Raw genomic sequence first — 72089 nt, 5'->3', positions numbered from 1 at the left:
TCCCCGTGTGTGCGTGGGTTTCCTCCGGGTGCTCCGGTTTCCTCCCACAGTCCAAAGATGTGCAGGTTAGGTGGATTGGCCAGGCTAAATTGCCCTTAGTGTCCTAAAAAATAAGGTTAATGGGGGTTGTTGGGTTACTGGTATAGGGTGGATACGTGGGCTTGAGTAGGGTGATCATTGCTCGGCACAACATCGAGGGCCGAGGGGCCTGTTCTGTGCTGTACTGTTCTAATTCTAATTTAGACTCATGGAAGAATAATTGAATCGTTAAAGTGCAGAAGGAAGCCCTTCATACATACATAGATACATCGATACATAGATAGGAGCAGGAAGAGGCCTTTTGGCCCTTCGAGCCTGCTCTGCCATTCATCACGAACATGGCTGATCATCCAACTCAATAGCCTAATCCTGCTTCCTCCCCATAACCTTTGATCCCATTCTCCCCAAGTGCTATATCCAGTCGCCTCTTGAATTCAAAGTTTTAGCGTCAACTACTTCCTGTGGTAATGAATTCCACAGGCTCGCCACTCTTTGTGTGAAGAAATGTCTCCTTATCTCTGTCCGAAATGGTTTACCCAGAATCCTCAGACTGTGACCCCTGGCTCTGGACACACCCATCATTGGTAACATCTTCCCTGCATCTACCCTGTCTAGTCCTGTTAGAATTTTATACGTCTCTATGAGATCCCCCCTTATTCTTCTGAACTCCAGCGAGAACAATCCCAACCGACTCAATCTCTCTTCATATGACAGTCCCGCCATCCCTGGAATCAGTCTGGTAAACCTTTGCTGCACTCCCTCGAGAGCAAGAACATCCTTCCTCAGAGAAGGAGGCCAAAACTGCCCACAATACTCCAGGTGTGGCCTCACTAAGGCCCTGTACAATTGCAGCAACACATCCCTGCTTCTATACTCGAAACCTACCGCAATGAAGGCCAACATACCATTAGCCTTCTTTACCGCCTGCTGTACCTGCATGCTGACCTTCAGCGAATGGTGCACAAGGACACCCAGGTCCCGCTGCACATTCCCATCTCCCAATTTACAACCATTCAGGTAGTAATCTGCCTTCCTGTTTTTGCTTCCAAAGTGAATAACCTCACACTTATCCAAATTATACTGCATCTGCCATTGGTTTGCCCAACCTGTCCAGATCTTGCTGTAGGATCCCTGCATCCTCGCCACAATTCACCCTCCCACCTAATTTGGTATCATCTGCAAACTTTGAGATGTTACATTTTGTTCCCTCATCCAAATCATTAATATATATTGTGAATAGCTGGGGTCTCAGCACCGATCCCTGTGGTACCTCACTAGTTACTGCCTGCCAATTTGAAAAGGACCCATTAATCCCGACTCTTTGTTTCCTCTCTGCCAACCAGTTTTCTATCCACATCAATACATTTCCCCCAATCCCATACGCTTTAACTTTGCACAATAATCTCTTATGTGGGACATATACCACATCGACTGGCTCCCCCTTGTCGACTGTACTGGTTATCTCTTCAAAGAATTCCAACAGATTTGTCAAACATGATTTTCCCTTCATAAATCCATGCTGACTCTGACTGATCCTGCCACTGCTTTGTAAATGTTCCCCTATAAAGTCCTTGATAATGGATTCAAGCATTTTCCCCACTAGGCTTACGAGTCTATAATTCCCTGCTTTCTCTCTACCTCCCTTTTTGAATATCGGAGTGACATTAGCTACCCTCCAATCTGCAGGGATTGTTCCAGAGTCTATAGAATCCCAGAAGATGACCATCAATGCATCCACTATTTCCAGAGCCACCTCCTTAAGCTCTCTGGGATGCAGATTCCCAGGCCCTGGGGATTTATCCACCTTCAATCCCATCAGTTTTCCCAGCACCGTTTCTGTACTAATGTCGATCTCCCTCAGTTCTTCCCTCTCACTAAACCTTTCATTCTCCAACATTTCTGGGATCTGATTTGTGTCCTCATTTGTGAAGACAGAACCAAAGTATGTATTCAACTTCTCAGCCATTTCTTTGCCCCTTATTATGCATTCCCCTGTTTCTGTCTGTAGGGGCCTAATTTCTCTTCACCAATCTCTTTCTCTTCACACATCTGTAGAAACTCTTAGTGTCAGTCTTTATGTTCCCTGCAAGTTTCCTTTCGTGCTGTACTTTCCCCTTCTTGAGCAATCCCTTCGTCCTTCTTTGCTGAATTCTAAACTGCTCCCAGTCCTCAGACCTGTTATTTTTCTTGGCCAATTTGTATGCTTCTTCCTTGTATCGGATGCTATTTCTAATTTCCTTTGTAAGCCATGGATTGGCCCTCTTACCCTCTTTGCTTTTGTGCCAGACGGGAATGAACAGTTGCTGTAGTTCCCCCATGCGTTCCTTGAATATTTGCCATTGTCTATCCACGGTCATCCCTTTAAGTAACTCTCCCCAATCTATCAAGGCCAACTCACGCCTCGTGTCCTCATAGTTCCCTTTATTAAGATTCAACACCCTAGTCTCCGAGCCTTGACAAAGGGTCATCTGGACTCGAAGCGTTGGCTCTTTTCTCTCCCTACCGATGCGGCCAGGCCTGCTGAGATTTTCCAGCATTTTCTCTTTGGTTTCGGAATGTAACATGAGGTGAATCTTGAGGAAGGAGCTAGTGATTCTAAGCAAACCTGTTGGACTTTAACCTGGTGTTGTAAGACCTCTCACGGGACTCTGAAATGCTCTCTGAAATAGCCCAGCAAGCTGCTCAGTTCAAAGGTTAATTAGGGATGGGTGATAAATATGGGCCCAGCACGCGACCCCACACACCAGGGTTTTTTTTTTAAAGCATACTAACCAATCAGTATTATCATCCAATTGAGTAAAAATTGTTGTTGTTTTCCCCTCATATTGTGAAGTGTGTGCTAGGCCCAAAACGTCTCTTTATTACAGCAATATGATCCCTTTAGACTCCTTGGGCGCGATTCTCCGACCCCCACGATGGGCCGAAGTCCCGCCAACGTAAACTGGATTGGTCATTTACCAACGGGATCTGGCTGCGCGGGCGGGCTCTGTGGGGTCCTCAGGAGCAGCGTGGGGCGATCTGGCCCCGGGGGGGGGGGGGGGGGGGGGGGGGGTGCCACACGGTGGCCTGGCCCGCGATCGGGGCCCACCGATTGGCAGGTGGGCCTGTGCCATGCGGGCACTCTATTCCTACGCGCCCGCCGTGTAAACCTCCGCGATGGCCGATGCGAAGATGAACCCCTCCCCCCCCGCGCGTGCGCGGAAATGACGTCAGCAGCCGCTGACGCCCCCCCATGCATGCGCGGACCCGCGCCGGCCGGCGGAGTCCCTTCGGCCCCGGCTGGCAGGTCGCCAAAGGCCTTCCACGCCGGCCAGCGGGGCGCCAACCACTCCGGGGCGGGCCTAGCCCCTGAAGGTGCAAAGCCCCACCGGGTACGGGAGAATCCCGCCCCTTATTTCCTGTGCCCAACTTTCTCTCCCACCAATCTCTGTGTCATCAGCAAATTTCATAACCATGCACCTTATTGGGTTTCTTATGGGGCTTTTCACAGTAACTTCATTGAAGCCTACTCGTGACAATAAGCGATTTTCATTTTTTCATTTTCATTGATATAAATCGTAAATGGAGATCCGGTGTCGGCCGTGGAGCGAGTGGTGGCACATTTTGCGTCTCCCGCTCAAGGTGGGTTTTGTTGGCCCTTGCCCACCCGTTTGGGGGGATTGTTGGGGGCAAAAGGTGTGTGAGGCCCCAGGGAAGGAGATACTGGTGTACGGATTAGAGGACGGGAAGTGCCACGGGAAAGAGGGAGCAGCTGGAGCAAGACAGTTTTCGAGGTGCGTCAGAGGTTAAGATGGCGGAGGGCAAGGGGGCAGCGTTGCCCGCCCAGCGGTGGACGGAGCAGCTGGCGCAGTATTTAAGCAGCAACACAGCAGCGCAGGAAGGAGGCCTCGGGAGACCTGGCTGAGGTGGTGGAGCCACTCAGAGCTGCGATGGAGAGAGTGGGGCAGAGGCTGGAGGCCTGACGATTCAGAAGGTGGAGGAGGCGGGGGGGGGGGGGGGGGGGGGGGGGGGCAGCAGGCGGCCTCGTTGGGGATGGTTTTGGGACAGCCGCCGGAAGAGGCTGAGAGAGAAATCAGAGGACCTGGAGAGTGGCTCCAGGAGACAGGACCTGGGGAGCTCGAGGGCATCGAGGGAGCGGAGGCTGGCGACGATGTGGCGAGGGTGCTGGAGTAGTTGATGGGGGAGGGGCCTTTGATCAGCCCCTCGAGGCGGATCGGCGCATAGGGTGCTGAAGAGGAGGTGGGGGAGCTGCCGAGGGCGATGGTGATGTGGCTGCACCGTGTCTTGGGCAACACGGTCTACAGAAGCCCTCTCAACCCCTCACAAGAACTCACCACCGATTTGAAGTCACCAGAATACGACTTGCAAGCTTCAGACAGAACCACGTCCACGTTTGCGCCCTGCTTCCGAGCTGACTGGAGCCGATTCATTATTTCCTCACACGTATCACAAGCCATCAGTGACAGGTATCTTTTGTGGGGATGTGGAAGACATTTAGGTTGAACTCTGCCTGGGGAAAACACATACATCAAAGCAAGTGAGCGAGAGAAATTGTCGTGATCGGCCTCTGATGGATTCATTGGCCAATCCTGAGCCGGACAAAACTAATTTGAAAGCCGCATCACTGGGAAAAGTTCACATTTTCTAATATCATGACATGTGCTGCATGTGGAGCACACCGATTTAATGGTGACATGAGAACAAGCTTACTTCTTTAAAAATAAAATTGTATTGAAGTCTTTTTGGTTTTACAACAACGACAAAGACAATGTACATGAGTCTAACATAGTTCAAAAATCTCCAAAATCTTCCTTCCTTACATGTCCTACCTTTATTGACCCCCTACTCTAAGCTAAATTACCCCCTCCCTGACGATTAATTTTCCGCGAAGAAGTTGACGAACGGTTGTCAGCTCCGGGCGAACCCTAACAGTGACCCTAACTTGATTTTCTCCAGGCAGAGAAAGCTAGCCATGTCCGATAGCCAGGTCTCCCACTTCAGGGGCTCTGAGTCCCTCCAAGCTAATAGTATCCGTCTCCGGGCTAGCAGGGAGGCAAAGGGCAGAACGTCCGCCTCTTTCTCTTCCTGGATTCCCAGGTCTTCCGACACCCCGAAAATCGCCACCTCCGGACTCCGCGCCACCCTTGTTTCTAACACCGTGGACATGACATCCGTGAACCCCTGCCAGAATCCCCTCAGCTTCGGGCATGTCCAGAACATGTGAGGACAAGCTTACTTTTAATCAGCGCAAGGTTAGGATCTGAAACGCACTTGCCGAGAGTGTGATGGAGGCAGATTCTAAAGAGAATTGGAGAATTATTTGAAGGGAATAAATTGCAGGGCTACGGGGGGGGGGGGGGGAAGATAGAGGAGTGAGGCGAGCTGAGTTACTCCGCTGCTGATATGGTTATAAAAATGGCCTCCTGTTTTGTAACGCCTGGCCAGCTGATTTGCCGACGCTCGGCAGCCCCCCCCCCCCACCCCACCCCCCGCCGCCTCCCCGCTAACGCTGTCGAGCAGCACTTAAACTGCACTTGCTCAACTAACCCCAGCCGGCTCACAGCAATGGTGCCGAAAAGACCAGCCCCAAGATTCAGGGATGCTGAATAGGCATCCCCCCCCCCCCCCCGGCCCATCCCCTCAACTCTCCAAATGACCCCCAGCAACCCTCCTCCCCCCCCAACCCTTCAACCCCCCCACCCCTCCTCTCCCATCACTGAACCACGCCTGTGCCTAACGATGCCCACTCTGTGTGTCTCCTCAGTGAAGGCTCTCCCGCAATCGTCAGGAGAGGGCCCGGACTGGTGTGCCTGACGTAAGGGCCGGGATTCTCCGACCCTGCGCCGGGTCAGAGAATCCCCGGCCGGGAGGGGGGGGGGGGGGGGCACGGTGGCCTGGTCCGCGATCGGGTCCCACCGATCCTGCGGGCGGGCTGGATCCGCAGGGGGCCTTCTTTCCTCCGCGCCCGGCCCCTGTAGGGCTCTGCCATATCGCCCGGGGGCCGCATCGGAGAAGGGAAATGCCGGTCTGCGCATGCGCAGAAATACACCAGCCGGTCCGCGCATGCGCGAGATCACGCACTGGCCTTTAGGCACCGTCTGGAGCTGCAGAGACCACTCCAGCGCCAACCTAGAGCCCTAGAAACATGCAAATTCCTCACTTTGGGGGGGGGGGGGGGCGTTGACGCCGGTGTCGTTGACGCCAGTTGTCCTACCGGCGTGGGAACATAGCCCCATTATTAGAGAATCCTGCCCAAAAATCCTCACCTCCTATGAGGAGCCAGCCCCGGAGGTGACTGGTGTGGCCCAGGGCACATCGGTCACCCGCGTGGCGGTTGACGGACCCCACAGGGGTGAGGAACCAACCAGGCCCCGCCCGGGGCACCTGTTAAACGTGAGTCGTGATGGCCTTACCGACTGACCCCTCCCTGCCGCTGACCACATGTCTATTCTCCAGCAGGTCCTCCTGGCGACGGAGCTGGCCCATCCCGGGCGGCCCCCTCTCCTGAGTCTCTACCCTCCCCCACCACAACGGTGAGTTCGCCGATGCTCCGCCCCCCCCGATGGGCCGACTTCCTGACGGCTTGTGGCCTGAGAGTTCGTCAAACCTCGCGTGGCGGCTGCGGACTGTGTCGGTCACTGCCACAGGCGGGGGTGGGGGGGTGGGGGGGAGCCGCTCCGCTGGCCAGGGGAGCGGGGCGGGGCTGGGGGTGTGGTCCAGGGGTGGTGAGGTGGGTTACAGGGGAGGGTGGGAGGGGGGGCACTATCTGGTAGGCCGGGACCGCAGCCACGGTATCGCCGGGGGTTTTACGTGGTGCTGCGGGCCGACCGCCGGGGAGCCCCACAGAATTGGGGCAGTGCCCAGGCACCGACCGCCATTACAGCGGCCATCTTGCTGACCGCCCACCCCGGCCCCTGGTCCTGCACGGTGACCCCTGACTGTATAGGTGTGTCCTCTCCCTTCCCCGCCCCCCCCCCAACCCCACAGCATCCACCCACCGGGGGGGGGGGGGGCCACACCCACGGCAGCCCCCAGTGAGGGCAGTGCCAGGCAACGGTGCCCCCTGACAACAGGGACAGGTGGCAGGATCGGGAGCACCGACTGGGCCGGAGTGCGTGGGGGAGGGGGGGGGGTGTGAAAGGGGGGGGGGGGGGAGACATGCGTGGGTAGGGCCCGCAGTGCCAACCGGGGCCGCCATGTGGCCCGGAGAGTGCGCCGTGCTAACATGTTAGCCTTTCACCCTCTGCAGACATTCGGACACCACCGTGGCGAGGCTGGTCGCCGCGGCGATGGCCGCAGCTCGGCAAGGTGCCCTGTGACAGTGTGAGGGGAGGCGGCAGCAGTGGAGCGGGCTGCGGAGGGGCAGGTGGCAGCCGCACAGGCTGGAGGGCCGGACGCCCAGCAGGCCGAGGCGGCGGAGGTGCCAAGGGGGCACCGGATGAGGCCCCGCGTGTACCCCCTTCTGTGCATACCCATGTAAAGATCACAACAGGGGGCAATGAGCGGGACATGGGGCCTGGACGGGGGCGCGAGGCCGCACAACGCCATCGGGACGTCCTCGTTCCCTCACGTTTCACTGACTGGAGGACGGGGGGGGGGGGGGGGGGGGGGGTTTTGGCCAGGGGCGTGGACACCACCATCCCAGACCCACACCCCCTCACCTCCCACTAGACCACCCGCATGGACGGCCCCTCCATGTCACATACAGTCCGTCACGTCGAATCCCTGGGATGCTGGGGGCCGTCGGGAATGGGGTTGGGGGGAGGGGAGCACGGTCCGCCCAATGGCCTCCCTCATCCCTCACCCCCCCCCCCCTCCCCCACCCTTCCCCACTCCCACTGGCCAGCCGGTCAGGACCTGTTGTGATTGACGCCGGCTGGACCCGCTGATAACGGGCTGCCACTCGGCCCATCGAGGGCCGGAGAATTGCCGGGGGGGGGGGGGGAACGCTGCCAACAGCCGCTGACCGACAAGCTGCGATTCCGGCCCCCGCCAAAACCCCAGCGACGGAGAATTCGGCAGCCGGTAGGGGGCAGGATTCACGCCCCCCCCCCCCCCCCCCCCCCCCCCCCCCCGGTGATTCTCCGACCAGGCGGAGGGTCGGAGAATCCCCCCCAGGTTTCATCAGAATTTATTTGACCTACGGATCAGCACCTGGAATGAGAGCCATTCTCAACTGCCAGGAGCAGGTCAAGCGGGAGATCCCTCTCCCAACACTTCACTCCGGATCCAAACGGGATCACTGTGAGGCGAACAGGTGCGTTTTCCGGTCTGTTTACGTAACTTCACAGAATGGGGCACCGAGTCTCCGGGTATCTGTTCACATCCACCGCGCAACAGCCTCGCTGTTGAAGAAAACACCTTGGCGGGGATTCACCGATATCGCGGCCAAGCGCTGACGCCGGAGTCAACGGGCCTCTGGGTCCAGTAATTCTCCTCTTCCTCTGGGGCAGAACGGCGGCGGGAGTGGTGTGCGCTGCTCCGGCGCCAGAGTCCGGCCCTGCACGGCCGGCACGGGTCCTCACATGTGCGCCAACGCCGTCTCCGCGCCTGCGCGTGGTTGCCGTCTCCCCGCTGGAGCGGAGCAAAGCGGAGAATCACGCCTGGGTCACTGAACACAGAGGAAACCGACGACAATTTTGGGTTACAATCTGAGCTGCAACACGGTAGCCTAGTGGTTAGCATCAATGCTTCACAGCTCCAGGGTCCCAGGTTCGATTCCCGGCTGGGTCACTGTCTGTGTGGAGTCTGCACGTCCTCCCCGTGTCTGCGTGGGTTTCCTCCGGGTGCTCCGGTTTCCTCCCGCAGTCCAAAGACGTGCAGGTTAGGTGGGTTGGCCGTGATAAATTGCCCTTAGTGTCCTAGAAAAGTAAGGTTAAGGGGGGGGTTGTTGGGTTACGGGTATAGGGTGGATACGTGGGTTTGAGTAGGGTGATCATTGCTCGGCACAACATCGAGGGCCGAAGGGCCTGTTCTGTGCTGTACTGTTCTATAACACAACCACTTTTGTTTCAAAAAATATACTTTATTCATAAAATTTATAATAAACATTACAGAACATTTCAAATTGTCTTGACTGCACATTTCCATCAAATTTACATGTTCATTTGTCTTTCTTCCATTCAATTGGCCACATATCCTTCTTTACGTTACTATTCTTTCTTGAATATTTACACTGTCTTGTTTCTTTCATACATTGTGGTATTGAAGACACGGACCGAGGGGTTTTACACTGTTACCAACCCCTCGGTGTACATTTGGTGGTAAGACCTTACACTGTGGTCTTCCCCCATTGCGCCTTAGCGGCAGCTGCCCCAAGCTTGAGTGCGTCCCTCAGCACGTAGTCCTGGACCTTGGAATGTGCCAGTCTGCAACACTCGGTCGAGGACAGTTCTTTGCACTGGAAGATCAGCAAGTTTCGGGCAGACCAAAGATCGTCTTTCACCGAGTTGATGACCTTCCAGCAGCAGTTGATATTTGTTTCGGTGTGTGTCCCTGGAAACAGCCCGTAGAGCACAGAGTCCTGTGTTACTGAGCTGCTCGGGATGAACCTTGACAGATACCACTGCATCTCACTCCAGACCTGCTTTGCAAAGGCACATTCCACAAGGAGGTGTGTGACTGTTTCATTTCCCCCACAACCACTCCGAGGGCAGCGTGCATTGATGCTGAGCCTTCGGGTGTGCATGAAGGATCTGACAGGGAGGGCCCTTCTCACCACCAGCCAAGCGAGGTCTTGGTGCTTGTTTGAAAGTTCTGGTGATGCGGCATTCTGCCAGATGGCTCTGACAGTCTGCTCAGGGAACCATCCAACGTCCTCCACAGTCTCCTTTTCTCTGAGGGTCTCGAGGACATTACGTGCTGACCACTGCTTCATTGCCTTGTGGTCAAAGGTGTTTTCCTACAAAACATTTTCCACGAGGGACAGGTGGTGCGGCACGGTCCAACTACTTGGAGCGTTCCGCGGCAATGATCCAGGCCCATCCTTCGTAAAACAACCACTTCAAAGAAATGACACAGCAACGTGGAGTGACACACACTGATAGTGGAGCCCAGCCCCTCTCTCAATGTCCTGAAGAAATACATTTTACACAGCGACTAACATCTTACCTGGAGAGGCGAGTAACAAAGCAAGGAACAGAAAGAGAGCCATCTCTGCTCCCTGACTTTACAAACCGCACTGACTCTCACTGTTATATAGAAGGAGCAAACCCTCAGCAAAGACTTTGCCGGCCAATTAGAAAATAGTGAGTGTCAAACAAGAAAGTTTCCTCCAATAGAAACCATGCCAATAACCACGTCTCTCACTCAAGCCAGCAGATTTATTGCAATGTGCCAGTTCTTAAAGTGGTATCTCGTCCCCGACGCCCTGTTACAATTAAACTTTCACCTTCAAAGGGAGCCACTGTTAAACGACTTATTCTCTTTAAAACCACCAGGTTATTCCCGTACCGGCCTCCCCGAACAGGCGGCGGAATGTGGCGACTAGGGGCTTTTCACGGTAACTTCATTTGTGACAAGAAGCGATTTCCATTTCATTTCAGGAGAACTTCACATATTTTCAGAGGAATGTTTACTGCGTTCACTTTCACGCTCACATCCGTCATCACCAGTAATAATTGAGATATACGTGATTCAGACAGCGAGGCCTAGCTGCTCACATGTGATCCTCAACAGGAACAACAGTAGCATTTTTTTAGAAGAGGTTTCCGCGACAATGAGGCCAGGCCCATCCTTCGTAGCAGCACGGTAGCATAGTGGTCAGCACAATCGCTTCACAGCTCCAGGGTCCCAGGTTCGATTCCGGCTTGGGTCACTGCCAAGGAGCAAGCAACAGCACACTTAAATATGTTTTAAATATATGATAAAGCACAAACTATATCTTCTGCATGTTCTCCAATGCCTCCACACCTTTCCTCAGGTACAGGGCCCGAAGCTGAACACAATACACCAGGTGAGAATGAACCAGTGTTTAGGGGGGCAGCACGGTAGCATTGTGGATAGCACAATCGCTTCACAGCTCCAGGGTCCCAGGTTCGATTCCGGCTTGGGTCACTGTCTGTGCGGAGTCTGCACATCCTCCCCGTGCGTGCGTGGGTTTCCTCCGGGTGCTCCGGTTTCCTCCCACAGTCCAAAGATGTGCGGGTTAGCCATGATCATGGATTGGCCATGATCAATTGCCCTTAGTGTCCAAAATTGCCCTTAGTGTTGGGTGGGGTTACTGGGTTATGGGGATAGGGTGGAGGTGTTGACCTTGGGTAGGGTGCTCTTTCCAAGAGCTCAATGGGCTGAATGGCCTCCTTCTGCACTGTAAATTCTCTCTTCCATCTTGCAGGAATACATTCTGGGGATTTGGAGGCAAATGTTCAAAACTATTCCTTCCAAAGATTGCTGGTGTTTACTGGCCGCTGGTCGCCCTTCAGCCGTGTTTGAGTGGGCAGCACCCTGGCGTTTGACGGCCTCATTGCGCTCGGCTTGGTGACAGGACGAGACCGTTGAATCCCGCGAGACTCACGATGATTGACACTGGCTGGGCCACATCCACAACGTATTTAAGTGAGACCGTGCCCCCCCCCCCCCCCCCCCCCCCCACCCCGAGTCTCCCGGGACCCGGGAATAAATGTCCTGCCTGTGCAGACCGTGCCAGGACGCCATTGAGCACAGATTACCACAGACGAGCACCAGGTGTGATGTCACCCGGGGTGACTCCCTGGCCGTCTGACACGCTGGGTGGTCGCGCTCTGGGCAGGGCGGTACCGTTGCCCTTCCGCTGACGTCCGGACACCTTGGCCCCGCCAGCCTGGTGCCTTGGCAGCCCCCGAGCGGCAATGCCGGGCGAGCAGGGGCACTACTCGGGTGCCAGGTCAGCAGTGCCAAGGTGCCCAGGTGCCAGCTTGCCCATGCCAGGGATTGGGCCGCCTTGCCCTGAAGGGGTAAGTTGGCTGCTTTGGCGGGGGTTCCGGAGGGCCACAATGGGGTGGGGGGGGGGTTCGAAAGATCGGAGCAGCATTTAAAAATGGCGATCCGATCCGTAAATAGTCTTCCTGCACTAATGAGATTAGCAATCCCCACCGAGGCACAATAATCGGTTAAATAGCAACGTCACCCTTGATTTTGATTTGATTTGATTTATTGTCGCATGTACCCAAGTACAGTGAAAAGTATTTTTCTGCGGCCGATGGAACGTACACAGTGCGTACATAGTAGACAAAAAGAATAATCGACAGGGTACATTGACAAATGGTACATCGACAAACAGTGATTGGTTACAGTGCGGAACAAGGGGCCAAACAAAGCAAATACATGAGCAAGAGCAGCATAGGGCGCCGTGAATAGTGTTCTTACAGGGAACAGATCAGTCCGAGGGGGAGTCGTTGAGGAGTCTTCTAGCTGTGGGGAAGCAGCTGTTCCTATGTCAGGATGTGCGGGTCTTCAGACTTCTGTACCTTCTGCCTGATGGAAGGGTCTGGAAGAAGGCAATGTCTGTGTGGGAGGGGGTCTCTGATAATGCTGTCTACCTTCCTGACGGCCTAGCCAATATTTAGAACTTAGACAACTCCAGAGAGAAAAAAAACATCCAGATATTTGCTTGCTGTTGTTTGTTAGAGCTTGCTGTGAACAAATTGGCTGTGGCGTTCCCTACGTCCAAAACAGTGTCTACATTGAATCGTAGACATTTACAGCATGGACGAAGAGCTCTGTTTGTTCAACACAGATCTGGAACAAGTTGCCTGGAAGGGGGGGGGGGGGGAATCAGATTGCATAATTCAAAAAAGCAACTAGACGTGTCCATGAAGAGAACTAATTTGCTGGGTTCAGAGCAGAAAAGCTGGACGATGCGGAAATAAATTGGACAGTGTGCGTTAGATGGGCTGAATGGCCTGCAAGACTCTACGATTCTCTTTGATTATCCCAGGAAGTAACAGAGACGTTTGATGAAGATTGTGTGGAGGGTGTGTCGGTGAACATTCCGGAATGTTCCGTAGTACCGCACGATCGACCTGAGCTAATTGAAGGTATTTTTGAAAGAATAATTCAGGAGATGTGGGTGCTGCGGGTCGACAGGAATTCATTGACCTTCCCCAATTGCCATTGACTGAGGGTCTTGCTCAGCCATTTCAGAGGGCATTTCAGAATGAATCGCATTGCTGTGGGGGGGGGGGGGGGGTTTTACAACAATTGACAATGATTTCATGGTCGCCATTAAACCTTCAATTCCATGAAGAGGAGCGGTGAGCAGCTGCGGTTCAGACTGGAGGATAGGAGACAATAGTGTTCCCCAGAGATATGGGGCGGAGTTCTCCACAACGGCCGACGCCAAAACACGGAGTGTTTGTGTTTCACGACTGCGTCGGAGGCCGCTCCTCGCCCCCCTATTCTTCCCCCCCACCACCCACCCCGCCACTGCCGGGGGGGGGCTAGGAGCGGTGTTTCGTCAAACTCAGGCGCCGGGCCTTGGCACTGGCGCCGAGAATGACGCGGCCGGCGGCGCCTAATGACGTCAGCCGCGCATGCGCAGGTTGGCCGGCTCCAACCCGCGCATGCGCGGTTAACGTCTCCCCCTCCGCTGCCCCGCAAGACGTGCCGGCTTGATCTTGCAGGGCGGCGGAGGGGAAAGAGCGCGTCTCTTGGAGACGCCGGCCCGACGGTCGGCGGGCACCGATCGCGGGCCAGCCCCCTCCCGAGCACGGCCGTGGTGCTGAATCCCCTCTCCGCCCCCCCCCCCCCCCCCCCCCCCCACACACAGGCCCCAAACTCATCTTTCGCGCGCTGTTCACGCCGGCAGCGACCAGGTGTGGTTTGCGCCGGCCTGAACAGGTCGGGAACGGCAGGCCGCTCGGCCCATCCGGGCCGGGGAATCGGGGGGTTGGGGAGCGGAGAATCGCGCCCATTATCTGTGAAAGATTTGTTAACGACCAGGACTTGAGTGACGTTTCAACGTTTCTCGATGATGCGGGTCTGCAAAAGGTTGATGACCCTGAGAAGGATTGTGAACTGACATCTCGGAGAGATGCGGGGGTGGATGAGGGTGGGGTTTGTAACTCCCAGTTGGCTATGGGCTCGGGTGCAGGCCTGGAAGAGCTCAGATGTGGAGCCACGTGCCCAATAAAAGGGCAGTTATCGTCGCCGTTCAACATGTTCCACCCGGATACAACCCCGGAAGCCCACTGGAGCAGAACTCTGACCATCTCACTCAGGTACTCAATGTTCATGTCACTGAATGCTGGAACCTTGTGAGAGCTGACCCATTAAGAGAACTTTGTGTACTCATTAGCCATCCTGCGTCAACTCCCAATGTGGCCACACTACCGTAAGCTCTGTGTACGGTGCTGTCACTATCTTTTGCTGCTCCTGCCTGAAAGTCGGTGGGCGGAATCCAGCATTCCTGGGACTAAGGAAAAAAGTCACGGGTGAGCCGCGCACAGTGGAGACGTCCATAGACCTCAGGCGGGATTCTCCGGTTGCCGGCCGGACGCGTCCGGAGAATCCCGCCCTAAATGCTGACGGGGCAGGATTTGAAGATTTCAACGCAGCAAAACTGCCGCCGCACCTGGATCGATTCAGGAACTGCGGAGGGGCTAGCACCGGGGCCACGTGGGACACAATCGATTCCAACGGGAAACGGTGCGGGATTCACCGGGTTTGGGATTGACACTCGGGAGGCTGACAAGCTGCAGCCGAACAAACACATTACCCTCCCCACCCACACTCATCCCAGCCACACACACACATTACCCTCCCCACCCACACTCATCCCAGCCACACACACACATTACACTCCCCACACACACTCATCCCAGCCTCACACACACATTACCCTCCCCACAGACACTCATCCCAGCCGCACACACACATTACACTCCCCACACACACTCATCCCAGCCGCACACACACATTACACTCCCCACACACTCATCCCAGCCACACACACACATTACACTCCCCACACACACTCATCCCAGCCACACACACACATTACACTCCCCACACACACTCATCCCAGCCGCACACACACATTACACTCCCCACACACACTCATCCCAGCACCACACACACATTACACTCCCCACACACACTCATCCCAGCCACACACACACATTACACTCCCCACACACACTCATCCCAGCCGCACACACACATTACACTCCCCACACACACTCATCCCAGCCCCACACACACATTACACTCCCCACACACACTCATCCCAGCCGCACACACACATTACACTCCCCACACACTCATCCCAGCCACACACACACATTACACTCCCCACACACACTCATCCCAGCCACACACACACATTACACTCCCCACACACACTCATCCCAGCACCACACACACATTACCCTCCCACACACACTCATCCCAGCCTCACACACACATTACACTCCCCACACACACTCATCCCAGCACCACACACACATTACACTCCCCACACACACTCATCCCAGCCACACACACACATTACACTCCCCACACACACTCATCCCAGCCCCACACACACATTACACTCCCCACACACACTCATCCCAGCCCCACACACACATTACACTCCCCACACACACTCATCCCAGCCGCACACACACATTACACTCCCCACACACACTCATCCCAGCCACACACACACATTACCCTCCCCACACACACTCATCCCAGCCGCACACACACATTACACTCCCCACACACACTCATCCCAGCCACACACACACATTACCCTCCCCACACACACTCATCCCAGCCGCACACACACATTACACTCCCCACACACACTCATCCCAGCCCCACACACACATTACACTCCCCACACACACTCATCCCAGCCACACACACACATTACACTCCCCACACACACTCATCCCAGCCCCACACACACACATTACCCTCCCCACACACACTCATCCCAGCCGCACACACACATTACACTCCCCACACACACTCATCCCAGCCGCACACACATTACACTCCCCACACACACTCACCGCAGCCACACACACACATTACACTCCCCACACACACTCACCGCAGCCGCACACACACATTACACTCCCCACACACACTCATCCCAGCCGCACACACACATTACACTCCCCACATACACTCATCCCAGCCGCACACACACATTACACTCCCCACACACACTCATCCCAGCCTCACACACACATTACACTCCCCACACACACTCATCCCAGCCACACACACACATTACACTCCCCACACACACTCATCCCAGCCACACACACACATTACACTCCCCACACACACTCATCCCAGCCCCACACACACATTACCCTCCCCCCACACACACTCATCCCAGCCCCACACACACATTACACTCCCCACACACACTCATCCCAGCCCCACAGACACATTACGGGCAGCAGGGTAGCACGGTGGTTAGCATAAATGCTTCACAGCTCCAGGGTCCCAGGTTCGATTCCCGGCTGGGTCACTGTCTGTGTGGAGTCTGCACGTCCTCCCCCTGTGTGCGTGGGTTTCCTCCGGGTGCTCCGGTTTCCTCCCACAGTCCAAAGATGTGCGGGTTAGGTGGATTGGCCATGCTAAATTGCCCGTAGTGTCCTAATAAATGTAAGGTTAAGGGGGGGGTTGTTGGGTTACGGGTATAGGGTGAATACGTGGGTTTGAGTAGGGTGATCATGGCTCGGCACAACATTGAGGGCCGAAGGGCCTGTTCTGTGCTGTACTGTTCTATGTTCTATGTTCTATTACACTCCCCACACACACTCATCCCAGTCGCACACACATTACACTCCCCACACACACTCATCCCAGCCACACACACACATTACCCTCCCCACACACACTCATCCCAGCCGCACACACACATTACACTCCCCACACACACTCATCCCAGCCACACACACACATTACTCTCCCCACACACACACTCATCCCAGCCGCACACACACATTACACTCCCCACACACACTCATCCCAGCCCCACACACATTACACTCCCCCACACACTCATCCCAGCCCCACACACACATTACACTCCCCACACACACTCATCCCAGCCCCACACACACATTACACTCCCCACACACACTCATCCCAGCCTCACACACACATTACACTCCCCACACACACTCATCACAGCCCCACACACACATTACACTCCCCACCCACACTCATCCCAGCCCCACACACACATTACACTCCCCACACACACTCATCCCAGCCTCACACACACATTACACTCCCCACACACACTCATCCCAGCCCCACACACACATTACACTCCCCACACACACTCATCCCAGCCCCACACACACATTACACTCCCCACACACACTCATCCCAGCCCACACACACATTACACTCCCCACACACACTCATCCCAGCCGCACACACACATTACACTCCCCACACACACTCATCCCAGCCACACACACACATTACCCTCCCCACACACACTCATCCCAGCCGCACACACACATTACATTCCCCACACACACTCATCCCAGCCACACACACACATTACCCTCCCCACACACACTCATCCCAGCCGCACACACACATTACACTCCCCACACACACTCATCCCAGCCCCACACACACATTACACTCCCCACACACACTCATCCCAGCCACACACACACATTACACTCCCCACACACACTCATCCCAGCCCCACACACACACATTACCCTCCCCACACACACTCATCCCAGCCGCACACACACATTACACTCCCCACACACACTCATCCCAGCCGCACACACATTACACTCCCCACACACACTCACCGCAGCCACACACACACATTACACTCCCCACACACACTCACCGCAGCCGCACACACACATTACACTCCCCACACACACTCATCCCAGCCGCACACACACATTACACTCCCCACATACACTCATCCCAGCCGCACACACACATTACACTCCCCACACACACTCATCCCAGCCTCACACACACATTACACTCCCCACACACACTCATCCCAGCCACACACACACATTACACTCCCCACACACACTCATCCCAGCCCCACAGACACATTACGGGCAGCAGGGTAGCACGGTGGTTAGCATAAATGCTTCACAGCTCCAGGGTCCCAGGTTCGATTCCCGGCTGGGTCACTGTCTGTGTGGAGTCTGCACGTCCTCCCCCTGTGTGCGTGGGTTTCCTCCGGGTGCTCCGGTTTCCTCCCACAGTCCAAAGATGTGCGGGTTAGGTGGATTGGCCATGCTAAATTGCCCGTAGTGTCCTAATAAATGTAAGGTTAAGGGGGGGGTTGTTGGGTTACGGGTATAGGGTGAATACGTGGGTTTGAGTAGGGTGATCATGGCTCGGCACAACATTGAGGGCCGAAGGGCCTGTTCTGTGCTGTACTGTTCTATGTTCTATGTTCTATTACACTCCCCACACACACTCATCCCAGTCGCACACACATTACACTCCCCACACACACTCATCCCAGCCACACACACACATTACCCTCCCCACACACACTCATCCCAGCCGCACACACACATTACACTCCCCACACACACTCATCCCAGCCGCACACACACATTACACTCCCCACACACACTCATCCCAGCCACACACACACATTACACTCCCCACACACACTCATCCCAGCCCCACACACACATTGCACTCCCCCCACACACTCATCCCAGCCGCACACACACATTACACTCCCCACACACACTCATCCCAGCCGCACACACACATTACACTCCCCACACACACTCATCCCAGCCACACACACACATTACACTCCCCACACACACTCATCCCAGCCGCACACACACATTACACTCCCCACACACACTCATCCCAGCCACACACACACATTACACTCCCCACACACACTCATCCCAGCCCCACACACACATTGCACTCCCCACACACACTCACCCCAGCCGCACACACACATTACACTCCCCACACACACTCATCCCAGCCGCACACACACATTACACTCCCCACACACACTCATCCCAGCCCCACACACACATTACACTCCCCACACACACTCATCCCAGCCTCACACACACATTACACTCCCCACACACACTCATCCCAGCCTCACACACACATTACACTCCCCACACACACTCATCCCAGCCGCACACACACATTACACTCCCCACACACTCTCATCCCAGCCACACACACATTACACTCCCCACACACACTCATCCCAGCCGCACACACACATTACACTCCCCACACACTCTCATCCCAGCCCCACACACACATTACCCTCCCCACACACACTCATCCCAGCCGCACACACACATTACACTCCCCACACACACTCATCCCAGCCGCACACACACATTACACTCCCCACACACACTCATCCCAGCCGCACACACACATTACACTCCCCACACACTCTCATCCCAGCCACACACACATTACACTCCCCACACACACTCATCCCAGCCGCACACACACATTACACTCCCCACACACACACATCCCAGCCAACAAGATGGCACTGGTTGTGCTGGAGCGCGCCCATACAGCTGATGGGTCGGCTGGGGTCAGAGGGCACCTAGGGGGGTGCCCTGTGGGGGGGGGGGGGGGGGGGGGGGGACGACACCCGTACGACCCGTGGCCCTCGGTTCACACTGGGCCATCAGCGGCGCATGGCTGCCTTGCCCACTGTGACAATGGTGTTGCGTGCCCGTCCACTTCAACCCCACAACCCACCTCCTGGCGCCCCCTTGCTTCTCCCCCCCTCAGTCCTGGCAGAAACCCCCCCCCCCCCACCCCCTCAGCCAGCAGTACGATTGTCAGCACACAATCGCGATGTTTCCGTCCCCCGTCACAATGTTTGAAAGCACGAGTGGACCTCTCCATTGGGAATTCGCCCAGCATCGCGGAGGCCCTGGAGAATGCCAGGTCAGGCCCACTAATGACCTGCCAATTGTTATGAGAAGGGGTTGCAGTGCAGGGGCTTTACTGGGGGAAAGTTGACAAAGTTACGGCAAGCCTTGCACATGAGCAGTGAGAGAGGCCACGATTATGGGCCAGGGTTTAGAGAACCCCAAAGTGTACCATGGAGTTCACCTGACCCACAACTTTTACTAGATTGTGGTATGGGGAGCACACGGCCCACTCTACAGGTGCGGTACAGCAGAAATGGAAAAGTATTTTTTAAAGCAAAACTATTTTTATTCTACGAACTCAAGTTAACCTTTTTAAAACCTACAGTGTACATCTTAGCAACTATTAATTCCAATACAACCCCCAAAGAATACAACACTAAGTAATCCTTTACGCTTTCCTTTCAACATCCATCAGGCTTAAAAACACCTTTTTACAGAAAGACATCAGGTTTAACTCCACTACTGAGAACAGTTACCACGTTGAAATCAGCAAATGGACACTCATGAGCTTGCAGAGATTCACACACATCCTGCCGTGATTGCAGCTTCTCCAAAACTAAACTGAGACCCAACCCACCCTGCAGCAAACAGCCGAAAGAGAAAGTAAAAAGCTGACAGGCAGCCCAGCTCCACCCACTCTCTGACATCACTGCAGTAGTAAACACCCATTTCTTAAAGGTACTCTCACTACAGATATTTATATACACACCCATTTATAGACACCCATTTCTTAAAGGTACACTCACTACAGATATTTATATACACACCCATTTATAAACACACATTTCTTAAAGGTACACTCCCATGACACAGTGTTGTTTACTGTCCATGCGTTCTGGGACGCATTGACGCCGCTGCCGAGGCATCAGAAAATTGCGATTTGGCGCCCACCATGATTTTGGAGTCAAAAACGATTCTCCGCCCAACCCCGTTTCCCAATTGCGCTGTCAGCCGTCGACGAATGCCGACTTTTAATAGAATTATTATGCAGCATTTATCAAAGCAATAGACAAGGTCACAGCAACACTTTCCAGCTGCTCCACCCCTCACTCATAACTCAGGCCTGCTGACGCCCACAACACCCATCCAGATGGCGTCCCCTCCACAGGCACCTTGCCTCACGCTTGCCTCCAGAAGCACCGCAAACCAAGCGACTCAAAGGCCTCCAGCCCGACCTGCATTTGCTATCCTGTCACTTGTCAGGCAATTCTGAGGCCACCTGTCCTCATCAGGCACACGCACAGCACTACCTTCCCCTCACGAACATTCAATCCCATGAGGATCAGGAAAGGACATGGGTGCCACGCAATTCAGACAGTGACCCAGCCGGGAATCGAACCTGGGACCCTGGAGCTGTGAAGCATTGATGCTAACCACCATGCTACTGTGAGGCCCCTTCAGTGGAGAACCTTCCAAGCGATTTTTCACAGTGCTCAGCAAAGGTTTATACCAACAAAAAGGAAGGACGGTAGAAAGAGGGAAAATCGACCATTGCTGTAAGAAAGAGTATCAAATTGAAGGAAAAAACATACAAAGTGGCAAAGATTCGTGGGAGACTAGAGGACTGGGAAATCTTTAGGGGGCAACAGAAAGCTACTAAAAAAGCTATAAAGAAGAGTAAGATAGATTATGAGAGTAAACTTGCTCAGAATATAAAAACAGATAGTAAACGTTTCTACAAATATATAAAACAAAAAAGAGTGGCTAAGGTAAATATCAGTCCTTTAGAGGATGAGAAGGGAGATTTAATAATGGGAGATGAGGAAATGGCTGAGGAACTGAACAGGTTTTTTTGGGTCGGTCTTCACAGTGGAAGACACAAATAAATTGCCAATGACTGATAGAAATGAAGCTATGATAGGTGAGGACCTTGACATGATTGTTATCATTAAGGAGGTAGTGACAGGCAAGCTAATGGGGATAAAGGTAGACAAGTCACCTGGCCCTGATGGAATGCATCCCAGAGTGCTAAAAGAGATGGCTAGGGAAATTGCAAATACGCTAATGACAATTTACCAAAATTCACTAGACTGCGGTGGTCCCGGTGGATTGAAAATTAGCAAACGTGACACCACTGTTTAAAAAAGGAGGTATGCAGAAAGCGGGTAATTATAGGCCAGTGAGCTTAACTTCGGTAGTAGGGAAGATGCTGGAATCTATCATCAAGGAAGAAATTGCGAGGCATCTGGATAGAAATTGTCCCATTGGGCAGACGCAGCATGGGTTTGTAAAAGGCAGGTCATGCCTAACTAATTTAGTGGAATTTTTTGAGGACATTACCAGTGCAGTAGATAACGGGGAGCCGATGGATGTGGTAGATCTGGATTTCCAGAAAGCCTTTGACAAGGTGCCACACAAAAGGTTGCTGCATAAGATAAAATGCATGGCATTAAGGGTAAAGAAGTATGGATAGAGGATTGGTTAATTAATAGAAAGCAAAGAGTTGGGATAAATGGGTGTTTCTCTGGTTGGCAATCAGTAGCTAGTGGTGTCCCTCAGGGATCCGTGTTGGGCCCACAATTGTTCACAATTTACATAGATGATTTGGAGTTGGGGACCAAGGGCAATGTGTCCAAGTTTGCAGACGACACTAAGATGAGTGGTAAAGTGAAAAATGCGGAGGATACTGGAAGTCTGCAGAGGGATTTGGATAGGTTAAGTGAATGGGCTAGGGTCTGGCAGATGGAATACAATGTTGATAATGTGAGGTTATCCATTTTAGTAGGAATAACAGCAAAAGGGATTATTAGTTAAATGATAAACTATTAAAGCATGCTGCTGTGCAGAGAGACCTGGGTGTGCTAGTGCATGAATCGCAAAAAGTTGGTTTACAGGTGCAACAGGCGATTAAGAAGGCAAATGGAATTTTGTCCTTCATTGCTAGAGGGATGGAGTTAAGACTGGGGAGGTTATGTTGCAATTGTATAAGGTGTTAGTGAGGCCACACCTGGAGTATTGTGTTCAGTTTTGGTCTCCTTACTTGAGAAAGGAAGTACTGGCGCTGGAGGGTGTGCAGAGGAGATTCACTAGGTTAATCCCAGAGCTGAAGGGATTGGATTATGAGGAGAGGTTGAGTAGACTGGGACTGTATTCATTGGAATTTAGAAGGATGAGGGGGGGATCTTATAGAAACATATAAGATTATGAAGGGAATAGATAGGATAGATGCGGGCAGGTTGTTTCCACTGGCGGGTGAAAGCAGAACTAGGGGGCATAGCCTCAAAATAAGGGGAAGTAGATTTAGGACTGACTTTAGGAGGAACTTTTTCACCCAAAGGGTTGTGAATCTATGGAATGATCTATGTGAATCCTTGCCCAGTGAAGCAGTTGAGGCTTCTTCATTAAATGTTTTTAAGGTAAAGATAGATAGTTTTTTGAAGAATAAAGGGATTAAGGGTTATGGTGTTCGGGCCGGAAAGTGGAGCTGAGTCCACAAAAGATCAGCCACGATCTCATTGAATGGCGGAGCAGGCTCGAGGGGCCAGATGGCCGACTCCTGCTCCTAGTTCTTATTATGGTCTTATGATTGTGACCCCAATCCCTTTGATGCCCTTAATAGTCGAGAATCCACACATCAGTGACCCTGCTGCCATCACTCTCTGGGGCAGTGAGTTGCAGAGTTAAGATCCTCAAAAGAAAGCTTATTCTCACCTCTGTATTCAGTCGGGGAGCACTTATTTTTAAACTGTATCTCCTCATTTTAATCGCTCCCACGAGGGGAAATATTCTTTCATCATCTACTCTGTGAAGTCTCTTTAGGATGTTTAATGTTTCAATTCGATCTCCTCTCATTCTTTTAAAGCCTGTAGTTCCATGAAAAAGTCTGTCGGTTGGTTTAAATGCCTGCATTGTAAAAAGGGTTTTATGAAGTTCAATCAAATACAGGGTTTTAAAAAACTCGGCTGTTGCTTAGCAACCCAGTGCCCACACTGAGCAAGAGCAGTTGTGTTAGCGGGAAGCTGGTACCAGGAGAACTTGGCGCCGGACAGGGTTCAGAAGAATAAAAGAAAGTCCGAGAAACCAGGGAGTGTCGACAAGAGAACGTCCCATGAAGAGTTAAATTAAGGGACAAGATCAGGAATCTCAACAAGGTCCTGTTCAGTGAAGTTCAAGCAAGAAGCAGAGAAAGGGCAGCTGTTGGAAGGAGACTCAAAGTCAGCTTGAGGGAAGCCAGCGGTCCAAGGTGCCCCAAAGGTTGGTGACACCTTAATACAGCCAGTGAAGGAGTGGTGTTCTGTTGGCGTGGCTGGGTATCTGAGAGAGTCCGTGGAAGGCGAAGCTTGAATGCACCGGGTGATAGAGGACAGAGGAATACCGGGAGGAGAGATGGGAACCCTGGAAGTGGATCCTTGATGAAGATATACGAGGTGTTTTGGAGAAGATTCCAAGGCATGTTCTTCAAGTCAGAGATTGGAAGCCCTCCTGTGAAACACAAGCGTCCCAGTGAAACCAGTTGACTCAGAATGTGACAAGCGTCTGGGGGAATTGACGAGAAATCCGTAGACATTCTTTTGGATGGCATTTGCCACATGGTTTTAGAGTGGTGTATCTGGCCACAGGCAGCCTATTGGTTTACAGGGACTGTGTACTTACTAACAATATTTTGCAACTTGTCTTATTGTGACAAACCTGTATGTATTTGAAAAGGTGTGGTTGGGTTGAAGGTTGCATATTATAGTTAACATTTTCTTGTTTAATAAATGTTTTATTCTTTTGTTGAAAGTTTAGCGATAATTCAGTGACTGCTCTGCAAACACCGGCCACAAATCTAAACCAAAAATACGTTAGGATCAAGCAACTCAGGATGCATCCTGGATTTGTCCAGTCGTAACATCAGCTGGATGGTCAAAAATGTCAACGGTAAAGGAAGGCAGGAATCAGCTGGAGAATTCCTGGAGGAATCTCCAACATTCATGACTCGATACGCCAGCCTTTTCCTCTGGTACTCGCTGAAGAAGAGGGTGCACGGTGCCCGAGAAGCTCAGAGGACATGAATTGTTTTTCTGACAAATATTGGGCCTACACAGTGGAGAAAGCCACAATGGTTGCCATGGTTTCACACAGCTTTTCCCGCCCGCCCGCTCTGGTGTCTCACTCAAGTGGTCACCTGCAGCTCCCATGGAGATCGAGTCCAATTCTATCCTCACCGACCATTTGTTTTCACGCCAGGAAACTTCTTCCAGTGGAACCAGCAGAATAATGCCCAGGCGAGGCCCCTCGGCTGACATTTATTTCTCTAGACCTGTATGAGGGAAGGAGGGTGCGATTACAGTTCGATTTCGTCAGAATTTTAAATTTGTAATATTAATATCATCGGAAATTTTGGTTAAAGTTCCATGAAGATGGACTTCCGGCAGGGAGGATGTATTGAGCGGACGAGGAGAAGGTGGCCCTCCTCCTGACAGTTGGAATTTGGTAATTCAGGCCCAACAATAGGCTACTAAATTATAGAAAGTCCTCCCATCCTCCTTCAAGATCACCACAGCGATTTAAAAAATGCCCTCAAACAATTCTGGGAGGCGAAAAGGCAGCAGGATCGGGAAGAGCCTGGGTAGGGAGGCCGAGGGGACACGTGGATGAGGAGCGGATGGGAACTTGCTGCGCCCGAACAGGCCGGGTCACTCAGGCCGCAGGCTGAGGCCTAAAATGTGGGAGCAGCCCCAGGTCATCACCGCAAAGCTGCATCAAGACAGGGAGGAGATCCTGACTCGGGCAGTCCTGTGAGTGGGAGGGACACTCAATCCGAGTGCACCGAGACATTGAGGCAGACCTGGCCAAGCGCTGGGCCGAGTTCAGCACGACCAAGGCAGCCCTACTCCAGGACAAGCTGCGGTTTGTACCTGGCCTAGCTCTGGGTAACCATCCAGGGGAAGCAGTATTAATTCACCGCACCGGATGAAGTGGACAGTTTTACGCACAGTCATGGGCCCCGGCCGCATTAGCAACAGCGCTAAACACAAACTTCTTTTTTATAAATTTAGAGCACCCAATTCGTTTTTTTCCAATTAAGGGGCAATTTAGCGCGGCCAATCCGCCCTACCCACGCAGACACGGGGGAGAACGTGCAAACTCCACACGGACGGTGACCCGGAGCCGGGATCGAACCCGGGTCCTCGGCGCCGTGAGGCAGCAGTGCTAACCCACTGCGCCACTGTGCTGCCCTCTTAATACAATATTCTTTAACCTATTATGGGGGCACTGTGGTCCAGGGCGGGCGAGCGGGCAAAGGGGGGTACTATTTCTGCGGTCCAGGTCAACCATGAAGCACGGTGCGGCCGCTTCAGGCCGCCGCCGTGCGCACGTGCGTCCCCGCACCCAGCAATTCTCCGGGTGCGTATCGGCAGCCAGGGCTGGGAGCTCTACACTGCCTCCCTGCTAGCCCCAGCAAAACGGCGAATCGGTGGCTGTTTTGCGCCAGTTTACCTGCCATTTTCATGCCGGCGTGGGGACTTCGTCTCCCAAACAGAGAATCCCGCCCCAGCTCTATCAACGACACTCGAAGATTATACCCCCCTGCAGTACCTCGGTTTACCACTAGGTAGTGATGTCGACACGGGGCTGGGTGCATTCACACAATCGGCTGCACACTGATATTCGGCCACATGGTGGTGATAGCATCTTTGGGTCCAGTGCTGGCTTCTGGAGAGACACGGTCTCGTACCAGTTTAAGATGTTAGCAGGAGGTTAGCGAGCAGCTTGGAGTTGGTGCACCCCTCCCCCCACCCAGCCCCCACACCCCCCTCCCCCTTCCCCACCCCCACACGCTGCCACCTCCCCACCTCTAGCCCCTGCTGTGACCCGGGGCTCTATCACACACACACACACACACACACCAATCGTTACCGGACATGTCACTTCTGACCCTCGAGTTAAAGTGGCCGTGGCGAAGCGATGCTCCAAACCTCTTCTGACCTGAAATACATTTGTCTCGCATAACAAAATGCATCAAGGGCCTAACTTGAGGTAAAATTCCCTCTCGGTCGTTGAGACTCCACCTCCAGCTGTCTCAGCTCTGTAAACTCCCCCCCCCCCCCCCCCCTCCCCCGCGAATATATCCCTGATGAGCTCTACCCGCTCCCACATTCGGAGCGTGGAATCTAACCCCGCCAGAACAAACCTATGATTGCCGCATATCGGCGTCCACAGTGACATGCTGTGGTAGTCACCACTACCGGTATTATATGTAATATGGTAAGACACGTATAGTAGAGGTACATGGGTAAATCCCTGCCTGCTGGCTCCGCCCAGCAGGCGGAGTATAAATGTGTGTGCTCGCCGAGCTGCAGCCATTCTGCTTCCAGCTACAGGAGGCACCACATCTTTGCGCAATGAAGCCTCGATTATTCCTCTACTCCCGTCTTTGTGGTAATTGATAGTGCATCACAACGCTCTCCGTCTTACAATGCTGCCAACATTGATTCCGCACTCTGAGCCATCCAGTGGTGCCAACGTGTGTGGGAGGAGGGTGCCACTAGCAATGCCCGTAAACTCGTCTTTCTGCACGATGCGTCCTCTATCTGCCCCCCCCCCCCCCCCCCCCCCCCCCCATCCACTCCTCATCCACGTGTCCCCTCGGCCTCCCTACCCCCCCCCCAGACCCTTCCGGCCAATGAGAATAGAGGGGCATCCCATCTCCTAAAGTCCTCCTTCACCCCCTCCATCAGGTTCGCCAAATTCAGCCTGTGCAACTGGGCCCAACTATGCAGCCCCCGTGGGCGGAATTCTGCGACCCCCCGCAGGGTCGGGGAATCGCCCGGGGCCTTCATAAATCCAGCCCCCGCCGTAGCCCGAATTCTCCGCCACCCGGGAATCACGCCGCGCTGGTCGGCGGGCCCCCCCCACACGGTGATTCTCCGCTGTCGGCCTCTCCCACCGCCGTGGTTTAAACCACCTCGGTGCCGGCGGGATTGGCGGCGCGAGCTGACCCCGGGGGGGTGCCCCCACGGTGGCCTGGCCCGCGATCGGGGCCAACTGATCGGCGGGCGCCGAGGTGAGACCCCCCTCCCCTGAGCATGCGCCGGGGTGATGTCAGCGGCCGCTGACGCTCTGGCGCATGCGCGGATTCACGCCGACCGGCGAAGGCCTTTCGGCCAGCCCCGACGCCGGTCGGCTGGGCGCCAAAGGCCGTTGGCGCCGGTCGGCGGAGCGGGAGCCACTCCAGCTCGGGCCTAGCCCCGAAAGGTGCGTTGAATTCTGCACCTTTGGGGAGGCCCGACGCCGGAGTGGTTCTCGCCACTCCGACACGCCGGGACCCTCCGCCCCGCCGGGTAGGGGAGAATCCCGGCCCACATCTCCAAATACCAGAAACTCAACCCAACGGGCTGAAACGGCAACTGCTCCACGCCCTTCCCCTGCACCCGAGTGTTTACCAAGAATTCCTCGCTCTCGTTCAGCAACGATATTGGGTGGTACGATCCACACTCCCTTGTCCTTTAAAATAATGGAAGTGGAAGGTTGGGATGGAGACCCCTAGCCCACCAACTCATTTGACATCTCCACTAGTAGGGGGCCCAATTCCGTGCCAAATGTTTGCTCGATCTCCGCTGGCGACCCATCCAGGACCGGGGCCTTACCCGCCTGCATCGAGCCCACCCCCGCCTTATCACTTGCCCCAGCCCAATTAGGGTACCCAACCTCTGAACCTTCCCTTTCGCAATCACTGGCAAATGTAGGTCATCCAAAAACCGCCTCAGGCCCGCATCCCTGACCAGAGGCTCCAAGCTACACAGTCCCTGGTAAAAGGTCTCAAATACCCCGTTCGCCTCCCATGCCTCAGTAACCGACTTTACCCCCCCCCCCCCCCCCCCCCCCCCCCCCCCCCCCCCCCCCCCCCCCCCCCCCCCCCCCCCCACCCCACCACCACCCCCCCCCCCACGAATCCTTTCATCCGCCCAATCTCCCTCCCCTCTACCTGTCACCTCAACTCGTGCGCAAGTGTCCTGCTGGCTTTATCCCCATACTCAACCCCCCTCCCGCAGGCCCACTCCATCTGCCCACCCCCTTTCCCGTGGACACCAGCTCAAACTCCATCTGCAGCTCCTTCCTCTCCTTCAACAATCTCTCCTTGGGCTGCAGATCCAGCTCCACAATGACCTCCACCAATCTTCACCCACTCCAGCTCTACGACCGGGTCGAAATGAACTCTCCCTTGATCGGCGCCTCCCACAACACAGAGGGGGAGACCTCATTACACTCATTAAGCCCCACGTGGTCGCTGCTTATCGTTCCCCCCCCCCCTATCTTTTCTCAGTCTACCTTATCGGCCAACAGTCACGCGTCCAACCTTCACCCAGGCCGCTGGAACCCACGCCCCCCCCCCCTCCACCTTTCCACAAGGAGCAGCAGTGATTCAACACCACAGTCGCCGGATATTCCTGCCAGTAACATTCGTCCAGGATGGATCTGGGAATACACCATGGAAATTCCTTGGCAGCACGGTAGCATGGTGGTTAGCACAATGGCTTCACAGCTCCAGGGTCCCAGGTTCGATTCCCGGCTCGGGTCACTGTCTGTGCGGAGTCTGGCCTCCTTCTGCACTGTAAATTCTATGTAAATATCTATGTAAAATCAACATGTTTTGGGGGCAACATGGTAGCACAGTGGTTAGCACAGTTGCTTCACAGCTGCAGGATCCCAGGTTCGATTCCCCGCTGGGTCACTGTGCGGAGTCGGCACGTCCTCCCCGTGTGTGCGTGGGTTTCCTCCGGGTGCTCCGGTTTCCTCCCACAGTCCAAAGATGGGCAGGTTAGGTGGATTGGCCTTGATCAATTGCCCTTCGTGTCCAAAAGGTTTGGTGGAGTTACTGGGCTATTTTGGAGGCTTAAAGTAGGGTGCTCTTTCCAAGAGCCAGTGCAGACTTGATGGGCCGAATGGCCTTCTTCTGCACTGTAAATTCTATGATCTATGAACATCTACCTCCAACTGCACAAGATGTGGGATAAAACCTCATCTACAGGTTTTGACTATTGCCACAAACTGTGCCTTTGCATCATTGTATGTCACCCAAGCCCCGAATAATTTTGTTTTGCTGCTGGTACTGGAGGTAAGAAAGTGAAGGCAGAACATAGAACATACAGTGCAGAAAGAGGCCATTCGGCCCACTGAGTCTGCACCAACCCCACTTAAGCCCTCACTTCCACCCTATCCCCGCAACCCAATAACCCCCATTAACCTTTTGGACACTAAGGGGCAATTTATCAAGGCCGATCCACCGAGCCTGCACGTCTTTGGACTGTGGGAGGAAACCGGAGCACCCGGAGAGTACCCACGCAGACAAGGGGAGAACGTGCAGACTCCGCACAGACAGTGGGGAATTGAACCTGGGACCCTGGCGCTGTGAAGCCACAGTGCTAGCCACTTGTGCTACCGTGCTGCCCTGTTAAAATATCCTGTCAAAAAATGTTAAATGCTCTCGCGTTGCCTCACTCATGGCTTTGAAGTGAACAAGTTGTAATTTTGAAATCTCTCCCTTTGAACGTTCGGTTTTGATTCTGATGGAGTGGCTGAAAGTGGGATTGCTTGAAAGATCGGGCACACTGTGATAACATGGCATCATAATAGAATGTACAGTGCAGAAGGAGGCCATTCGGCCCATCGAGTCTGCACCGGCTCTTGGAAAGAGCATCCTACCCAAGGTTAACACCTCCACCCTATCCCCATAACCCAGTAACCCCACCCAACACTAAGGGCAATTTTGGACACTAAGGGCAATTTAGCATGGCCAATCCACCTAACCCGCACATCTTTGGACTGTGGGAGGAAACCGGAGCGCCCGGAGGAAACCTACGCACACACGGGGAGGATGTGCAGACTCCGCACAGACAATGACCCAAGCCGGGAATCGAACCTGGGACCCTGGAGCTGTGAAGCGATTATGCTATCCACAATGCTACCGTGCTGCCGTAATCATTGGCCTGTATTCCGCAGGGGGCGGGGATGAAAGCAGGTTGTCATCTTTATTGGGTGCACATTTCCTCTTTTACTGCATTCACTACTCTAGCAAAGTCTTTGCTGAGGGGTCGTTCCTTCTATATAACAGTGAGAGTCAGTGTGGTTTGTAAAGTCAGGGAGCAGAGATGGCTCTCTTTCTGTTCCTTGCTTTGTTATTCGCTTCTCCAGGTAAGATGTTAGTCGCTGTGTAAAATGTATTTCTTCAGTACATTGAGAGAGGGCTGGGCTCCACTATCAGTGTGTGTCACTCCACGTTGCTGTGTCGTTTCTTTGAAGTGGTTGTGTTGTTGCAGCTCAGAATGTAACCCAAAATTGCCGTCTGTTTCCTCTGTGTGTTCAGTGACCCTGCCCCGTTTAGATTTCCTTCAGTGAGAAGCTACGATGGGCTGTGTGTCCACCCTGCCCTGCCTCTCCGGTACTCTCCTGCAGAATGATTGTGTCCTGCGACATCCTGAATCTCTCCTCAAACCCAAGCTTGACCATCCTTCGCCTGATATTATAATAATCTTTATTATTGCCACAAGTAGCCTTACATTGACGCTGCAATGAAGTTACTGTGAAAAGCCCCTAGTCGCCACATTCCGGCGCCTGTTCGGGTACACAGAGGGAGAATTCAGAATGTCCAATTCACCCTAACAAGCACGTCTCTCGGGGGCTTGTGGGAGGAAACCGGAGCGCCCGGAGGAAACCCACACAGACACGGGGGGAGAACGTGCAGACTCCGCACAGGAAGCCGGGAATCGAACCGGGGACCCTGGCGCTGTGAAGCAACAGTGCTAACCACTGTGCTACCGTGCTGCCCCTATTATGTGACACGCATGGAAACGCAATTAACTCCCGTAGATCTGTGTGCACGGGCGCTGATCACAAATGGTACTCTCAATGTTCTGGGTATAAAAGCTGACCTAGTCCTATTTATTTTTTGACTCTACATATGTTCTCCTGAAAGTCTAACTCTGCACTGGGACAAGGGCAGCATTGTGGATAGCACAGTTGCTTCACAGCTCCAGGGTCCCAGGTTCGATTCCCGGCTGGGTCACTGTCTGTGAGGAGTCTGCACGTCCTCCCCATGTCTGCGTGGGTTTCCTCCGGGTGCTCCGGTTTCCTCCCACAGTCCAAAGATGTGCAGGTTAGGTGGATTGGCCATGATCAATTGCCCTTAGTGTCCAAAATTGCCCTTAGTGTTGGGTGGGGTTACTGGGTTATGGGGTTATGGGGATAGGGCGGAGGTGTGGACCTTGGATAGGGTGCTCTTTCCAAGAGCCGGGGCAGACTCGATGGGCCGAATGGCCTCCTTCTGCACTGTAAATTCTATGATTAAAAATAAATTAAAGTCATATCCTGGGGCCTGGGCTGCAATCTGTGTACCTTAGTCAAATCACATCACTTATGTGCAAGCCTGGGCAATTCACAATCAAACACGGACCACGGAATCACGAGGTAATTGCGGACCATTGGAGTAATTCTCCCCTCCCTAAGTGAGGAGGTGACGAGACCCTCCCCGGCCTTAGCTGGAAGTCACTAACTCGACCCTGGGACCCTGTTGTCATTTCGCATTTTCTATTTAACTCAGTTGATCAGATGCTGCGGATGATCAGATGTTTCCTTTGACAGCGAGGCTGTTGTGCGGTGGGGACGTGAACAGACCTGTGGAGACTCTGCGCCCCACTCTGCGAAGTTACATAAACAGATCGGAAAACGTGCCTGTTCACCTCACGTTTGGAATCTGGGTGAAACGTTGGGAGGGAGCGCTCATGTTTGACCCGCGCCTTGCAGTTGAGAATGGCTCTCTCTCCAGCTTTCGCCCGTCTGTTAACTTAATTCTGGTGGAGGCAGCGTTTTTCTTTGCCAACAATCCAATGCTCGATTATTTTTCAAAGGCACAGCAATCGGCATCTCGAGTTTGTCAGCCCCAACAAAACTCAGAGCGCCCACATTTGGGCAACACGGTGGCACAGTAGCTAGACTGTTGCCTCACAGCGCCAGGGTCCCAGGTTCGATTCCCGGCTTGGGTCACTGCGCGGAGTCTGCACGTTCTTCCCCGTGTCTGCGTGGGTTTCCTCCGGGTGCTCCGGTTTCCTCCCACAAGTCCTGAAAGACGTGCTTTTTCGGTCAATAGGACATTCTGAATTCTCCCTCCGTGTACCCGAACAGGCGCCGGAGTGTGGCGATGAGGGGATTTTCACAGTAACTTCATTGCAGTGTTAATGTCAGCCGACTTATAGACCATAGAACAGTACAGCACAGAACAGGCCCTTCGGCCCTCGATGTTGTGCCGAGCAATGATCACCCTACTTAAACCCACGTAACCCGTATACCCGTAACCCAACAATCCCCCCATTAACCTTACACTACGGCAATTTAGCATGGCCAATCCACCTAACCCGCACATCTTTGGACTGTGGGAGGAAACCGGAGCACCCGGAGGAAACCCACGCAGACACGGGGAGGACGTGCAGACTCCACACAGACAGTGACCCAGCCGGGAATCGAACCTGGGACCCTGGAGCTGTGAAGCATTGATGCTAACCACCATGCTACCGTGAGGACTTGTGACACTAATAAAGATAATCACAGATTAAAGATTTAGATACTTCTCGTAGGTTTAAAACACTGGTCAGAAGAACTTGTACTTACATTATAGTGAGGTGATCAAAAGAGATTGAATTTTATTTTCAAGTGGGTTTACGATACTGATTTCAATCGTACAATTAGAGAATTATAGAAGCGTTGCAGCTCGGAAGAAAGCCGTTCAGCCCATCACATCCATGCTAGCTCTCCTGAGGGACAATTCACATTCTGCTACCACCACACTCCCCACACCCCCCCTCACCCCGTCTCATCCCATTTTCCAAGCATTTAGTCCGCAACCTTGGGAGGTTCCGAGACTTCGGCTGCTTATCCTGAAACTATTTAAACATGTTGAGCGTATGCGTCTAATAAATCTATGCCCCCCCTCGCCGCTACCTTCTCAGCAAAAGAAATAGGTCCTTCCCATCCACTACATCCAGGCCCCTTCTCAATTCCAGGCAGAACAACGGCAACCTACCTAATCTTTCCTTTTGGAAACCTCCCAAATGTTTGTGTTCACTGTGGGCCGCACGGTAGCACAGCGGTTAGCGCAGTTGCTTCACAGCGCCAGGGTCCCGGGTTCGATTCTCGGTTGGGGTCACTGTCTGGGCGGAGTCTGCACGTTCTCCCCCGTGTGTCTGCGTGGGTTTCCTCCGGGTGAAAAAAACATAAGAACTAGGAGCAGGAGTAGGCCATCTGGCCCCTCGAGCCTGCTCCGCCCCTTCAATGAGATCGTGGCTGATCTTTTGTGGACTCAGCTCCACTTTCCGGCCCGAACACCATAACCCTTAATCCCTTTATTCTTCAAAACACTATCTATCTTTACCTTAAAAACATTTAATGAAGGAGCCTCAACTGCTTCAGGGGGCAAGGAAGGGTGCTCCGGTTTCCTCCCACAGTCCAAAGATGTGCAGGTTAGGTGGATTGGTCACGCTAAATAGCCCTTAGTGCCCAAAAAGGTTAGGTGGGGTTACTGGGTTACCGGGATAGGGTGGAGGACGCTCTTTCCAAGGGCCGGTGCAGACCCGATGGGCCGAATGGCCTCCTTCTGCACAGTAAATTCTATGGCGGGTGCGTAAACAAGTGTTCAGGCGCCGAAACAGTTTGCTGACGAGATCTACTGGGTTTCAAGCTTAGTGTGGTTAAATGTATCGCAGGGAAGGTTGAGGTGATACCTCTGTCTCTGATCAGGATTTCCCAGAGAGTGAAGACTGATCTGAATGATGGAGGTTTTACAATCATCGACAGTTCTGTGGTGAGGAATAAAGAACGGTGGGAATTGTGCGAGGAGTGGAACCGATGGCGATTATGGGTGAGAAGGGGATTCAGGTTGCACACAGATATGGGGTAACGGTCGACTGGGTGAAGAATTGGGGGAGTGAGGCAAGCAATGCCTCGAGGGATTTAACCTAATTTGCCCGTTGAAAATTCAGGCATTTTACGTCCTGCCTGTTGTCCACTGATTTCAGGTGGCAATTGCCTATGTCTCGAGTTCGGATGAGGCCAACTTTGGGTTTTTCTACGATGTAGGTGTTGAAAAAATAGTTGGATGATTCCCATATGTTCTGGGCATGCCCGGCACTGGAGGAGTTCTGGAAGGGGGTGGCGAGGACGGTGTCGAGGGTGGTGGGATCCAGGGTCAAGCCAGGCTGGGGACTCGCGATATTTGGGGTTGGGGTGGAGCCGGGAGTGCGGGAGGCGAAAGAGGCCGGTGTGCTGGCCTTTGCGTCCCTAGTAGCCCGGCGGAGGATCTTGCTGCAGTGGAAAGATGCGAGACCTCCGAGTGTGGAGACCTGGATTAATGGCATGGCGGGATTCATTCAGCTGGAGAGGGTCAAATTCACCCTGAGGGGGTTGGTACAAGGGTTCTTTAGGAGGTGGCAGCCTTTCCTCGACTTTCTGGCTCAACGATAAGGAACTAGGTCAGCAGCAGCAGCAACCCAGGGGGGGGGGGGGAAGTGGGGGGGGGGGGTTTAGGGGGATAGGGTTTAAGTTAATTTGCTTATTGTTAATTTATTCTGTTGTTTATTGGGGTTGGGGGGGTGGGGGGTTTGTAATATGCGTTGTTACCGGTGCCGGGGGGTGTTTATTATTATTGTTATTGTTATTATTGTTTTGTTGATATATATTTTTCAAAAAATTTCAATAAAAATTATTTTTTTTAAAAAGAAAAAATAGTTGGATGAAAAGAAGTCTGCCGCGTTCACATCCTGGCGCATGTTAGAGTTGTAGACGGAATTTAACTAAAATATTCACAAGATAATCTATCCCATTTGCATTGCCAGGATTTCCATTTTACTGACCAACTTTAATACTGAATGCATTCTGGCGTTAAATTCATTACAGATTTAACACACACTTGGCGCAATTTAATGGCCTCCCCACGCCCGACTTTGTGTCGCATTGAATCTCGCGAGAGGCCTCGCAATCTGGGTCTCACCCTCGCTGGGCGAGATCCAGGTGAACATATTTAACGGCTCACTGAAATAAGTCTGCACCTTATTCTCCCGACGCCCAGGAACTAATAACTGCACCTGGGAGACTTTGCCAAGGGGACCGTTTAGCAACTGGTTTCCACAGATGTGCCACGTGCAACTGCACCTGGGGCAGATCTCCCAGGCCACTAGAGACGCCGTGTGGGTCGGTCTCGGGGCAGGGTGGTACCCTGGCACTCCCACTGCCACCCGGGCACCTTGGCACTGCCAGGATGGCAGTATGGAAGTGCCAAGGTGTCCCAGTGCCAGGTTGCCCATGCCAGGGATCATGCCCAGGGAGGTGCTTTGCCCTTAGAAGTGGGGTGAGGGGGGGGGGCTCAAGGACCCACACGAGGTACCGTGGGTGCAGCGGGGGGGGGGAGGGGTCCAGAATCCGCAGCGGGGTGGCTGAGGGGATCGAATGATTGGCCGGGGGGGGGGGGGGGGGGGGGGGGGGGGTGAGGGGGGGGGGGGGGATTTAAAAATAGCGTCCCGACCCGCGGGTCGTCTTCCTTCGGGAAATGAGGTAAGTGCGACATCAGTGGGACGTTCCTCGTTGATGCCACAAAAAGAAATCACAAAACATTCCTCCAAATGTGCCCCAAACAGGACTCTGTTTTTAGGTCCTTAAATCGCGCCCACAGACAATTCTGTGACCCCCCTCATCTCCACTCATTTATTCACAATGTGATTGGATACAGTCCCTCTTCTCCTCACTGTACCCTTTAGTTTCTCTCTTTTAGGCTGTGGAGGTCATAAGAACGTAAGAACTAGGAGCAGGAGTCGGCCTTCTGGCCCCTCGAGCCTGCTCCGCCATTCAATGAGATCATGGCTGATCTTTTGTGGGACTCAGCTCCACTTTCCGGCCCGAACACCTTAAAATGAAAATCGCTTATTGTCACAAGTAGGCTTCAAATGAAGTTACTGTGAAAAGCCCCTAGTCGCCACATTCAGGCACCTGTTCGGGAAGGCTGTTAGGGGAATTGAACCGTGCTGTTGGCCTGTCTTGGTCTGCTTTCAAAGCCAGCGATTTAGCCCTGTGCTAACAGCCATAACCCTTAATCCCTTTATTCTTCAAAAAACTATCTAGCTTTATCTTAAAAACATTTAATGAAGGAGCCTCAACTGCTTCACTGGGCAAAGAATTCCATAGATTCACAACCCTTTGGGTGAAGAAGTTCCTCCTAAACTCAGTCCTAAATCTACTTCCCCTTATTTTGAGGCTATGCCCCCTAGTTCTGCTTTCACCCGCCAGTGGAAACAACCTTCCCGCTTCTATCCTATCTATTCCCTTCATAATTTTATATTTCTATAAAATCCCCCCTCGTCCTTCTAAATTCCAACGAGTACAGTCCCAGTCTACTCAACCTCTCCTCGTAATCCAACCCCTTCAGCTCTGGGATTAACCTAGTGAATCTCCTCTGCACACCCTCCAGCGCCAGTACGTCCTTTCTCAGGTAAGGAGACCAAAACTGAACACAATACTCCAGGTGTGGCCTCACTAACACCTTATACAATTGCAGCATAACCTCCCTAGTCTTAAACTCCATCCCTCTAGCAATGAAGGACAAAATTCCATTTGCCTTCTTAATCACCTGTTGCACTTGTAAACCAACCTTCTGTGACTCATGCACTAGCACACCCAGGTCTCTCTGCGCAGCGGCATGTTTAAATATTTTATCATTTAAATAATAATCCCGTTTGCTGTTATTCCTACCAAAATGGATAACCTCACATTTGTCAACATTGTATTCCATCTGCCAGACCATAGCCCATTCACTTAACCTATCCAAATCCCTCTGCCTCTCCCTCAGTCAGGATAACTCCAAATTATTATGGGAAATAATAACGGATCTACGCTGTGCTCCCGAGTCCTACTTTATAAAATCGAAATCCCTTTGGCCAACATAAGAGTTCAGACCCTTGACTGGGCATTATGTGGAGAAAGTCTTGCATATGAAGTAGGTCAGTCCACATTCTTTGCTCCACGTGGACTCTTCAATGCATCTATTGGTTGGAGACGGAGCTTTGTTTTGAGCGCGAGCTTCCAACGTTCACACTTACCATTGTTTAACCTAAGCGCTTACTTGAGGGTTTTTTTGAGGGTGTTTCACGGCAGCCTCCGCGCCCCCTCCCGGGACCCAATTCTCACCCCCGGGCGGGGCTAGCAGCGCGGCCCTGTGAAGCACGGCATCGCGGGCTTAGCGACGGTTGTTAAGCCCGCACGCCAAGCGTCACGGTGGCTGACGCGCACGATGACATCAGCCGCGCATGCGCGGGCCGTCATGCCCCTCAGCCGCTCCGCGGACTGATCCTGTGGGGCGGTGGAGGAACAAAGAGTGCGCAGGTATCGGACCCGCTGCCCGCGATCGGTGCCTACCGATCGCAGGCCCATGCCACCCTTGGCACGGCCGTGCCAATCGGTGCCATGGTTGTCCGGGACGGCACTTTGCGGCCGTTTTCACGAACGGTGAGAGCAGGTGTGTTTGCGTTCATGAAAACGGCCGTAAAGGCCTGGGAACCCGGCCCATCGGATAGGGGAGAATCGCTGTTCACCGTAAAAAACGGCGAGCAGCGATTCGTGTCGTGGGGCGGCCGTGGGGGGCGGAGAATAGCGGGAGGGCGGGAAAAATGTCGGGAGGCCCTCCCGCTATTCTCCGACCCGTCGTGGGCAGCGGAGAATCGCGTCCATTATGTCCATTGTGAGGCGATGAGGCAGTTCGTTATTTTTTATAAATTTAGAGTACCCAATTCCTTTTTTCCAATTAAGGGGCAATTTAGCATGGCCAATCTGCCCACCCTGCACATCTTTGGGTTGTGGGGGTGAAACCCACGCAGACACGGGGAGAATGTGCAAACTCCACACGGACAGCGACCCAGAGCCGGGATCGAACCTGGGACCTCGGCGCCGTGAGGCAGCAGTGCTAACCCACCGCGCCACCGTGCTGCCCCAATGAGGCAGTTCTTAACTGCAGTCATCTTTTATTAATTTACAGTACCCAATTATTTTTTACAATGAAGGGGCAATTTAGCGTGGCCAATCCACCTACCCTGCACATCTTTGGGTTATGGGGGCGAAACCCACGCAAACACAGGGAGAATGTGCAAACTCCACACGGACAGTGACCCAGGGCCGGGATCGGACCCGGGGCCCTCGGTGCCGTGAGGCAGCAGTGCCAACCCACTGCGCTACCGAGTAACCCTCAACTGTAGTTACCTGAAGCTAAATTTCAGCTTCAGTTTAAGGATCTCTCTGCGCACCCTTTGGGAAATGCATTGCGACCACTGAAGTGCAATTCAACTGGAACAGGGGAACACGAAAGCAATTGTGTGTTCGTAGTTCGTAGTGAAATCGGAGCCAAAGAAATCTCTGCAAATATCATTCAAACAGCATCAAGTTTCACATACAAGATTCCCATAGGTCATCCTATACACCTCCTGACCTGGCCATATATCCTGATTGGCTCACTTCGCATTCCTCAACCCTGGGGCCTCTTGTTACCCAGCATCCTTTTCACCATCCTCTGCACAAGGCTCCCCTCCCCCCTTCCTGGCCATGCTTTGCTGAATCCCTTTGTCCTTTGTTTGTGAACTCCCTACAATCAGACTGGCTCACATCTACATTATTCTAACTAATAATCCTATTTTATATCACATTCGTTTGTTCAATTCCTCAACCCCAATTCAGTAGATTCCAGTCAGGATACCTCCAGATTATTATTAGGGCTGAACTGACTCCCTTTCTTTGTTCAATTTCCTCAGTTGGTCGATAATTTTAAAAAGGTCCCTTGCCTGTCGGTATTTTCCCCCCAGTTTAAGTGTATTTCACAGAATTTACAGTGCAGAAGGAGGCCATTCGGCCCATCGAGTCTGCACCGGCTCCTGGAAAGAGCACCCTACCCAAGGTCAACACCTCCACCCTATCCCAATAACCCAGTAACCCCACCCAACACTAAGGGCAATTTTGGACACTAAGGGCAATTTATCACGGCCAATCCACCTGACCTGCACATCTTCGGACTGTGGGAGGAAAACAGATTTCCTTGTTTTGTTCATCATTCCCCTTGGTCGCAGCAAGACTAATTTTTTAAAAGGATCCCTTCTCTTGCGGATACCTTTCCTGAGATAAAGAAAGAATAAGTTTATTAGTCACGAAAACGCAAGGGAAAAATAAGTCACCACCAACAGCCCCGACCACCTTCCTTTGTGCTAGGCTTGACTCCAACCAAGGGAGAGTTTTCTCCCTGATCCCCAATGATTCCGGTTTTGCGAGGGCTCCTTGTTGTTAAGCTCCGTCAAGTGCTTCGTCGATGACGAGGGCAGTCGCTCTCGCCTCCCCCTCTGGAGTTCAGACTCGTTTTGTGTCCGTGTCTGAGCCGAGGTGGTCGTGAGGTCAAGAGCTGAGCGACCCTGGCGGAATCCAAATTGAGCAGGCCCGTGTGCAGGTTAGTGATGCCACTTGGTAGCCCTGTTGATAACCCCTTTCATCACTTTACCGATCATCAAGAGTTGACTGATCCGTTTGGGGAGAGGGGGGGGGGTGATATTTGGTCGTTCTACCTTTTATACATTTTATAGGGGCAGCACGGTAGCACAAGTGGATAGCATTGTGGCTTCACAGCGCCAGGGTCCCAGGTTCGATTCCCCGCTGGGTCACTGTCTGTGTGGAGTCTGCACGTCCTCCCCGTGTGTGCGTGGGTTTCCTCCGGGTGCTCCGGTTTCCTCCTACAGTCCAAAGACGTGCAGGTTAGGTGGATTGGCCACGCTAAATTGTCCTTAGTGTCCAAAACGGTTAGATGGGGTTATTGGGTTACGGGGATAGGGTGGAAGTGAGGGCTTAAGTGGGTCGGTGCAGACTCGATGGGTCGAATGGCCTCCTTCTGCACTGTATGTATGTGCCATACACTGGACGTACCTGGGCAATTTTCCAGATTGCCTGCTGGACTCAATGAGCCATGTTCTTGAACCACTACACGATGTGGTTGTTCCCACTACACAACTCAGAGGTTGACTGGGCCGTTTCAAAGGGCAATAATGAGTCAATCCCTTTGCTGTGGGTCTGGAGTCACAGACCGAGTAAGGACGGCAGATTTCCTTCCCTTGAGGAACCAGGTGTGATTTACGACAATCTGTTAGTTTCATGATCATTATGAATGAGACTAGTATTTTCGTCCAGATTTAAAAACCATTTAGTTTCAATTCCGCCAGTTTGCTCTGGAGGGGTTTGAACTCAAGTCGCATTTTAATGGCCATTCATCATCGATACATAGAAGATAGGAGCAGGAGGAGGCCTTTTGGCCCTTCGAACCTGCTCCACCATTCATCACGATCATGGCTGATCATCCAACTCAATAGCCTAATCCTGCTTCCTCCCCATAGCCTTTGATCCCATTCTCCCCAAGTGCTATATCCAGCTGCCTCTTGAATATATTCAATGATTTAGCATCAACTACTTCCTGTGGTAATGAATTCCACAGGCTCACCACTCTCTGTGTGAAGAAATGTCTCCTTATCTCTGTCCGAAATGGTTTACCCTGAATCCTCAGGCTGTGACCCCTGGTTCTGGACACACCCATCATTGGGAACATCTTCCCTGCATCGACCCTGTCTCGTCCCGTTAGAATTTTATACGTCTCTATGAGATCCCCCCTCATTCTTCTGAACTCCAGCGAGAACAATCCCAATCTCTCCTCATATGACAGTTCCGCTATCAATTGCGTGTATTCAATCGCTCAGCCGTTTCTTTGTCCCTCATTACGCATTCCCTGTTTCTGTCTGTAGGGGGCCTACATTTGTCTTTACCAACCTCTTTCTCTTCACATATCGAGAATCACAAACGTGTTGCCTGCTGATCACGTTGGTGGGAAGTGCGTGGCTGTCCGGCGGTAACCCCCCCGTGTGCTACAGTCGCCAACGTACAAGTGTTTTGTGAGGGTCAATCCTGGCCAGTGGAGGTTGTGGCGAAATGAGAGGGTGGTGGGATAGTTCGGCAGCGATTTTCACCTGTAAAGTGAAGTAATACAGAGAGAGGGCACACCAGCGAGAAAGGCTGTGCTTTGCAAAGCCACATTCATTTCCCATTTCAGGAGCAGCTGAGAACCATTTGACTGCTGGACCACACTTGCCCCGTTGCACCCCTCTCTACTTTACATAGAACGTAGAGCACAGAACAGTACAGCACAGAACAGGCCCTTCGGCCCTCGATGTTGTGCCGAGCATTGTCCGAAACCAAGATCAAGCTATCCCATTCCCTGTCATTCTGGTGTGTTCCATGTGCCTATCCAATAACCGCTTGAAAGTTCCTAAAGTGTCCGACTCCACGATCACAGCAGGCAGCCCATTCCACACCCTAACCACTCTCTGAGTAAAGAACCTACCTCGGACATCCCTCCTATATCTCCCACCCTGAACCTTATAGTTATGCCCCCTCGTAACAGCTACATCCACCCGAGGAAATAGTCTCTGAACGTCCACTCTATCTACCCCCCTCATCATCTTATAAACCTCGATTAAGTCGCCTCTCATCCTCCTCCGCTCCAAAGAGGAAAGCCCTCGCTCCCTCAACCTTTCCTCATAAGACCTACCCTCCAAACCAGGTAGAATCCTGGTAAATCTCCTTTGCACCCTTTCCAATGCTTCCACATCCATCCTATAGTGAGGTGACCAGAACTGCACACAATACTCCAAATGTGGCCTCACCAGGGTCATGTACAGTTGCAGCATAACCCCGCACCTCTTAAACTCAAGCCCCCTGTTAATAAACACTAACACACTATAGGCCTTCTTCATGGCTCTATCCACTTGAGTGGCAACCTTCAGAGATCTGAGAACATGAACACCAAGATCTCTCTGTTCCTCCACATTCCTCAGAACCCTGCCGTTGAACCCTTTCTATTGAATGCAGACACACGCATTGTCTTGACTGATTTCTTTCTTTCCCTAAATGTTTCCCTTCAGTTGTCACTTTGCCTCTCACACCTCGTTTGTCGCAACTTGTGCTTCTATACTTCCATTGCTATTTAATCTCTCCTGTCTTTGACTGCCTCCCAGAACCTCCATCCTCACCATCTCTTTCCTCTACCTTAAAAACTCTTTCATTTCTATCTTTCTTCAATTCAGATGAAGGATCATCACCTCAAATGTTAACTGTTTCTCTCTCCCCGGATGCTTCCTGACCTACTGAGCATTTTTGTTTTTAATTGCAGATTTCCAGCATCAAAAATATGTTCTTTTTGTACATGTATTGAGCGACTGTTCGACTCTGGGGGTCCGGTTTAGCTCAGTTGCCTGGGTTCAATTCCCGTCGAGGCTGAGGTTACTGATGAAGGCCCCGGCCTTCTCAACCTGGCTCCTCGCCTGAGGTGGGGTGACCCTCAGGTTAAGTTGCCCCTCTCCCTTCCTCACAGGGGAAAGCAGCCTATAGGTCACCTGGGTGGTATGATTAGCATAGCTGCCTGCCATTGGTGCAAAACACCGGCATACCATTGGCCCTGGTCGGTCATGTGCCTCTCGACCGGTTGGTTGAGACCAGTCATGTGACAGCTCCCCGATTGGTCGAGAGGCTGAGTTAACCCCGCCTCCAGGGCGGGGTATAAATGCCCAGTACTCCCGGCGGTCGTCCTTATACTGTAATCGACCGCAGGGCTAACATCTAGCTGATTAAAGCCATACTTTTGTCCAGCAACTCGTCTCGCGTTCAATCGATGGTACATCAATGGCGACTTGACTAAATTGGAGCGTGTGTTTGGGGATGAACAATGACTCTCTGCTTTCGATATCTTTCAGTTCGAGCCAATTTGGAAGAAAGAAGCAAGGTGTGCGCTCACGACGTGGAAAACCAGTGTCGGGACTTAAAGGCAGCAGTCGAGTGCAATGTGGTGTCTCATTGTGTGAACACTGAATGGGGAAAGCCAAAAGTGGTAAGTGGTGTTGAGAGCAATGTTATTGCTGTGTGAGTGCACGAGAACAAGTTCTCTCCCACACTGACTGAAGCTCCTTAATATTTGGTGTCATTAGCTATTTTTTAACAAATTTAGAGGACCCAATTTTTATTTTTCCCAATTAAGGGGCAATTTAATGCGGCCAACCCACCTACCCTGCACATCTTTGGGTTGTGGGGGTGAGACCCACGCAGACACGGGGAGAATGTGCAAACACGGACAGTGACCCAGAGCCGGGATCGAACCTGGGACCTCGGCGCCGTGAGGCAGCAGTTGCTAACCACTGTGCCACTTCCAGGATTTTCAGTTTTATACAGATTCACTTTCGAGGTTACACTTCTGGCAATTTTTATTAGCAGCAACCGCTAATATTGAACTCTTGCCCAACTCCCACAGATGGGTGGCAATTTTGTTTTTTTTGTGCAATAACAAATCCATTCTCAACTGTTTTACACAATCACACAAAAGAAACATTGTTGAACCCCCCTCCCCCTCCAGCCGACGCTAGAATAACCTGGTCCCTCAGCAGCCAGGCACACAGAATTCTTACTAAATTGCCGTGTGTTTTTTCTCCGCATATTTTATCCTGTCTGTTCCTGAAGGTACTGCCTTCTTGCTGGGGTGATGTGTGTCATGGCTGAGCCATGCAGAGATAACTCACGCCCCGGATCTCACTCTGCCAGCCCTGTGTGCTGATGCGCCCGCCAATTCGGCGGCACAGAGAGTTGAAGTGAACAGTGGCTTTAAGCGACTGGAACAGTGCCTGCCTGAGACTGCTCTGCAAGTGAGAGCCGCCTACAGGGCTGCTGCTCTTTATACCTCTCCTCAAGGGGGCGGAGCCAGGGGCGGAGCCCACAAGGACACCAACATGATACATTCCGTGTAGTACACTACAATGGTCCATAGGTGGAGCCCTCTTGGGCAACGGCGTGATACAATGTAATACAGCGGCGAATGGTTAGTGCAATACGTTCACCACATGTGCTAACTGACCTCTGCGGTCGATCAGCTCCTGTCACCATTCCTTCTGCAAAGGGCAAGCTGGTGATTCATTCACTACCTGGCCACACGCAACCGCCGTGTTCACCCAGCGACACTTCATAAAGGAACCCCGCTGTTTGTAAAGCGCCAACGTGTTATTCGACTGCACAGAAACACAAAGTCCTTGTTCGTCGTGACAGCACAGCAGTCAATTAGCCCACCAACGCTCACGGTCCTGGCTTGTATATTCACGAAGCTCGGTTGAGTCACATACCCAGGACTCATAGCCTCGTGAGGAGAGGAGGTGAAGGAAACGGGGAGGAAGTGAGGAATAATAGAAATGTTTTTGCTCATTTGATGCCGCACTGTCACAGCTGGATTGTGACAAAGGGATATTCTCCGTGAACCGCAATTCCAACAGATTCATTCTTGTTTTTCAGGATGACGACATCTGTGATGTGTGTAAAAAATTCATTGGGCAGATCGCTGACATGTTGAAGGACAAGACCGTGCAGGTACTGGTCACTGATAGCACACACGGGTCAGGATGAGGGTAACACAGGGAACCCAGTCTCTGAACATTTCAATGTTAAATATTCAGTTGTCCCTGTTGTGGTGAATGTATTCACCTAATGCATGCATGATACTGTAACCTGTGACCTATGACCTGGAAGTGGTGATACGAGCTGCTTCCAGGTGCTGTGCTGTAACCCCGGTGGGCTCTGGCTCCGCCCTCACCGGGGCCATATACAGTGCTGAGAGCTCAGCAAAGTATTTCCCGACCGCATCCTCAAAATTAGGTCATAATCTTCGCCAGAGCTCCCACGAATGATGGACCTGAGGGGAGGAAGTTCCTGGATTAGCTCTCTCAATGAGGATGAACCTACAAAGCACGAGGCAGGGTCATTCCTGGGAACCGACTAGGAATCGGCCAGCAGCCGACTGATACATACTGGGGTTAAACAGAAGCTGGACATCACTGGGGAGACAACTGGTATAAATGAAAGGGAAAATGCTGGAAAATCTCAGCAAGTCTGGCAGCATCTGTAGGGAGAGAAAAGAGCCAGCGTTTCGAGTCCGATGACTCTTTGTCAAAGCTAGCAGACAGAGAGAGTGGGAGATATTTATACTGTGGGGTGAGGGAATTAAAGATGAGTCACAGCCACAGAAACCCAGGGAAACCGGGTGCTGACGGCCACAGAAACCAAGGGGACAGAGTGCGAATGGCAGTCCCCAGAGAGAACAAAAGATGTGAAAGGTCAAACAGCAGAGAAACTAACATCAGAGGGTAACCTGTAGATGTGGGGGGAGGGGAAGGGGGAAGCAAAGAGGTGCAGGAAAGGTGCGGGAAAGAAAGAAATGGTAAAAGACAGTTAGAATGAAATGAAAACAAATGGGTCGAGGTGGGGCTTATCATCTGAAGTTGTTGAATTCGATGTTGAGACCGGAAGGCTGTGGCGTGCCGGAAGATGAGATGTTGTTCCTCCAGTTTGCGTTGAGCTTCACTGGAACATTGCAGCCGGCCAAGAACAGACATGTGGGCATGGGAGCAGGGTCTTGTGTTAAAATGGCAAGCAACAGGAAGGTCAGGATCCTGAATGCGCACAGACCGAAGATGCTCAGCAAAGCGATTACCCAGTCTGCGTTTGGTCTCTCCGATATAGAGGAGACCACATTGGGAGCAGCAAATGCAGTCGACCAAATTGGAAGAGATGCAAGTGAAACGCTGCTTAACCTGGAATGAATGTTTTGGGGCCTGGGATGTTAAGCATGGAAGAGGTAAAGGGGCAGGTGTTACACCTTCTGCGATTGCATGGGAAGGTGCCATACTGGTATAAATAATCAGCGAGTGAGCGCATCCAAAATAGAAACTCCACACATGCAGATTGGCTTGTTGCCTAATGGGGACCGACTGATTTCCACTGCGGACGGTGTTTGGGGTATTTTCTGTTGTGCGCGCAGTTTGCATATTGCACACGATAACGGTGACGTCGCCATAGCTCAGGGTGACCATGTGCTGCTTTCCCCTTCGATGGGGGAGAGCTGACTGGTGACGATTTAACCTGAGAGTCACCACACCTCAGGTGAGGGGGCAAGATTTGATTTGATTTATTATTGTCACATGTATTAGTATACAGTGAAAAGTATTGTTTCTTGCATGCTGTACAAACAATGCATACCGTACATAGGGAAGGAGGGAGAGACTGCAGAATATAATGTTACAGTTAAAGCAAGGTGTAGAGAAAAGATCAACTTTTTTTTTATAAATTTAGATTACCCAATTATTTTTTCCAATTAAGGGGCAATTTAGCATGGCCAATCCACCTACTCTGCACATTTTTTTTTTGGGTTGTGGGGGTGAAACCCACGCAGACACGGGGAGAATGTGCAAACTCCACACGGACAGTGACCCAGAGCCGGGATCGAACCTGGGACCTCAGCGCCGTGAGGCGGTTGTGCTAACCACTAGGCCACCGTGCTGCCCCAGAAAAGATCAACTTAATACGAGGTAGGTCCATTCAAAATAAATGGCAGCACGGTCGCATTGTGGATAGCACAATTGCTTCACAGCTCCAGGGTCCCAGGTTCGATTCCGGCTCGGGTCACTGTCTGTGCGGAGTCTGCACATCCTCCCCCGTGTGTGCGTGGGTTTCCTCCGGGTGCTCCGGTTTCCTCCCACAGTCCAAAGATGTGCAGGTTAGGTGGATTGGCCGTGATAAATTGCCCTTAGTGTCCAAAATTGCCCTTAGTGTTGGGTGGGGTTACTGGGTTATGGGGATAGGGTGGAGGTGTTGACCTTGGGTAGGGTGCTCTTTCCAAGAGCCGGTGCAGACTTGATGGGCCGAATGGCCTTCTGCACTGCAAATTCTATGATAAAAGTCTGATGAAAATGAAAATCGCTTATTGTCACGAATAGGCTTCAATGAAGTTACTGTGAAAAGCCCCTAGTCGCCACATTCCGGCGCCTGTCCGGGGAGGCTGATACGGGAATCGAACCGTGCTGCTGGCCTGCTTGGTAAGCCAGCGATTTAGCTGAGTGAGCTAAACCAGCCCCAGTAGGGGCTAAACCAGATGGCAGTAGGGAAGAAGCTGTTCTTGAGTCGGTTGGTACGTGACCTCAAACTTTGGTATCTTTTTCCTGACGGAAGAAGGTGGAAGAGAGTATGCCCGGGGTGCGTGGGGTCCTTAATTATGCTGCCTGCCTTTCTGAGGCAGCGGGAATTATAGATAGAGTCAATGGATGGGAGGCTGGTTTGCGAGATGGACTGGGCTACATTCAAGACCGTTTGTAGTTTCCTGCGGTCTTGGGCAGAGCAGGCTCCATACCAAGCTGTGATACAACCAGAAAGAATGCTTTCTATGGTGCATCTGTAGAAGTTGGTGAGGGTTGTAGCTGACATGCCAAATTTCCTCAGTCTTCTGAGAAAGTAGAGTCGTTGGTGGGCTTTCTTAACTATAGTGTCGGCATGGGGGGACCAGGACAGGCTGTTGGTGATCTGTACACCTAAAAACTTGAAGCTCTCAACCCTTTCTACTTTGTTCCCATTGATGTAGACAGGGGCATGTTCTCCACTACGCTTCCTGAAGTCGATGACAATCTCCTTCGTTTTGTTGACATTGAGGGAGAGATTATTGTCGTCGCACCAATTCACCAGATTCTCTATCTCATTCCTGTACTCTGCCTCGTCATTGTTTGAAATCCGACCCACTATAGTGGTGTCATCAGCAAATTGAAAATCGAGTTGGGGGGGGAATTTGGCCACACAGTCATCGAATAACCTCAACCGGTACAGGAATTGAAACAGCCGACTGAACTAAACCATCCACTAGTCACATTATATGTTCTCTACTACTGTACCGTCCCTGTTGACCATTCAGTCTCTCTCTTTTTTCCCAGGATGCATTGAAAGAAGCTTTGCACAAAGGCTGCACTATGATCCCTGTCAAGCAACTCGCAGACGATTGCAACCACTATGTTGATACCTATCTGCCCATTATACTTGGCTTGCTGGAGAAAGAGGTGGTAAGTGTCATATTAGAGTAATGAGAATTGAAAGGGTTAATGTGTGGGACTGGACAAACAGTACCACCTACGTGACTAAGAGTCAGAGGAGAATGCTCATGGATTAGATTGAGTGACACCTCGCCTTGTACATATGTATAGAGGTATCATATAATCCATATAGTGCAGAAGAAGGCCATTCGGCCCACTGGATCTGCACCAGCCCTCTGAAAGAGCACCCCATCTAGACCCATTCCCCCATCTTATTCCCATAACCACACCTAACCTGCCTTCCCGAACAGGCGCCGGAATGTGGCGACTAGGGACTTTTCACAGTAACTTCATTAGAAGCCTACTTGTGACAATAATTTTCATTTTCATTTCATCTTTATTTTTTTTTTTTAAATTTAGATTACCCAATTATTTTTTCCAATTAAGGGGCAATTTAGCGTAGCCAATCCACCTACTCTGCACATTTTTGGGTTGTGGGGGCGAAACCCACGCAAACACGGGGAGAATGTGCAAACTCCACACGGACAGTGACCCAGAGCCGGGATCGAACCTGGGACCTCAGCGCCGTGAGGCGGTTGTGCTAACCACTAGGCCACCGTGCTGCCCTCATTTCATCTTTATAATAATAATCTTTATTGTCACAAGTCGGCTGACATTAACGCTGCAATGAAGTTACTGTGAAAATCCCCTAGTCGCCACATTCCGGCGCCTGTTCGGGTACACAGAGGGAGAATTCAGAATGTCCAATTCACCCTAACAAGCACGTCTTTCGGGACTTGTGGGAAGAAAGCGGAGCACCCGGAGGAGAGCACACGGGGGAGAACGTGCAGACTCCGCACAGACAGTCACCCAAGCCGGGAATCGAACCCGAGACCCTGGAGCTGTGAAGCAACAGTGCTAACCACTGCGCTACCGTGCTTGGACACTAGTAATTGATCGTGGCCAATCCACCTAATCTGAACATCTTTGGACTGTGGGAGGAAACCGGAGCACCCGGAGGAAACCCACGCAGACACGGGGAGAACGTGCAAACTCCGCACAGACAGTGACCCAAGCCGGGAATCGAACCCTGGCAGTGTGAGGGAGCGGTCTGTTCCTCCAGAAACCAGTCAGTCGTCATTTCTCAGCCAGTCACAACCAAGATAAAACTTGGTCTCCAGGGGTAGGATCTGACAACAGTAAGCACATCACTTCGGCTCTGATAACTGAAAAGACCCTGTCATAGTTACGGAGCTGTGATAGATACGTGGAGAACACATCGACTGTCACACAGTCAGAATGTGCAGCAGTCCAGGCAGAGATGGGTTTATTGATCGCCTCTGGCAATCCCCATCCTCTACTTTCAATCTGTGTACTGGGAACCAGACATGCTGATTATTAATTCCAAGTCTGTGTTCTGATGAAAGGTACCTGCTATACTCCCTCCACAGATGCTCTCAGACCAGCTTAGTTTCTCTCTCTCCACCTGCTGATATTTCCCAGGACTTTCCGCTCTTCGTGCAGATTCCAGACTTCACAGTATTTTTGACCATTTTATGCTGCTTTCTTGCCTAAAGCCAGACTCCTTCTGCTTTTGAAAACATAGAACATTACAGCTCAGTACAGGCCCTCGAAGTTGCGCCGACCTGTGAAACCCCTCTAAAGCCTATCTACACTTAGAATTAGAACAGTACAGCACAGAACAGGCCCATCGGCCCTCGATGTTGTGCCGAGCCAACGATCACCCTACTCAAGCCGACACTATTCCCTTATCGTCCATATGTCTATCCAATGACCATTTAAATGCCCTTAATGTTGGCGAGTCCACTACTGTTGCAGGCAGGGCATTCCATGCCCTTACTACTCTCTGAGTAAAGAACCTACCTCTGACATCTGTCCTATATCTATCTCCCCTCAATTTAAAGCTGTTTCCCCTCGTGCTAGACATCACCATCCGAGGAAAAAGGCTCTCACTGTCCACCCAATCTAATCCTCTGATCATTTTGCATGCCTCAATTAACTCACCTCTTAACCGTCTTCTCTCTAATGAAAACAGCCTCAAGCCCCTCAACCTTTCCTCATAAGGTCTTTCCTTCAAAAACAGGCAACATCCTGGTAAATCCCCTCTGCACCCTTTCCAATGCTTCCACATCCTTCCTATAATGCGGCAACCAGAACTGCACGCAATACTGCAAATGAATGAAATGAAATGAAAATCGCTTATTGTCACGAGTAGGCTTCAATGAAGTTACTGTGAAAAGCCCCTAGTCGCCACATTCTGGCGCCTGTCCGGGGAGGCTGGTACGGGAAATGCGGCCGCAGCAGAGTTTTGTACAACTGCAACATGACCTCATGACTCCGAAATTCAATCCCTCTACCAATAAAAGCTAACACACCCTACGCCTTCTTAACAACCCTCTCAACCTGGGTGGCAACTTTCAGGGATCTATGGACCTGGACACCGAGATCTCTCTGCTCGTCCACACTACCAAGAATCTTGCCATTAGCCCAGTACTCTGTCTTCCTGTTACTCCTTCCAAAATGAATCACCTCACACTTTTCAGCATTAAACTCCATTTGCCCCTTCTCAGCCCAGCTCTGCAGCTTATCTATGTCCCCCTGTAACCTGCAACATCCTTCCGCACTGTCCACAACTCCACCGACTTCAGTGTCATCCGCAAATTTGCTCACCCATCCTAACGCTTAGATATGCAAAGCGGAGGCAAAAAAAGTTAGAAGTTCCAATTTCGCACCTTGTTCTGTACCATCCTCAGTTCATGAACCGCAAGAAACATTTGATGTCAAAGGTTACGTCTGAGGTTCTGATCTGAACCCTGGCCCATTGGTACTCTTCCTCTTGTCGAAGCAGAAGGCTAGAAACCCTGGCTGTCACTGTGTGGGATGCCGTTGTGTTCACTGGTTCCCCCTTTCAAAAAGACAAGGATCAGCAGAATACCTGTGGGCCTAAACAACTGTGCAATATACACAGCACAGGTCAAATTCTAGATTTGAATTATCCAGGCTGATTGTGGAGGAGAAAATTGCAAGTTCCTCGGCCGAACGGCCTAAACCGGAGACGGTGTTGAAGCGACGGACCCCGTTCTCAAGGCAATGGGAGAAAACGTCCAGAGTTAAGCGTCTCTCATGACCCTCTCTCCTTGTCTCCAACAGCAACCGGATGTGGTGTGCGCTGCACTTGGCCTGTGCAAGCATCGCTCGCAAATCCGTGCGCTTGAAACTCTCTTTGATGCCATCCCTACGCTCAAAGACTTTCCACTCAACAATACAAGCTGGAAACAGTACCAGGTAAGGTGACTATAGTCTGGAAAATCCAGCTTTTTGTTCTGCTATTGACCAATTAGCCATTGGGCTGTATTAAAATCTATGAAGGCCCAATCTACTGTTAATTAGAACTATCAGTATTGCCCGCAAATTATTGTAAATAAATTGATCCGTTAAAGAACTCAATGGCTCGATATCTCTGAAAATGACAAACTTTACCTCAGTTACCTGCAGCAGATTCATGCTGAATTTGGCATCTTTCGATTCTGATTGCATTGGAAAAAATGCACCAGAACCCATCTCTCAATTGCAGGGGGGAATCAATCTTTCGCATGTGAAACGTCCAGGTATAATCCCGGCCCCTGGGGGGGGGGGGGGGGGGGGGGGGGGGGGGTGAGAGTTTGAATCGGGTCCAGGAAGTGAGGGTATGCAGCCGGAGGGAGTAAAGGGCGAAGGTGGGATGAGCTTCAGCAATGCCAGTCTCAGCCCACGTGGGTCTGTACTGCCAGTAAAAGGTGCCTCTCATTTGGTACTAAATTAGTGATCAGCCTCAGAGGTCACAGCTGCGTGGGAAATACAGAAAGATGCAACCCTGGTGTACCAAGAGCAATACAGCACAGGAACAGGCCCCTCGGCCCTCTAAGCCCGCGTTGACCACGGTACCTGTAAACTAAAACCGTCTGCACTTACGGAGTCCGTATCCTTCCATTCCCACCCTATCCATATATTTGTCTAGATTCCTTAAATGCCGCCATCGTACCTGCTCCCACCACCTCCCCAGGCAACGCGTTCCATATATTTACCACCCTCTGTGTACAAAACCTGCCTCGCACATCTGTTCTAAACTTTTCCCCACGCACTTTAAACCTGTCTTGTTATGCTCTAAGTGTGGCATAAGCGGCTTCCTTCTGGTGCACTTGACAAAGGAAGGTTCAGACGTGGAGATAACTTCAACACGTTTATTAAACTATATGCACTTCTATTACTCGGGTTCGCCACTACTGTTAATCCTTCTATAGCTACTCAGACTGACGAACCAGTCTGCTACAATCCACGTGGTGGGTGTGATGTTCAATCAACCCTGTGTCTGTACTCACTGAGTGTCTCCAATGGAAAGAGGCAGATCATGTGTGTGGTGTCCATTATATATGGGTTGGTGTAATGCTCCCCTGTGGTAGTGTCACCTCTGTGTGTATCGTGAATGCCCATTGGTCGTGTCCTATCTAACTGATCCATTGGTTGAGTGTCTGTGTGTCATGTCTCTGGTGCTCCCTCTAGTGTCTAGCTAGTCTACATGTATTTACATTAACCCCTTGTGTATTTACAGTGATGCATATCACCACAAAACCTATGTCCCCTAGTACTTGACTCTCCTACCCTGGGAAAGAGCATCTGACTAGCCACTCTGTCCATGCCACTTATAATCTTGTAGCCCTCTATCAGGTCGCCTCTCAACCTCTGTCGTTCCAGTGAGAACAGACCGAGTTTATCCAACCTCTCCCCATAGTTAACACCCTCCATACCAGGCAACATCCTAGTAAACCGCTTCTGCATCCTCTCCAAAGCATCCACATCCTTCTGGAAGTATGGCGAGCAGAATTGTGCACAATATTCCAAATGAGGCCTAACTGATTGATGGAACCATCAATTCACCAGACACGTGTTTCCGATGTGAATCTAGGCTTTAATCGACTTACCTCAGAGCCAGCCTGTTACCTGTCGATGAACTCGTAGTGAACTCAGGCTGACTCTGGACAAGGTATTTATACAGCTGCACTAGGGGGAGGAGTCGTGGGCGGAGCCAAGGGTGGAGCCCAGTACAAGTTCCTGAGTGCTCCCAGCGCTACTCCCCCTAGTGGTAGGATAGTGCTACTGCATCACCACACTGATGTCCTGTACAGTTGCAACATGACTTGCCCATTTTTATAGTCAATGCCCCCACCGATGAAAGACAGCATGCCGTATGCCTTCTTGACCACCTGGTTGCCACGTTCAGTAGGCATGCACGGCCAGATCTCTCTGCCTGTCAGTACTCGCAAGAGTTCTACCATTTATTGTGTCGATGAAGGAGAATTGTCTGAGGTTTGGGTTGAGATGCACTGGTGGAAGAGAATAAACAGAGCTTTACTCTGCAGCTTATCCTGTGAGTTGGGAGTGCTGCTGACAGACAATGGAAACGAAAGTATTTAATTCCCAGGACAAAGCAGCTTGTCCATTCGAGTATCATGGTTTGAAATGTACAGTGACGTTTTATCTACGTTGAACAGGGTCCACTTCGCAAAGGCAGGTTCACGTGCGATTTCTGTCTGCTTGTCGTGAAGAAACTGAAGCAATCGTTGCCCAAAGAGAGAACCGAGGTGGGTTACTGTTTCTGAATAAAATGAAGAGGACAGGTTTTGGATGTTGGGCCGACCTGTGAAACCCCTCTAAAGCCCATCTACACTAATCCCTTATCGCCCATATGTCTATCCAATGGCAATTTGAATGCCCTTAGTGTATGTCGTCGCAAAATACCTGGAATCGGCCTAAAAGTCCAACCCCTGACCCGAAACCGGCGGGTCCCGTCGTTGCGGGAGTGGGATTGGCCCTGGTTCCAGCTTGGCCATTGATTCTGTGATAAAGCAAGTCGCGCCGAGGACCCAGGTTCGATCCCAGCCCCGGGTCACTGTCCGTGTGGAGTTTGCACGTTCTCCCCCGTGTCTGCGTGGGTTTGGCCCCCACAACCCAAAAAGATGTGCTGGATTGGCCGCGCTAAATTGCCGCTTAATTGGGGGGGGGAAATAATTGGGGACTCTAAATTTATTTTTAAAAGCTGTGGTAAAGGAGGCATGTGACCCCCAGATAGTGCAGAGTACAATATTAATAACAATCGTTTAATCTTTACGATTGTCAGGCAGTAAAGAGGACACCTGAGCTTAGGTGGACCCGTTTGGGTAGCCTTGGACGCCTTTGGGAGAGCACATGCCCACTTTGGAATTGTTAGAAACCTGTATGTGGCTCTTAACTGCTCCCTGGTTTAGCTCACTGGGCTAAATCGCTGGCTTTGAAAGCAGACCAAGGCAGGCCAGCAGCACGGTTCGATTCCCGTACCGGCCTCCCCGGACAGGCGCCGGGAATGTGGCGACTAGGGGCTTTTCACAGTAACTTTATTTGAAGCCCACTCGTGACAAGAAGCCATTTTCATTTCAAATGGCCTCACAAGGGAAATTAGAAATGGGTGATAAATTCTGGTCTTTTAATAATGTCCCGGGATCAATTAATTTCACACACACTGGGCGGGATTCTCCCATCGGGAGACTAAGTCCCGACTCCGGGAGTGAAAACCGGAGTGTTCTCCCGCCCCCCGGGGGGGGGGGGGGCTAGGAGCGGCGGCGCGTCATTTACGCCCGCCGGGCCTTAGCGGCGTGAAAAAGCGGCGGCGCGTAAATGACGTCACCCGCGCATGTGCAGGCTGCCGTCCTCCACGCGGCCGCCCCGCAAGATGTCGGATGGATCTTGCGGGGGAAAGGAGATCCTCCATCAGAGAGGCCGGCCCGCCGATCGGTGGGCACCGATCGCAGGCCAGACCCCTTTTCACCCCCCCCCCCGGTGATGGATCACCCCCTTCCCCCCCCCTCCCCTCACAGGCCGCCCCCCCTGTGAGCGACCAGGTGTGGACGGTGCCGGCGGGACTCCGTCGTCTTGGGCAGGCCGCTCGGCCCACACGGGTCAGAGAATCGCCGCTCGCCCGTTACAAACGCCGATTTTCCCAGCGGCCAGCCATGAATCCCGCCGCGCCTGTTTGTGGGGGGGGGGGGGGGGAGAATCGCGTGCGGGTGCCGGGGCGGAGTGGCGGGACTCGCTCGACGTCCCGACGATTCTCCCACCCGGCGTGGGGGGGAGGGGGGGGAGAATTCCGCCCACTGAGTCCGATACTCAGAAGAATTCCTCGTTCACATGGATCAGCCAATCCAGCCGGGAACCTTTATGGGAACCAACAGGAAAATGAACAGATTTCAGTACGTTGTTGGATTTCCCCGCTCGGGAGTAATGGAAGGCCGAGCTGAACCTGTCCTGAGGAGTCGCTATTGATGATTTGAGTGTTTTGACTTCTCATTCCACAGAGCCACATCACCCAGCAACCCGCCAAGATCTGCTCTGGGCTGTCCAACAAATACTTCACACAATGCCACGGGCTGATGAAAGAGAAAGGAATCGCCGCCATTGAGCTGCTTTCCAAACAGTTCACGGCCAATGCGGTGTGCGACAACCTTCGCCTCTGTTCCGGTGCTGAGAGGAACTCAGGTGTGTATCCAAACTACCAGAGATGAGGGACCCAAAGCAGGGGGCATTGATTGAAAACTCCCGCCCCGAGTACTCCACCCACAATGGGCCGGGTTTCCCACGGCGTCGGTCACTCACGGTACTTATTTGTCGGGAACCCGGCGTGCCGGCTGTGGACTCAGTCCGGTTCCGCCACAGTGCGGCCACGGGCCCGGCAATTCTCCATCCGCATCCGCAGCTAGGTGCATGCACCCACCTCGTTAATCGTTCCGGGTTAGTGTTCGGCTGGCTGCCCACTCATTGTTAGCAAAGTAACAATGTGGGTGACGAAGCTGTGCTAATCTGTCAACCACCCCACCCTGAAATGGACCAAAGCTTTAAATGCTGAAAATAAATAGTCAAAAGGGCAGCACGGTAGCATTGTGGATAGCACAATCGCTTCACAACTCCAGGGTCCCAGGTTCGATTCCCGGCTGGGTCACTGTCTGCGCAGAGTCTGCACGTCCTCCCCGTGTGTGCGTGGGTTTCCTCCGGGTGCTCCGGTTTCCTCCCACAGTCCAAAGATGTGAGGGTTAGGTGGATTGGCCGTGCTAAATTGCCCTTAGTGTCCAAAATTGCCCTTCGTGTTGGGTGGGGTTACTGGGTTATGGGGATAGGGTGGAGGTGTTGACCTTGGGTAGGGTGCTCTTTCCAAGAGCCGGTGCAGAGTCGATGGGCCGAATTTGCCTCCTTCTGCACTGTAAATTGTGTGTAACTGTTCCCTTATTGAATTGTGCAGCCTTTGAGTCCAACCAAACTGACTTTCCCTTCTGCACTCTCTTTCTTTTTAAATAAATTTAGAGTTCCCTATTCATTTTTTTTCCAATTAAGGGGCAATTTTGAACGGCCAATCCACCTAACCTGCAAAGAACAAAGAAAAGTACAGCACAGGAACAGGCCCTTCAGCCCTCCGAGCCTGCGCCGATCATGCTGCCCGTCTAAACTAAAATCGTCTACACTTCCTGGGTCCGTATCCCTCTATTCCCATCCTATTCATGTATTTGTCAAGATGCCCCTTAAACGTCACTATCGTCCCTGCTTCCACCACCTCCTCCGGCAGTGAGTTCCAGGCACCCACTACCCTCTGCGTAAAAAACTTCCCTCGTACATCTCCTCTAAACCTTGCCCCTCGCGCCTTAAACCTATGCCTCCTAGTAATTGACCCCTCTACCCGGGGAAAAAGCCTCTGACTATCCAAAAAAAAGCCTCTGACTATCTTTGGGTTGTGGGGTGAGACCCACGCAGACACGGGGAGAATGTGCAAACTCCACACGGACAGTGACTCAGTGACCCGAGTCCTCGGCGCCGTGAGGCAGCAGTGCTAACCACTGCGCCACCGTGCTGCCCTCCCTCCGGCATTCTCGAGTGTGCCCTGTGGCACACTTGCACAAGGTTACAAATACCTGGTCGTCCTCTTTCGGTCATTGACTGAGGTCTACTTACCAGTGCAACACCGTTGACCCCCCTGGACCCACCTCCTCCGAGGCAGCACCCCTCTGGCGCAGCCTCCTCCTCTTACCAGGGGTTGGCATCAGCTACTCACATTGGTCAGAAACATGTGAGGCAGGCCTCAATAGTCCCCGGGACTTTTGGCCCTCCCTCCCATCCACCAACTCTCCCCTCATTCCAGTGCAGTAAGAAGTCTGACAACACCAGGTTAAAGTCCAACAGGTTTGTTTCGAATCACTAGCTTTCGGAGCGCAGCTCCTTCCTCAGGTGAATGAAGAGGTAGGTTCCAGAAACATATATACAGACGTCAAAGATGCCAGACAATGCTTGGAGTGCGAGCATTTGCAGGTAATTAAGTCTTTACAGATCCAGAGGTAGGTTACAGAGGTGTGAATTGTCTCAAGCCGGGACAGTTGGGAGGATTTTGCAAGCCCAGGCCAGATGGTGGGGGGTGAATGTAATGCGACATGAATCCAAGATCCCGGTTGAGGCCTGCGGAACTTGGCTGTACGTTTCTGCTCGGCGATTCTGCGTTGCCGCGCGTCCTGAAAGCCGCCTTGGAGAACGCTTACCCGGAGATCAGAGGCTGAATGCCCTTGGCTGCTGAAGTGTTCCCCGACTGGGAGGGAACATTCCTGCCTGGCAATTGTCGCGCGATGTCCGTTCATCCGTTGTCGCAGCAACTGCATGGTCCCGCGCCTTGGGACAACCTTTCCTGCAGCGTATGAGGTAGACAACGTTGTTGTCTCATTCCAGTGGCGCAGGATCCTCAGGAAAACATGCAACGACTAGACAACTGCTCCACGCAAATAAGTGGTTAACCGGTTCAGCTTATGAAATAATGCCGCCCTTGATCAGAGCCAAGGATGGATTCTCCATTATTGGGGCTAAGTCCCAACACTGGCGTCAAAACATAGAACATAGAACATAGAACAGTACAGCACAGAACAGGCCCTTCGGCCCTCGATGTTGTGCCGAGCAATGATCACCCTACTTAAACCCACGTAACCTGTATACCCGTAACCCAACAATCCCCCCATTAACCTTACACTACGGGCAATTTATCACGGCCAATCCACCTAACCCGCACATCTTTGGACTGTGGGAGGAAACCGGAGCACCCGGAGGAAACCCACGCACACACGGGGAGAACGTGCAGACTCCGCACAGACAGTGACCCAAGCCGGGAATCGAACCTGGGACCCTGGCGCTGTGAAGCATTTATGCTAACCACCATGCTACCCTGCTGCCCCAAAACAGTCGAGTTGTACTCCTGAAAATCCTGGATTAAAGGACCCGGAGTAAATCCCGCAGCTTTTGCTGCAGGTATGGGCCGCCGCACTTCCGGGTCGGAGCCCGGGCATGCACATGGCGGCGGCCTCCAGCGGCCGCGCCGAGATCCATGGCGGACTCGGACCACGGGGCTGAACCCGTGGTCTGCGGCCCGTCGGGGCAGAGGATGTCGGAGATGGCCTCTGGCAATGGGCCCCAGGCGACGCGGCGTAATCCCCGAGTGCCCAGAGAATCAGCCGCGCATTGTCTCCCTTCGATACTGAATCTCTGAACAATTAAAGCGCAGAACAAAACTTTCAAATGATCTGCAAGAAGTAACTCAGCCCGCCTCGCTCCTGCACCTTTTCCCAGCCGTCCTGCAATTCCTTCTCTTCAAATAATTCTCTTCTGAAGGCTTGAAGCTGCCTCCACCACACTCTGGGGAAGTGCCTTTCACATCCTCTCCAGGGTCCCAGGTTCGATTCCGCCTTGGGTCACTGTCTGTGCGGAGTCTGCACGTCCTCCCCGTGTGTGCGTGGGTTTCCTCCGGGTGCTCCGGTTTCCTCCCACAGTCCAAAGATATGCAGGTTGGGCGGATTGGCCGTGATAAATTGCCCTTAGCGTCCAAAATTGCCCTCAGTGTTGGGTGGGGTTACTGAGTTACGGGGATAGGGTGGAGGTGTTGACCTTGGGTAGGGTGCTCTTTCCAAGAGCCGGTGCAGACTTGATGGGCCGAATGGCCTCCTTCTGCACTGTAACTTCTATGAAATATCGTGATGTTAGAAAATATGTGAACTCTTCTCAGTGAACGGTCTCAGTTTTGGCTGAGGATTGGCCAATGAACCCATCAGAGGCTGATCTCCTGTTCACTCGCTCTGAGGTATATATTTCCCAGGGAGAGTGAAACAGGAGCTTCATTGATGCCAGCTGGTTTTTCATGAGTATTTTTCCTCATCTTCCAGTGAATCCATTTACAGTATCCATTTCTTTCTCACCAGGGAACAAAATTGCTGTTCAATTGCTGTTTAATCTGAAATTCTCCCACATTCCCACAATACAGTGCTGCCGATCATGTCCTGTGATACGTGTGAGGGAATAATGCTGCAGCTCCAGACAGCTCGGAAGCGGGGCTACGAAGTGGATGTATTGCTGTCGAAAGCCTGCAACTCATATTCTGATGTCTCCAATTTGATGGTGAGTAAAGGGAGAGTTGAAAGTACCGTGGACCGTGTCAGCAATGATATCAAATGATGTGTCGGGACCAGGATTTCACTGATGGGTCAAATTAGAACATAGAACATAGAACGATACAGCGCAGTACAGGCCCTTCGGCCCTCAATGTTGCACCGACATGGAAAAAACTAAAGGCCATCTAACCTACACTATGCCCTTATCATCCATATGCTTATCCAATAAACTTTTAAATGCCCTCAATGTTGGCGAGTTCACTACTGTGGCAGGTAGGGCATTCCACGGCCTCACCACTCTTTGCGTAAAAAACCCACCTCTGACCTATGTCCTATATCTATTACCCCTCAATTTAAGGCTATGTCCCCTCGTGCTAGCCACCTCCATCCGCGGGAGAAGGCTCTCGCTGTCCGCCCTACGAACAGACGAACAGACTCAAAAACAGCTTCTTCTCCACTGTCGCCAGACTCCTAAATGACCCTTTTATGGACTGTCCTCATTAACACTACACCCTGTATGCTTCATCCGATGCCAATGCTTATGTAGTTACATTGTATATCTTGTGTTGCCCTATTATGTATTCTCATGTATTTTCTTGAATTCTGTTCAATTCCCTTTTCTTCCCATGTACTGAATGATCTGTTGAGCTGCTTGCAGAAAAATACTTTTCACTGTACCTCGGTACACGTGACAATAAACAAATCCAATCCAATCCAATCCAATCTAACCCTCTGATCATTTTGTAAATTGATAAAGAATGTCTGATTGAGGGCAGCGCGGTGGCGCAGTGGGTTAGCACTGCTGCCTCACGGCGCCGAGGACCCGGGTTCGATCCCGGCTCTGGGTCACTGTCCGTGTGGAGTTTGCACATTCTCTCCCTGTTTGCGTGGGTTTCGCCCCCACAATCCAAAGATGTGCGGGGTAGGTGGATTGGCCACGCTAAATAGGAAAGAAAAGAATTGGTGCTCTAAGTTTATATATTTTAAAAAAAGAACGTCTGATTGACATCAGTTCAAAGGCAGGATTCGTGGAAGTGTAGAAGAACAGAGGGATCTTGGGGTCCATGTACCTAAAGTTGCCACCCAGGTTGATAGGGTTGTTAAGCAGGCGTGTGGTATGTTGGCTTTCATTAACAGGGGGATTGAGTTTAAGAGCCGCGAGGCTTTGCTGCAGCTTTATCAAACCCTGGTTCGACCACACTTGGAATATTTGGAATTTAGGTTAGTAAATTTGCAGAGGTTAGTAAATTTGCAGATGACACGAAGGTCGGTGGAGTTGTGGATATTGCTGAAGGATGTTATAGGATACAGAGGGACGTAGATAAGCTGCAGAGTTGGGCTGAGAGGTGGCAGATGGAATTTAATGCGGAAAAGTGTGAGGTGGTTCACTTTGGAAGGAGTAACAGGAATGCAGAGTACTGGGCTAATGGCAAGATTCTTGGTAGTGTAGATGAACAGAGAGATCTCGGCATCCAGGTACATAAATCCCTGAAAGTTGCCACCCAGGTTAATAGGGCTGTTAAGAAGACATGTGGTGTGCTAGCCTTTATAAGCAGGGGGATTGAGTTTCAGAGCCACGAGGTCATGCTGCAGCTGTACATAACTCTGGTGCGGCCGCACCTGGAGTACTGCGTGCAGTTCTGGTCACCACATTATAGGAAGGATGTGGAAGCTTTGGCAAGGGTTCAGAGGAGATTTACTAGGATGTTGCCTGGTATAGAGGGAAGGTCTTACGAGGAAAGGCTCAGGGACTTGAGGTTGTTTTTGTTAGAGAGGAGAAGGCTGAGAGGTGACTTAATAGAGACAAATAAGATAGTCAGAGGGTTAGATAGGGTGGACAGTGAGAGTCTCTTTCCTCGGATGGTGATGACCAACACGAGGGGACATAGCTTTAAATTGAGGGGTGGTAGATATAGGACAGATGTCAGAGGCAGTTTCTTTACTCAGAGAGTAGTAGGGGTGTGGAACGCCCTGCCTGCAACAGTAGTAGACTCGCCAACTTTAAGGGCATTTAAGTGGTCACTGGATAGACATATGGATGAAAATGGAATAGTGTAGGTCAGATAGGCTTCAGATGGTTTCACAGGTCGGCGCAACATCGAGGGCCGAAGGGCCCGTACTGCGCTGTAATGTTCTATGTTCTATTGTGTGCAGTTCTGGCCGCCTCATTATAGGAAGGATGTGGATGCTTTGGAGAGGGTACAGAGGAGATTTACCAGGATGCTGCCTGGAATGGAGGGCAGGTCTTATGAAGAAAGGTTGAGGGAGCTAGGGCTTTTCTCACTGGAGCGAAGAAGGCAGAGAGGTGACTTGATAGAGGTATACAAGGTGATGAGAGGCATGGATAGAGTGTATAGCCAGAGACTTTTCCCCAGGGTGGAAATGGCTGTCACGGGGGGGACATCATTTTAAGGTGATTGGAGGAAGGTATAGGGGAGATGTCGGAGGCAGGTTCTTTACACAGAGAGTGGTGGGTGTGTGGAATGCACTGCCAGCAGAGGTGGTGGAGTCAGAGTCATTCGGGACATTTAAGCGACTCTTAGACAGGCACATGGACAGCAGTAAATTGAAGGGGTGTAGGTTAGGTTGAACTTAGATTAGGATAAATGGTTGGCACAACATCGTGAGCCGATGGGCCTGTACTGTGCTGTACTGTTCTCTGTTCTACGTTCTAATACTTCCCCTGGGTCAGAAAATGGGGGAGGGAAACGGAGACAGAGAAACAGACGTGCAATGTAGCACACAGCCAAGCATGCAAATCATAACTGTCCAGTAACAGCAGATGTCAAATTGGCTTTCATGTCCTTCCTCCTCGCAACTAAACGAGAGTGAAGTGAAAAAAAGAAGTGAAACCATGTTAAAGTTAATTCTGCTAAAAACAGTTAAACATTCAGGAACTTGATTCACGCCTGCACATCTGTGGTTTAGAATCTCAGGTTTGTTTTTCACAGGAATATGGGGCCCGGCCAGAATCGCCCTCCCCAAACCTCTCCATCTCTCGGATAGAATCGCCCTCCCCAAATCTCATCACCTCGTCCCTCCTATTGAATTGCCTCCACAACTCTCACCCACTCTTTTTCTCCTTTTAAGGTGCCTGTTCGAACTTACCTCTTTAACCAGTCTTTAGACCAGCTGCCCTAGTATTACCTTCTGAGGCTCAGCGTCAGATTTTGCTTTCAGCGCGGTTCGATTCCCGCACCGGCCTCCCCGAACAGGCGCCGGAATGTGGCGACTAGGGGCTTTTCACAGCAACTTCATTGAAGCCTACTCGTGACAATAAGCGATTTTCATTTCAATTCATTTTTCAGACGTTCCTGAGAAGCTTTGGGGCATTTTATAAGTACGATATATATATATATAAATCCCGTTTTTTACATAATACCAATTTAACATAATCCCAGTTTTAATGCAGCCTTAATGTAAGCCTACTTGTGACAATAAAGATTATTATTACTTTACCGGCAGGCTTGAGGCCTTGTACTGGGTTGTAGATATTCACCTCCGATCCATAATGGGTCCATTTATATCGGTTGTTGATCAACAAGCTCAGTCTGCACTGAGTGCTTGTTCGATCTAATCCTTCCGACAAACTGCAGGTTTAACCATCAGACACAGCCTCCACGTTGGGCCACACTGCTGATGGGGTCGATCAGCTTGAAATGTTCAAAGCACAGGGCAAAATGTGTTTTAAAACTAACTGCGAGGCTGTCGGCTCCGTTGTTGAGCTTACTGCAGAGCCTTTACCTTGCTAAAGTGGTGATGGGACGTGGATGATACCGTTACTGTAGAAAGTGGCTTTTCCGGCAAGAATTCAACTTCAAACTGAACTCTTGGGCGCAATCTAGCTCCACGATTTGGGGTAGTCAGTGATGCACGATTAATTATTGCGAAAGCAAGATTGGAGAATAATCGAAGGCTTTATTAAACAAGATGTGTTTCCCCAGCGGCTCGTAACAAAATGGCTGCAGCCGGGGATGAACACCTCTTGATACCGTCCACTGGGCGGAGCCAGCAGACAGGGATTTACCCACGTATCTCTAATACAGTAGTACCTCCAACACAGGTACCGTAATACATATAATACGGTCTGCCACATTCACCCCCTGTTGAAAAACAGAGTCGGGCTGGGGTGGTGGCAAAGCCTTTAACAGTAACAATAACAACCACGGTAACAATTCCAAAGAAGAAATCAATCGATCGGGGTCCTTGATGGTTCTCTGCGACGTCGCAGTCTCGGTGCTGATGCAGGCGCCAACAGGCATTTCCGACTCCGGGAGCGTGCAGTCCTCTGCATCGTTCCCTCTGGGTGGAACCAGTGGGAGGGCGGATCCTCCTGGGGCGGGGGCTGCGGTGAGGTGCGCTGGCGGGGAAGTGGGTGGATGAGAGAAGAATGGTTCGGGTGGAGGGGTTGGTGAGGGGGCCGTGGGCGGGGATCCAGCGGGCGCCAGATGCCGGAGGGAGACCGTGTCCTGGCCAGTTCCTCAATATTATTAATATTCCAGGCAGGATCTCCTTCGCCACACCAAATCCCAGTCAGCCTCACATATCACCATCCGGCCTATCCACACTGTCCCCACACAGCCTTGCTCTCATTATTCTCCCCCAGCTACTAACCTTCTTTACGGAAAGGACTCGGCCCCGACCCATTCCAGGGTTTGCCCGCGTCATAAATAGTTGTTGCTTTGCCTTCCCTCTTGCTGTGCGTTTCTGTTCTGTCACCGTTGTGTCAGCCACTGAGATCGTGAAGAGCATTGAAGCCGTTAGTTGCCAAAGATTGGGATTGGCTGATTTCTCTTTTTTCGTTTCACCCGATCCTTGTAGTGCGAAGACTTTATCCAGAGCAACAAACCGCAGCTGAACAACCTTCTTCAGCACCAGGAGCAAAGAGATCTTTGTGGGGTAAGTTGTACAAAGGTTAGCATCCTCATTCTTCAAGCTGTGCACGTCGGAGCGAGGATGATTTGATAATTCATGTGAAGATCTAGTACAGATTAAACAGGCCAAATGGCCTCCTTCTGCTCTGCACTGTTCCTGGTTTAGATATTTTCTTGTTAAAATAGAATGGCATCCTCCAAGACAAACTGATGGACAATATGAGGCTGACTGACCATGTTCCTGCTCACTTGTAGTCAGGATATCAGAAGAGAACGAACACCCTTTGAGCTGTACTGATAGAAAGATTCACGGGGACTCCCTTCCTCTATCTTGATTATCATAGAATTTACAGTGCAGAAGGAGGCCATTTGGCCCATCGATTCTGCACCAGCTCTTGGAAAGAGCACCCTACCCAAGGTCAACATCTCCACCCCATCCCCATAACCCAGTAACCCCACCCAACACTAAGGGCAATTTTGGTCACTAAGGGCAATTTATCATGGCCAATCCACCTAAAAGGCTTGGTTATTTTAATGATGAATTGATGTACAGTTAAGTCCAGGCAGCAATGTGAACATTGCTAGTATCACTTGAAAGCAGCCAACATCAATCTTAATCAAGAAACTCAAAATACAAGGAAGCTTCGGATCATGATTACTGCTGTTTAGACAATTTCTGATCACTACACTACTAGATGCATTATGGGTTGAAAAACTGTAAGAGACATCCTTGACTCTAGACCTAAAATCCACAGCCAGAGTTTACCTAGTATTCCACTTGCTTTTCCCAGATGAGGGAGATTGTCCAACTGATCCTTGAGATAATTCAAGTCAAATACAACTTTTTCCAAACATACAATATAATTGTTAGCAATCCTTCTGAAACTACACAAACTATTTATGAATTATAAATAACAAAGCTTATGCACTGTCATCACTTAAGTCCTCGGGCATTCAGGATGGAATACAGAATCAAAGTAAAATTACTTTGAATATATCCAACTAGGCCAACCAGGTATGTGTTGGTTCAACTAAATTTGTTACTTTTGACCAATTTACGTCTTGTTCAGGCAGCACGGTGGCCTAGTGGTTAGCACAACTGCCTCACGGCGCTGAGGTCCCAGGTTCGATCCCGGCTCTGGGTCACTGTCCGTGTGGAGTTTGCACATTCTCCCAGTGTCTGCGTGGGTTTCGCCCCCACAACCCAAAGATGTGCAGAGTAGGTGGATTGGCCAGGCTAAATTGCCCCTTAATTGGAAAAAATAATTGGGTAATCTAAAATTAAAAAAAAAAAAAAAATTTACGTCTTGTTCAACTTTTTAAAACTCAAAAACAAAGCAGCAAATTACCAGGCACCTTTAATGGCTATTGTGTTACCAGGTAGTCACCATCAAACTGATGGGTAAATCCAAATTGTAACACTATGCTTTTGCATTTCCTACTATGAAATGTATAAATTTTTTTTAAAACATCTTGCAAAAACATCAAACCCTTTGCCGGTCTCTCAGAGCCGTATATTCAGGAACCGGCCTCAACCAGTATCGTCCTTGTGCCTTTATCTCAGGAACTGGATTTGTGCGTCAGAAAGGAGACGGGCCAGATGCTTGGACTCGATGAGTGCCTCTGGGGTCCATCGTACTGGTGTGCGACCCGGGAAACTGCCGTCAGGTGTCAGGTAAGCATAGCCTCGACCCTCTGTGCAATGGTGGTAGTGGGGTGAGATATCGAAGCAGATAATTCTGATACTCCAAACTTATTTCAAGCTTGCGTTTTTTTTTAATTACGATTTGACTGTCGCGCTGCATTCGCGTTGAAAATTGAGCGGGATCTTACACTCCCTTCATATTGTGATCATGTCTGATTCCTGACCCCGTACTGAAAGAACTTTCACACATACTCTTTGTGGGAGGGCACTTTGGGATGCTGGACTATGATCTAAATTATCGGTGGGCCTGTGACCTACATTTGAGCTCCTATCTTACTTTTGAAGAGTTCTGATGAGACAAAGGGTACTCATTAGCTTAGATACCAGTTTAGAAGAGGCAATTTGCAGAAATAGATACAGTAGTGTATACACAATGCTGTTAATATCAGAAAGGACACAAAATGGCTGTTAGCTATTTTAGCAATACTAAAGACACAAAATGGCCGAACTAGCCACATTCTGAACAATAAGTTGCAAACTGTGTAAACTAACTCATGAGAACCTAGGGAGCATTTCAACAGCCGCTGGTAACAGCTTCCCAGAACAGGAAATGCTACGTGTCTTTCATAGAATAGAATTTACAGTGCAGAAGGAGGCCATTTGGCCCATCGAGTCTGCACTGGCTCTTGGAAAGAGCACCCTACCCAAGGTCAACACCTCCACCCTATCCCCATAACCCAGTAACCCCACCCAACACTAAGGGTAATTTTGGACACTGAGGGCAATTTATCATGGCCAATCCACCTAACCTGCACATCTTTGAACTGTGGGAGGAAACCGGAGCACCCGGAGGAAACCCACGCACACACACAGGGAGAACGTGCAGACTCCGCACAGACAGTGACCCAAGCCGGGAATCGAACCTGGGATCCTGGAGCTGTGAAGCGATTGTGCTAACCACAATGCTACCGTGCTGCCCTTGATAAGATCAGGGACCCCAGTTGCAGACAGGACATCATTGTTAGTTTTGAGTGACGTTTGCATGAAGTTAGGGGCGGGTAAGACCCACTTTAACCATAGATGCGATAACTGCGATGCTAGGAAAACTGATTGACTGCATGTAATGAAGTGTGACACGAATATAGTTGATTGGTTGTATGTAAATGAGAATACAACTAATTCCGCCCCTTAAATCTGTATATTAACCCGTGTGAGCCTTAGCTCAAGTGAGAGAAGGTGCTGTCGTGGGCTGCGGAGTCTGAGATCCCTCCCAGAATTCTGATATAATAAACTGCGTTCTTTTACGGATACTCAGGCCTTCGAGTGAATATCCACTCCAGTTAGCCCAGGAATGTGCATCCAGACAATGCACACTTGTTAAATCCTCATACAGTATCGCTAGATTTCTCTTTCATTTGATGCTGGTGAACAGACTTCCTGTCCATGTTTCCAAAGCAGATTGGAGCTTTGATGATGCCTGTTTGATCCCTCAAGGTAGTGATTGATTTTTGAGTCTGGGTGACTCTTCGTCAAGTGACACCGAGCCTATACTCAGGCAAGAAAGCAGCTGGTAGCTAATAACAGTTGTACCCATGTAGGGGGTGGGCGGGGGGGGGGGGGGGGGGGGGGGGGGAGGGGGGGGGGTGGCACCGTGGTTAGCACTGCAGCCTCACGGCACCAGGGACCCGGGTACGATTCTTTTTTTTTTTAAATTTAGATTACCCAATTATTTTTTCCAATTAAGGGGCAATTTAGCGTAGCCAATCCACCTACTCTGCACATTTTTGGGTTGTGGGGGCGAAACCCACGCAGACACGGGGAGAATATGCAAACTCCACACAGACAGTGACCCAGAGCCGGGATCGAACCTGGGACCTCAGCGCCGTGAGGCGGTTGTGCTAACCACTAGGCCACCGTGCTGCCCCGGGTACGATTCTGACCTTGAGTAACTGCGTGGAGTCTGCACGCTCTCCCCGTGCCTGCGTGGGTGTCCTCCGGGTGCTCCGGTTTCCTCCCACAGATTAGGCGGCTAGGCCATGACAAATAGCCCCCAGTGTCCAGCGGTTGGATGGGGCTACAGATTATGGGGACGGGGCCGTGGAAATGAAAAATGAAAATGGCTTATTGTCACGAGTAGGCTTCAAATGAAGTTACTGTTAAAAGCCCCTAGTCGCCACATTCCGGCGCCTGTCCGGGGAGGCCGGTACGGGAATCGAACCGTGCTGCTGGCCTGCCTTCAAAGCCAGCTATTTAGCCCAGTGTGCGAAACCAGCCCGAGAGGAGTGGGCCTAAGTTGGATGCTCTTTCAGAGGGTCGGCGCACTTGATGGGCCAAACGGCCTCCTTCTGCACGGTAGCTGTTCTACGATTCTATTCTCAGCTATTTTGCACCTGGAGGTTTTGCGAGAGGCCTCGAAAGGGTGAAAGGAGGTGAAATTCTAAATTAGGAAGCAGCGGTAATCTAACGTCAGGAGTTTGTGGAGGGCTGCAAAAGTCGAGAACCACAGAGTGAAAAGCGGAGGTGAAATCCGAAATGAGGAAGATGTGATTAAGTAGTGTCAAGCTTCACGAACCAGATTTACTTTCAGATTCTATCAGACAATGGTGTCCTCTCGGAACATGTATTTTCAATGCGGAGAGCTATCATTTTTCTACTTTGTTCTTTCTTACAGACCATCGATTATTGTGAGAAGCACGGCTGGATCTAAAGACACTGCAAATATCTCTAGCTCAATACTTCTTCAATTTAAACAAAAAAAAAAACCATTGCCACAGTATTTTGTTTAAAAATTGAATTCAGCATCGGCCCATATAGTTCTGCCCTACTTGCATGGGTGCACACTTTAGTTAACTTCCTGCGCTTATAGTTTATGATTAACAGTTAATACCGGACAACTTTTATATTGTGAAACATGCAGCTCCGATTGAGTACTGGATATCCTTTTCCCTTCTAGATGTCTCGAGGTTAGAATTGCCGATCTTCTACATCGAGTGTGAATTTTATTCTTTAATCAGCTTTATCCCATGTATTAGCAGTTTAAATTTAGTCATTTCTGATTTCGAAAACTTCAGAAGACGATTGGGGATAGAGCAATATAAGATGGAAGTTTCCTCGCTTTTTTCCATGGTGTGTGTGTCTTATTGCAGAAACTGCTTCCCTCAAATAGCAATCTAAGTGAAACAGTCCAAACCCTTTGTTGTTGCGTAATGTTCAGATTCTGAGAGTGGAAACGTTCCGTTGAGACATTTCCCCCCTACAAGTCAGTTTGTTGCTGATGTGTGGTGCAATGATGGATTCTGACAGTTAACTATGATTTTCTTGCTTAATAAAACTTTTACTAACATACTTATTTGGGAATTGATGTGTTTCATTGCCATGTCTTTCAATCCTATTTAATACCTCGCTGAATTAGCCTTTTAGCATGGGGAGGCGTGACGGCTGAACACAAGACGACCTCCCGCTGTTCAGCTCGGTAACTCTGCCGCCACGAGGTGCGCAGTGCACGCTGTGATAGGCAGGAAAGCAGTTGCCTGTCTCACTATTATGGTGTAGGATAAATGAGAGGTGATGCATTTTCGGTCGATCAAATCGAGGGCAGGACCTGCTCAGTTAATGGTAGGGAGTTGGGGAGAGTTACAGAACAAAGAGATCTAGGGGCACAGGTTCATCGCTCCGTGAAGGTGGAGTTGCAGGTGGACAGGGTGGTGAAGAAGCCATTCACCATGCGAGATTTCATGGGTCAGAATATTGAATACAGGAGTTGGGACGTCTTGTTGAAGTTGTACAAGACATTGGTCAGACCACACTGTGTTCAGTTCTGGTCACCCTATTATAGGAAGGATATCGTTAAACTAGAAAGAGTGCAGAAGAGATTTACGAGGATGTTACCAGGACTTGATGGTCTGAGTTATAAGGAGAGGCTGGATAGAATCATAGAATCCTAGAATTTACAGTGCAGAAGGAGGCCATTTTGCCCATCGAGCCTGCACCGGCTCTTGGAAAGAGCACCCTACCCAAGGTCAACACCTCCACCCTATCCCCATAACCCAGTAACCCCACCCAACACTAAGGGCAATTTTGGACATGAAGGGCAATTTATCATGGCCAATCTACCTAACCTGCACATCTTTGTGACTGTGGGAGGAAACCGGAGGACCCGGAGGAAACCCACGCAGACACGGGGAGGATGTGCAGACTCCGCACAGACAGTGACCCAAGCCGGAATCGAACCTGGGACCCTGGAGCTGTGAAGCAATTGCGCTATCCACAATGCTACCGTGCTGCCCCTTTATCCCTGGGACTTTTTTCCCTGGAGCGTAGGAGGCTTAGGGGTGATCTTATAGAGGTCTATAAAATAATGAGGAGCAAGCAACATCTTTTCCCAAAGGTAGGGGTCTAGAAGTAGAGGGCAGAGGTTAAAGGTGAGAGGGGAGATGAGACCAGAGGGGAAATGTCTTCACACAGAGGGTGGTGAGTATCTGGAACGGGCTGCCAGAGGCAGTGGTAGAGGCGGGTACAATGGGCAGGGTGGGTATAGAGAGATATGGGCCAAATGCGGGCAAGTGGGACCAGCTTAGTGATAGAAACTGGGCAGCATGGACAAGCTGGGCCGAAGGGCCCTATTCCATGCTGTAAACATCTAGGACTCTAAGGACCTGGTGCCATATTCAAACAACACCCAGTGCAGGTCAGGAGATCCACATTGCTCCTTCAGTCATCGGGGGCACAGCTCGTGCTGGAGAAGCTAGCAGATTTGAGCCACCTCATCCCAGGACACGCAAGGGAACCTCCAGCATTGCCTTTCGCCCTGGTCCTGTGCTAACTTGCAATGGGCCCTCCTCATCTGAAAGCGGGCCTGTACCAAGGCAAGGTTGCCTGCAGCCTGCATCAATCGCCACCTCAATGGATCTGGGATCTATGAACGGATCAAAGTGGCAAACTTAGTGAGCATGTCCTGCCACCTCAAAAACAGATTTCCTGCCACCTCAAAGCCAACATCCAGTTGGTCATGATTACTAGGATGTCCCTTTGATCAGCCGTGCTGACCTTGAACTCCAACCACCTGTAAACACTTTCCTCCCACTTCAATGGAACACATTTGTCGACCATGGTCAAGGTTTGGAAGGTGCCTTCCCGACGGGTCCACAATCTTCTACCCACTCCCCTCGTCAGTCACTCGTCTACTCCATCACCCCTGATCCACCCAATATGGCCATTCCGCTCTGTCACCTTTGAACCTCACCCTT

The 72089-nt window shown here is 51.4% G+C and overlaps 1 protein-coding gene across 1 annotated transcript; it reads left to right on the top strand.

The window, feature by feature from the left end:
* The first annotated feature begins 30863 nt into the window (after nt 1–30863).
* On the top strand, nt 30864–70188 carry LOC119957447 (prosaposin-like). Its single transcript, XM_038785519.1, has 11 exons — nt 30864–31040; nt 43703–43836; nt 45279–45353; nt 48737–48862; nt 52004–52138; nt 54382–54471; nt 56218–56398; nt 60198–60331; nt 65146–65223; nt 66763–66873; nt 69515–70188. The coding sequence occupies exons 1-11, from the start codon at nt 30998–31000 to the stop codon at nt 69548–69550; spliced, it is 1143 nt and encodes a 380-aa protein (XP_038641447.1). The 5' UTR covers nt 30864–30997; the 3' UTR covers nt 69551–70188.
* Nucleotides 70189–72089: the final 1901 nt, after the last annotated feature.

The sequence above is a fragment of the Scyliorhinus canicula genome, chromosome 26 (assembly GCF_902713615.1).
Source record: "Scyliorhinus canicula chromosome 26, sScyCan1.1, whole genome shotgun sequence".
NCBI classification, from domain to species: Eukaryota; Metazoa; Chordata; class Chondrichthyes; order Carcharhiniformes; family Scyliorhinidae; genus Scyliorhinus; species Scyliorhinus canicula.
This window is presented reverse-complemented; position numbering and strand designations above follow the sequence as displayed.

Coding starts and splice junctions, on each gene's coding strand:
- LOC119957447 (XM_038785519.1), top strand. CDS start 30,998: ATGGCTCTCTTTCTGTTCCTTGCTTTGTTATTCGCTTCTCCAG. Junction 31,041..43,702: donor TTTGTTATTCGCTTCTCCAG/GTAAGATGTTAG, acceptor GATATCTTTCAG/TTCGAGCCAATTTGGAAGAA. Junction 60,332..65,145: donor CTGATGTCTCCAATTTGATG/GTGAGTAAAGGG, acceptor CGATCCTTGTAG/TGCGAAGACTTTATCCAGAG.